General features: G+C 34.4%; 1 protein-coding gene and 1 non-coding gene across 8 annotated transcripts; both read left to right on the forward strand.

Annotated features, from left to right (window-relative positions):
- Positions 1-34,453: 34,453 nt before the first annotated feature.
- Positions 34,454-34,560, forward strand: LOC141709341 (small nucleolar RNA R71). The gene has a single exon (XR_012569924.1). It is a non-coding gene; the product is annotated as a small nucleolar RNA R71 (small nucleolar RNA).
- An 8,043-nt stretch (positions 34,561-42,603) lies between these two features.
- LOC141706071 (protein GET1-like) lies at positions 42,604-58,405 on the forward strand. 7 transcript variants are annotated; one of them, XR_012568607.1, is made up of 7 exons: positions 42,604-42,962; positions 44,542-44,621; positions 56,152-56,222; positions 56,489-56,559; positions 56,644-56,725; positions 57,128-57,177; positions 57,922-58,157. XR_012568607.1 is itself a non-coding variant. In XM_074508904.1 (6 exons), the coding sequence occupies exons 2-6, from the start codon at positions 44,564-44,566 to the stop codon at positions 58,330-58,332; spliced, it is 300 nt and encodes a 99-aa protein (XP_074365005.1). In that variant the 5' UTR covers positions 42,604-42,962; positions 44,542-44,563; the 3' UTR covers positions 58,333-58,405. The 7 variants fall into 7 exon arrangements, 3 of the variants coding, with proteins under 3 accessions (XP_074365005.1, XP_074365004.1, XP_074365003.1); XR_012568608.1 differs by lacking the exon at positions 56,644-56,725; XM_074508904.1 differs by lacking the exons at positions 56,152-56,222; positions 57,922-58,157 and adding an exon at positions 58,294-58,405.
- Positions 58,406-72,089: the final 13,684 nt, after the last annotated feature.

The raw sequence follows: 72,089 nt of genomic DNA on the forward strand, positions 1-72,089 counted from the left end.
TCTTCATCATTCTCATCTTCACTATCATCACAATATATCTCAATATTGTCAAATTTGAGTCCTTCATGATGTCCCTCATCTGTTAGTCCATCAATCTTTTTATCATCAAACACAACATGTACAGATTCCATGACAATGTTGGTTCTTAGATTGTAGACCCTATATGATTTTCCAGCAGAATAACCAACAAATATTCCTTCATCAGCCTTTGCATCAAACTTTCCTTTGTGATCAGATTGATTCCTTAAGATGTAGCATTTGCAACCAAAGACATGTAGAAAGTTTAAAGTTGGTTTTCTTCTCTTGAATAATTGATAGGGAGTCATGCATTTTGCTTGATTGATTAGAGAAATATTCTGAGTGTAACATGCACAGTTAACAGCCTCAGCCCAAAAATAAGTTGGGAATTTTGACTCCTCAAGCATTGTCCTTGCAGCTTCAATTAGTGATCTGTTCTTCCTTTCCATCACACCATTTTGTTGTGGAGTTCTTGGAGCTGAGAACTCATGCATGATCCCATTTTCTTCACAGAACATCTTCATAGTTGAATTCTTGAACTCAGTTCCATTGTCACTCCTAATATTCCTTATTTTGAAATCAGGATGATTGTTGACTTGCTTGATATGATTGATGATGATTTCACTAGCTTCATCCTTTGATCCAAGAAAATAAACCAATGAAAACTTTGAGAAATCATCTACAATCACTAGGCAGTATCTTTTCCTTGAAATTGACAATACATTGACTGGTCCAAAAAGATCCATGTGTAGAAGTTGCAGTGGTTCATCAATTGCAGATTCAAGCTTCTTACTGAATGATACTTTCTTTTGCTTTCCTTTCTGACAAGCATCACACAGTCCATCCCTTGTGAATTCCACTAGAGGCATTCCTCTAACTAAGTCCTTTTTTACTAGATCATTCATTGTCTTGAAATTCAAATGGGACAGCTTCTTGTGCCTTAGCCAACTTTCAACTGGACTTGCTTTGCTGAGAAGACAAGTAATGGATTCTGCATCTGTAGAGTTGAAATCAGCTAAGTACACATTCCCTTTTCTAACTCCAGTTAGAACCACTTTATTGTCCTTTTTACTTGTGACAATACAGGCTTCAGAATTGAAGGAAACAGTATTCCCTCTGTCACATAGTTGACTGATGCTCAATAAATTGTGTTTGAGACCATCAACCAATGCAACTTCATCAATGATGACATTTTCTCTTGAAATCAAGCCATATCCCATAGTGAATCCTTTGCTGTCATCTCCAAAGGTTATGCTAGGGCCATCTCTCTCCTTAAACTCTGTGAGCAGGGTGAAATCTCCTGTCATGTGTCTTGAACAACCACTGTCCAAGTACCATAGATTCCTTCTTTGTCCCTGCACACAACAAAATCAATCAAGTTAATTTTGGTACCCAAGTTTCCTTGGGTCCACCCTTGTTAGTCTTTTTCCTAGACTTCATTCCTCCTGCATCTTTTGACTTAGGTAACTTTGGGTCAACCTTGGTCTCAGATGTGGTTGGTTGAAGTGTAGGGTTAGTCACAGAATCATTTAACACATTTGATTGAATTTGATAAGGCATATGTTGTGCAAGCATGTTATTCCACATAGGCATACTGTATGGCATTTGAGGCATACTAAATGCAGTAAAATAAGGATTGTTAATGTATGGCATGTTTGTAAAATGTGCGTGGGGATTCTGGTGAGACATAACAGGCATAGCATGTAGAGATGACATAGACATGTTAGGTATGGAGGGATTTGAAGGCATGGGAGCATTTTTAACAGATTTGCAATTATCAGATAGGTGATTAACACTTTTACAATACACACAGCTTTTTCTAGGAGCATACCTATCAGGTGTGTAATTGTTGTGTTTATTAATCCCTACCTTCCCATTTCTTTTAGATTTTCTATTAGTTTCCTTCTTATCCTCAACCAACTTAAGTCGATCTTTTAGCTGATCTAAAGTCATATGTCCTATATTCACCTTACTAACATCTCTGGATGTGCTAGCTCCTTCTTTGACAAAGTTCTTGAGAGTTGAATCATTCTTTTTATTTAGATTTTTATTTTTAAAAGAACTTGCCTATTTTAATTGATGAGCCTTCAACGGATGCTCCTTTTCTTCCTTCAACGGATAACTTTCATCATCCGTTGATTCCACATCCGTTGACAATCCATCAATTAATTCTAACTTCTTTTTGTTTTTCTTCCAGGCATCCTCACAGAATGATTCAATTCTCTGGACCTTTGCAATCTGAACACTGACATCCCTAGATGTTTTCCAGGCCTTGATTACCTCTTGCTCACTTTCTAACTTTTTAGAAAGAATTTCCACTTTCTTAACAGCTTCTGCTAGTTCACTCTCAACAGTCAGGCATTTAAGTTTTATCTTTTCAAGCTCAATTACCTGATCCTCTAACACAGCATTCCTATCACTTAAAAACACATTATTCTCCTTGATCTTAGTGTTTTCTTTTGCTAGAGATTTAAGGGAAACACGCAAATGATATAATTCATTGGTCATATCATTTATGGCTTCATTGCATTCATGTTTAGAGAGCTGAGAGAGATCAGTAGTAATTACCTGGTTGCTTGATGAACTAGTTTCATTTCCATCAGAATTAGCCATCAGGGCTAGGTTGACATATTCCACATCATCATCTTCGTTTGCCCCATCTGCTGCCCAATCATCTTGAGTGAGAAATGCTCTTTCCTTTTGTTTGAGCAAATCAAAATACTTCTTTTTGTAATCAACTTGCTCAAATTTCTTTTTCTCAGAATTTGGCTTCCTACACTCACTTGCAAAGTGTCCACTAATGCCACAGTTGTAACATTTGAACTTTGATTTGTCCACCATGTTTTTGTTTGGCTTAATGAACTTTGTGTTTTTCCTGAACTTCATCTTTGCAAACCTCCTGGACAGAAAGGCCAAATGTTCTTCAATATCATCAGATTCATCCTGACTGGAATTGTCTTCATCCTCAGCAACTTGCTCTTTACCCTTGCTTGATTCTGATTTGCTTGTGCCAACTTTGAGACTTGGAATTGTCTTCTCCTCATTCCTGGCTTCCATCTTCTCACAGTCAGCTACAAGAGCAACTGTTCCTCCTTTTCTCTTTCCCTTTTCCAACAGCTCATCCTGCTCCATTTCAAGTTCATAAGTCTTCAAAATTCCATATAATCTTTCAAGTGTGAAGTTCTTATAATCTTGAGAGTTTCTCAAAGAGACAGTCATGGGCTTCCATTCCTTTGGCAGAGACCTAAGAAATTTTAAGTTGGAATCCTTGACTTGGTACACTCTACCATACAGCTTCAATCCATTCAACAGTTTCTGAAACCTGTTGAAGGTATCATTTAATGATTCACCTTCTTCAAAGTGAAAATATTCATACTGTTGAATGAGAAGCTGCATTTTGTTCTCTCTGACCTGCTCAGTACCTTCACAGATGATTTGTATAGTGTCCCAAACTTCCTTTGCAGTTTGGCAATTGATGACATTGTCAAACATATCTTGATCTAAGCCATTAAACAAAATGTTCATGGCTCTCTTATCCTTGCGGATTTCTTCCATGTCTTCAATAGTCCATTCTGCTCTTGGCTTGGGAATAGACTGTCCAACAGCAACTGTTGTAGTAGCAGCTATGGCTACCTTGTGAGGGATGTGAGGACCATTTTCAATACAGTTGATGTAGCTTTCATCTTGAGAAAGAAGATGTAAATGCATCTTCACTTTCCAGTGATGATAATTATCCTTTTCCAGGACTGGAATCTTTACACCAATATCCTCCCTATTCATGATGGTAACAGGAGAGTTCTTCTGTGCACTCATGATGTTAGCAGAATAGATCTTTAAACTCTTTATATGTTAAGAGCTTGCTCTAATACCAATTGTTATTCCCAGTGGACTAACAATGAGATTTACAGAAGGGGGGTTGAATGTAAATCTCAAAACTTTTTCAAGTTTTGAGCAGTTTGTAAGGCTAAGTGTTTGAGTGATCAAATGTGTGTGAATTGCTTGGAGCTGATGCAGACAGATATATATTCAAACACAAATGTAATGAACACAAAGAACTTAAAAACTTTTCTGGTGGATTTGTTGTTCCACCAGAGATGTGTTATTTCAGAAAATCTGTGATTCAAAATTAAATCACAGCTGCTTCCTAGTACAAACTAGATGATTTTCTCTCTTGATATTTCTAAACAGCTCAGGGAAAATTCATATCTAATTACTAGCTACTACTTGGTTTATATATCACCAAGTTTACAAGTGAAGACAAAGATAAAGTACAATAAGAAAATAGTTCTCCACTTGTTTCTATTCCATTTTTATCCAGTGTAATATGGAATTATCTGTTGACTTTCCATTTTGAACCAGACTAAAAACGGCTGCTTTTTCTGCTGTTCCTGAAATAGGCTACCACATCTCTGTCAATCCATATGCCTCTGTCAGCTTACTTAACTGTCACTATCAACTGCTATGAGACTGAGCATCCGTTGAAGCTTTCATCCGTTGATGGCTTTATCCGTTGATGCTCTAGCAGTTGAAGCTTTATCCGTTGAAGCACTTATCCGTTGATGGATATTTATCCGTTGAAGCATTAGAGACATCCGTTGAAGCTTTGTTTCTTATCCGTTGAAGGTCTTCAATATCCGTTGACACTTCTTCACTTATACAAAATTACAAGGCATGAAATATTTACAATTAGCCCTCCTATTTGTACATCCATTAGTAGTCAACATGACTGATTATTTCCTAACAACATCTAAGAATTACAGCTTGAAACCAGAGAGTGAAATGTGCTACAATACCAAACTTATTGCTAAGTAAGGCTACTCCTTCAACGGATAGCCAAGATGGTCTTATCCGTTGAGGCTACAAACACTAGATTTCTACTTAAGTGTTTTGCTTAACTTATCATCAAACTAATACACATATTCCTAACATTTTCTATCAAAATCAACACCGCAACTACTCCGTGATTGATCACAGCCTTCCTCCTTTTTCCTTCACTGTCCACGATACCGGAGCTCGAAGAACAGGCGACGGCGTCGCCGCTTTTCCGGCGAGCACGAAACCGAAGTCAAACTCGACAAAACCGGTGTCAATCGATTGCAAAATTGACGATCTACATTCTCAGGGCAATCAAAACAGTTAACAATCAATCAAATAAGAACCCCTAATTGGAGTTTAAATCCGAAAATTACAAAATAAAAATCGAGATAACCAACAGCAAAAATGATTGCATAATCAGAAACTACATATCACAAGCTTCGAAACGGTTACTCACATGAATGATTTGGATGCCGGAATCACCTTCAAATCTTCGATTGAATTTCTGCCATGTTCTTCACCAACAACCCTAGTTATTGATTTTTCTGAATTTTCTGATTTTTTATTATAATTAACTAATTAATTAACAGTAAATCAGCTATTTATATTTATGAAAATAATACCCCTAAATAAAATTAAGGGGCTAATTACACTCCTAATAAAAATATTTGGCCCCAATTTTTATAATTTTTGGGTATTAATAATAAATTTTAAATATTCAATAAATACAAAATAAATGCTAAAAATTCCCAAAACTTGTGAATATTACAAAAATACAAAGAAAAATGTTGTATGATAATTTCATGATCCTATAAAAATAAAAATGTGATTTTTATGGGGTTTTTGGTACCCGAAGGGGTCCGGAAAAGTCGTTTTTCACGAAAAAGGTAAATTTGTAAAACGTCTAGGGGTTCAGAATAGCGATATGGTATATGGCATTTTTGGCAAAAATAGGGCCAATAATTTTGTTTGAACTACGGGCTTTTAAAACATGGTTTGAGCTGTACGGGTTTTGATATAAGATATATAACTTACGATAAAACACTCAATAAATATCCAAAACACGTTTGGATCAAAACAGACAACACTTAATACATAGCAGTTAGGGTTTAACGACTCCACAGTTAATCACATAATAATACACATAATTTATCTTTATTATGATATAATACAAGCATAATTTCTCGGTCGTTACACTCACTATCTGAATTCCCCAACAAGACCTTCTCTAAGGCACCAGACCTTAGCATTTGATCAAGTTCTGAAGTAACCATAGAATCGAACAACTCCACTTTTAAGCACTTCTCATTATCAGTAGGGAATTTCATGGCATTGAAAACATTGAACGTCACATCCTGATCCAACACTCGCATAGTGAGCTCACCCTTCTGCACATCTATCAAGGTTCGGCCAGTGGCCAAGAAAGGTCTTCCCAAGATTATGGGAATCTTCTTATCTTCCTCGAAATCAAGAATTATGAAATCAGTAGGAAAGATGAGTTTGTCCACCTTGACCAATACATCCTCCACAATGCCTCGTGGATATGTAATAGAACGATCGGCCAACTACAAGGTTATATAAGTAGGCTTTGGATCAGGTAAATCCAATTTCTTGAAGATTGACAAGGGCATCAGTTTGATGCTAGCTCCCAAGTCACATAAGCATTTGTCAAATGTCACTTTTCCAATGGTACAAGGAATAATGAAGCTTCCCTTCAGAGGCAACTTTTATTGCAACACAATACTGTAATCCTCCGTGAGAGCAACTGTCTTTAATTCATCAAGCTTCACTTTTTGAGAGAGAATATCTTTCATAAACTTTGCATAACTAGGCATATGTTCGAGAGCTTCAGCGAAAGGTATGTTGATATGAAGTTTTTTGAACACCTCCAGAAACTTCTCAAACTGCTTAACCAGCTTTTTCTTCTGCAGCCTCTTAGGAAAAGGAGATGGAGGATAGATCTGTTTCTCCCCTGTATTACCCTCAGTTTGAGTGTGTTCCGCAGTAGTCTTTCTTGGTTCCACTTCTTCCTCCTTCTGCACTTCTTCCTCAGCCACAACTTCTTTTTCCGAAACTTGAGATTTTTCGGGATTTGCAACCTTCCCAAACCTCAATGTGATTGCCTTAACCTGCTCCTTTGCTTCCTTCTTGCCTGGAACTTCTGTGTCACTAGGTAGTGAGCCAAGTTGACGATTAAGCAAAGCATTGGCAATCTGCCCAATTTGATTCTCCAAGGTCTTGATAGACACCGTTTGGCTCTTGCACATGAGCCTCAACTCCTCCAATTCATATTTTTCATTAGATTATTGCAGCTAGGGGTGTTCCAAAAATCCGTCAAACCGTGAATATGGACTGGACCATTACAATCCGAACCAAGAAAAACCAAAACCGCTAAAACCGTTTTTAATGGTTCGGTTAACCGGACCGTTTACGCATAAACAATTTGGTTATGATTTCCAATCAATTAAAACCGTTTGAATCAAACCGGACTGTTATATAATAATTTATATAAAAATTATTGTCATTCCCAAACAATGTAACAAGAATTATAGAAGGGGGGTTGAATGTAATTCTGGCTCCTTTTTTAAATTTTAAGACCGTTCTTACTTAATATATATAACAGAGTTTGATTTTGCAAGAAGTGGGGAATGAAACTTGAATTGAAATCAAAACACAAAGTAATAAAACACAAAGCTTTAAAACTTTCTGGTGGATTTGAACTTATCCACCAGAGATATATATTAGTATGAGAACTATGTGATGCTTGAAGAGCACACAGCTTCTTACAAGTGAACTTTCAAACTTACAAAGAAATTCTTAACGGATACAACTTTTTTTCTCTCTCTAAAAATAATGATTGCTCAGTTCTTATTGTTCTACTTGCTACACTTGGTTTATATATTACCAAGTTACATGACAGTAAGATAAGATAATAAGACAAACTAAATCTAGTCTAACTTCATGCTGCTACATTACTCTATCCATCATCTTTGCATATCTTCATATTTGCATGGAAATGGTAGTGCTTCTTTGTTCTCTAAATCATGCAATTAGGCTGCCACATTCCATTTGCAAACACCCGACGCATGTGACTGTATTGTCACTGTCAACAACTAATTCGAATATGATCATATGTCGAGATTATGTTGATCATCCATCAGGAGCCTTGTTGATTATCCGTCGGGAGCCTTTGTAGATAATCCATCGGGAGTCTTTCTGCCAATTGACTCCATTTCACTTATACAAAATTACAAGGCATCTCATATTTACAATTAGCCAACCTATTTTGTATATCAATCTAGTAGTCAACATGACTTAGAGAATCCTACAGAATCTACTAGACTAAACATTGTTGTTTGCAGAAATGTGCTGCAATACTTATTATTACCTAAGCTACACTCTCGATGGATGTTCAGTTATCATCTGTCGGGACTATAAAGATCATCCGTCGGGACTATATTAGAACATCCGTCGAGAGCTACAAAAACACTAACTTAAATCTAGTAAGGTGTTTTATTTAACTTATCATCAAGTTCACAACATATTCCTAACAAATATAATATATACCTATAAGTTATGATTATAAATTATGGTTTTGTGTATGTGGGTGTATATTATATTAAAAACATCAAGTTACTATTTAAATACAAACTTCAGTGAATTTTTAATATGTCGTAATTATACTTTAATTCATATTTTTAGTATTATTTAAATTAAATTAAAGTGTATGAAAGTCATATGTGTTAGGTAATGAATCACACAGAGAGGGGGGGTGAATGTGTTTTCTGATTTTAGGCTTTTCTTGAAAGATAATGGTTGAAAAAAGTAAATTAAATCTTGTATAAAAAAGTGTTCATGCAGAAATTAAACTTGCTTAAAATAAAGAACACAGATCTTCAAAACTCACTTAATTTTTGTATTAAAAATTAAGATGCTTTGCTACAAAATTTCTAAGCTCTTTTAAGTTAAAGAGCTCAACTTCTTCTCGAGAGTGTTACAAGAATTTTTGATCTAAATTGTTACTTCTAACTAGAGGACCAGTGTTAACTTTATAGCTCAGTTAACTGCTGGTTTACACAGTGGATAATAAACATGCTATTAACTTTTCTAAACTGTCACTTGTCATTTCTATTTATAGAATAGCAAATCTTCCATTTCTGGCTTAACATATCTTTAGCATCCCGTGTTTACTTTAATCTTCCTCTATCAGTTAATCTTTGCCATTGATCTTGCACACTCTTCAAGCTGCTTTTTGTAGATTTGTCAATCCAGCTATTGGATTGTTTGTTGATTTTTTATCTTGGATATTAAACTGATCTGCAATTCTGTACTTTGAGACTGTACTTCGAGATCTCCAGTTTGATTTATTTGAACACTTTATATCTCGATAAGTATAAAGGCTTATCGAGATGTCTGGTACTCCATAATGAGTTTGGCTTGTAGAGGTCTTCAGCTCATCGAGATATCTAGTCTTCATAACTTCACTTGCCTTGTAGATATCTCTGAGTTCTCGAATGGATATAGACTTGTCGATAACTCTGAGTTCTCTAGTGAAGGAATGACTTGTCGATATCTTTTTGAGTTCTCGAGTAACTTTCCTGACTTCTCTACTCCCGGTGGATATTGCTTTATCCGTTGAGTAGATATTGCTCATTCATCAAGTAGATGTATAGCTTATCCGTCGAGTAGATATTGCTCATCCGTCGAGTAGATGTTATTCATCCATCGAGTGGATATATATAGCTCATCTATCGAGTAGATATTGTTTATCCGTCGGTACTCTCTGGAGTTTGAATGACTTCTCGATAAGTCATTCTAGAGTTCTCGAATGACTTCTCTATAACATTAAATCTGTGACTTGTAGAGATCTTGACTTAGAACATTTTTCTCCAAACAGATTTATTCAACTCCGAGCTTCTTCAAAATTCTTCTGAGGCATGATCTTCTTGATCTTCTTCCAGATAGAATCCTTAGGCTTGATACTGTTTTAGGAAAAAGACTCCAGTCTGCTCTTTTGAATTTTTACAGACTTTAAGTGTTACAAGTGCAAAATACAAATTTAGATAACAATACAACTTACTTAGGGTTGACAAGTTGTCTTAGTCTTGTTAAAGTACATGCATGTCTTTTACAATAATCTCCCCCAATTTGTGAGAAGATTGTTTCACACAAATTCATGCATGTTAACAAGACTAACCCTAAGTTTAAAACTGATGGAAGATAAGATTAAAACATAAAGCTTGATAAAATTACAACTTGTACAAAATAAGATTCACAAAGTTTCAGGATTATAAGAATCAGGTAATGACGGTTTTTACATCTGCTTCCTCTCTAAGTTTATCCTTCAAGTGATCAATAATTTCAAGTTCTTCTATAATGAGTGTTCCACTTAGAGCTTCCACTAGTTTTCGCCTTGCTGCCTTAGAGTACCCTTGGTTCAGATACTCTAATCTGAATCTTGAGAATTCACCAACTTTAATGTTTAGAAATCTACCATCTTTAAAAAGTCTGCTCAATCCTTTTGCTTTCAACTCTTCAGATCTTTTTATAAACATATCTATTTCTTCATCATATTTCCTTCTTCTTTCTTCAGCTTTAGCCTTATCTTTTCTCTTTGTTTCCTCCCTTTCAATCAACCATTCAGCCAAAAATGATCTCAAAGTTCTTGTAACAGTGTCCTTGCCTTTTAACAAACTTAGCACTCTTTTAATTTCTGTAGGAGTCAAAAAATCCATTAAGTTTTTGTTTAGAAGAGTGAATGTACCATCCTTAAAATAGACTTTGACTTCTCTCAGTGATACAACCCAGACTTTGACAATTTCCTCAGCTGAATTTTGGAAATGATCTTCATCTGTGATGCACCAATTTAGAGGTAGAAAGTCAGATTCTTTGAAGAAATTATAGATGGCCCTTTCAGAGACTTCCACTTCATTTACAGGCTTGACTTTCTTAGGCTTTCTTCCTACATATTTGAGATTGAATTTTAGTAAAGGTTTGGCTAAAGGTAGGGTTGTTATTTTCTTGAAGTTTGTGAGGCTTGAGGTGATTGGAATTTTTAGGAAGGAGTTTGCAGTTTGTCTGGAAAGAAATTTTGGCTTAGGCATTTGGGAAGATTTGATGTTAGAGACAGTTGATGTTGTGAGTTGAGCTGAGGTGTGAGGTGGTTGTGTTTGGATATTTAGGGTTGTTTGAGTTTTTGAGTTATCATGAGGTTTTATGCTCTTCCTTTCCCCTTTTCTCCTCATGTCTTCATTTTTCTTGTCATCCTCCTTCTCTCCACCCCTGCTTCCAGATGGCTTAGTAGAATGACTTGAATTTAAGCCATAAGAATTTTGATCATCTTTCTTCTGCTTATCATCATCCAAATCATCTTTGTTGATTTTTGTTTTGGGAAAGTTTGCTTCTGCATTATCCAAATATCTTCTCAACAATTTTATCATCTCCTCATCTTCAACAGTCTTGTTCCTTTTTTACTTTCAGCTCAGTTTCAAGAGTCATGATGAGCCTTTTGTTTACCATGACACACTGTTTAGGAACTTAAAAATGTTTGAAATGTTTGGTAGTAGAACAAATGTATGCCACTCCCTTGCTAGGCTGTAGATAAGCTTCTGGGAAAGCAGCTACTTGTGCATTCTTCAATTCTGTTAGCAAGAGAGTATCTTCATGAATCACAATTTTGACTTTGCTTATCAAAACATCTAATTCAAATGCCCTCCTAGAGATAAGATAGTTACGGGACACCTGCATACATCTGTCTACCCTTGAGTCATTGATGTTGACCACTATTCTTCTTTCCTTGAAATTGTCTTTAGTTACCAAGATCACTCTTATTGAATTTATTATCATGTCCAATGCTTTCTTGTAGGTGAAGAAATTGTTATTGAGAGAAACTTTGAGTGCCTTAAGCAGTTCATCAAATTCTCTGCTTTGACTGGGACCCTCAGCTACCTTAAAAAGTCTCTTCATTCCAATATCAATTTTTCGATTTAAACTCTCTTCAGCACTTTGGACTTGTTGAGATGACCTTGACTGTGCTAACCTAGCCTCTATCTCCCCCTTAGTCTTGTTGACAGGCATGAGAAAGGGAGTAGGGATTTCAAGTCTTACTTGTTCAGGCAAAGAAGGTAGTGGTATGTTGAGTTTACCCATGATGGCTCCTAAGGCTATGGAATTTTGAATTTAAAGATGCTTATGGGAGTCCACCAGAATTTGGATGTCTGTTTGTTGGATCTTGACAAGAGATGTCAAAGCCTGAACTTGTGCAGCGAGAGAGGAATTTGAGTCTTGCAATGCTGTGACTTGATCCGGTAGAGACTGAATTTGCAGATTTTTTGAGGTGGATCCAGGCTTATAAGAGCTGCTAGATGTGCCAAAGTGTTCTTCTACAACCTCTTTGATCCCTTCCATCAGCAATGCTGAAGGTTTATATCTGCTCTGGTGAAGTTGATCCAGCTGGACCTTGGTCTCATTTTATTAAGTAATTTGTTGTTGGATCATTGTATGGAGATTTATGAAGGATAGTTTGAGATTTTTGACTTCCTTCTCAATAGAGGCAAGATCTATCCTAGCCATTTGCTCAGAAAAATGCTTGAATTTCGAAGAGATCTGCTCTTAAGATGGTATGATCATGTCCATTTTCTCATTCACCAGTTTTCTGATTTTGTCTTCATGACCAGTGAGCTTGATTTCAAGAGCCTTACCAAATAGATGAAATGCTTTTAGATGAGCTTTGTATACATCTGTAATGGCATCATAGACAGCTTCTGGACTCAAGTATTTTGCATTGCTGCCCAGAATAGTAACATACTCTTCTCTAAATCTAGCCAAAACTTGATTCATCTCCAAGGCAAAGTCCTCAGACAGCCATGCATCCACATTCCTATATGGCTCCGCATCATTGACAATTTTCTCCTTTTGCTCCTCAACTTCTTTATTGTAAGCAAGCATAATGGCTTGATAATCTTGGTTGCTCATGTTTGAAGTTAAAAGATGTTGTGAGATGTTAGCCAGTCCAGAGATCTGCTCTACTAGTAGATCATCTACAGGAGTTGGTTGAGAGGCAGATTCTTGTAACCACTGAGAGAGTATATGAGGTTGTTGAGGTTGAGAGCTTGATGGTTCATCAGAAACTCCTGTGACTGAGATCACAGTTTGACTCACAGATTTCTCTATGGTTATGACAGTGTGTTGTCCTCCACTTGTAGTGAGAACCTCCAATTGAATTGGAGGGGATTTGACTGGGTTACTGCCATGTGCACCAGCCTCAAACCCTTGTGTGACTTGCAACACACTGGCACTTGAATGTGCTAAGCTTGCCTCCCCTATGACAGGATCATGGACAATTGTACTCCTAGCTTTAACTGCAGAGGCAATTTCTGCTAGGGTTGTGAGGGGAGTTGTTCCTTCATAAGGAACCTCCAATTGAATTGGAGAGGATTTAGATAGCTCCCCCTCAAGAGTACTACCCTTAAACCTTTCAATCTGTGAGGACTTTTTTGCATATGAAAGTGCATTAGAGATATCCATGGGGTCTTCAGTGAAGACTGATGAACCCCCCATGTTTGTGATGGTGTCATCAAGGTCCTACCCAGCATGTAGCCTCTAACCATCTGAATAAAGTGTCTGTGTGGTGAGCAAAGCTTCTTGAGCTAAGTCACTTGATTTTTGATGCACTTGAGAAATGGAGTCAAGTGAAATTGGAATAGAAGAAATATTAGATAGAAGAAATTGTTGCTCAGTTGTGAGTGTTGGCAGCTCCCCCTGAATAGATGAGGGAGCTTCAAGAGATGTGTTCTCACAGTGAGTGCATTCCATATTTCTTCTACTATACACTTGAATTGCTTCTTGTGCAGGCTGTGCAGACTCACTCCTGGTTATTTTTACAACTGTATCCTTTTGGGAGGATGTAGAAGAAGATAGAGTGGTCAGCTCAGTTTGTTTACTTCTTTTGGATCTTTTGACCAGAGGTGGTACTCTTTCAGCTTTCTCCTCACCACTCTCATTTAGCACAGCTAGGTTTATCCCCTTTCTCTTCTTTAAACTGACCTCACCTTTTTGATAAGATGAGGTAGTTGGTTTCCTAGCTTCAAAAGGTTGTGAAAGAATGGTTGCAGCTTGGGAAGTTCCCTGTTGGTGATCTTGTGTTTGTACTTCCACAAGTTCAGGAATCATAGCTGTTATTCCCAGTGAACTAACAATAAGATTTGCAGAAGGGGGGTTGAATGTAAATCTCAAAACTTTTTCAAGTTTTGAGCAGTTTCTAGGCTATGTGTTTTGATGAACAAGTGTGTGTGAATTGCTTTGAGCTAATGCAGACAGATATATATTCAAACACAAATGTAAAGAACACAACAAACTTAAAAACTTTTCTGGTGGATTTGTTGTTTTACCAGAGATGTGTTATTTCAGAAAAGCTGTGATTCAAAGAATTAAATCACAGCTGCTTTCTAGTACAAACTAGATGATTTTCTCTCTAGATTTTTCTAAACAGCTCTGGAAAATTCACACACTAATTACTAGCTGCTACTTGGTTTATATATCACCAAGTTTACAAGTGAAGACAAAACTGTAAAATACAATTAAAAGATTCTTCACATGTTTCTTCTTCATTTCTCTATGCAATACAATTTAGGTTTAGCTGTGAATCTTTGAATACTTTCTTGTTTGTACCAGAATGGAAATGCTGCATTTTCTTGATTCCTTCTAGAGGCTGCCACATTCCAGTTTGTCTCTGTCAACCCATGTGCCTCTGTCAGCTTATGAATTATCACTATCAACTGCTATTGAACTAAGCATCCGTTGAAGCTTTCATCCGTTGATGACTTTATCCGTTGAAGCTTTATCCGTTGATGCATTAGCAGTTGAAGCTTTATCAGTTGAAGCACTCATCCGTTGATGGATGTTATCCGTTGAAGCTTTAGAGACATCCGTTGAAGCTTTGTTTCTCATCCGTTGAAGGCCTTTAATATCAGTCGATACTACTTCACTTATACAAAATTATAAGGCATGAAATATTTACAATTAGCCCTCCTATTTGCATATCCACTAGTAGTCAACATGACTGATAATTTCCCACAACATCTAAGAATTACAACTTAAATACAGAGAATGAAATGTGCTACAATACTAAACTTATTTCTAAGTAAAGCTACTCCTCCAACGGATAGCCAAAAATGGTCTTATCCGTTGAGGCTACAAACACTAGATTTCTACTTAAGTGTTTTGTTTAACTTATCATCAACCTAATACACATATTCCTAACAATCTCCCCCTATTTATGTCTACTAGAACTGTAGGCATAAATTTGGGTTTGACTTGATGATAACAAAACACTTATCAAATATATGAACTGAAATAAAGTAGAAATTCAAAAGTGCTGCAAAAATGTGTATACTGAGATAGAATTGAAGAATTACATTGTTTCCAAGGGTGCTCCTTTAGCCTGAGTAGATTAATTTCTTTTCCTTTGATCCCTTGTTTTCTTCCCTAGCCTCCTGTCATTCTCCTCTATTTGGAGTTGGAGTTGTCTGTAGAATTCAGCTTCATCTTCTTCATTGATGTCCAACTTAGATTGCATATCCTTGAGAGTTTCATTACTGGCAATCTTGAGCTGATCTTCAAGTCTGAAAAATCTTCTGACTCCTTTATTGTCTCTGAACTCCATTAACCAATGAGGTGATTTATGAACTGTAATTCCTCTCTCTGGGATGAGTAATGTTCTAGGCAAGGCATTGGGCTCCCACCAAGTTTTCCTTATGCTGGCAATCTTGTTGAGAATCTCAGTTTTGGCATTCCTGGTAAAGCCAGAATCCCTTTTTATAGCTGAGTAGAATCTAACCAAGGTAGAATAGCCTTCATTCAGAATTCTGTAAAGAGGCCAAGTCCTTTCCCCACTTCCTTTGTGTTTGAACACTAGTCTTTCAGGAAGTTGTCTGTAGGCATCTATTCCCCTTACTTCCTCCAGCTCATCCAGATAGAGTTCAATGTTTGTAAATTTCTTTATGTCACAAATTTGAACATAATCATCCTTTGAGGTTTGTGGCTTAGGCTTAGGCTTCTGAGTAAATTTGATTGAGGTTAGAGGAGGTGTTGATTTGATTTTTCTTTTCTGTTTCTTTGATGGTGGAGAAGTGGTTAAGAAAGTGGGCAGTTTGATGGTGTCCCAATCAATTGGTTCCTCCTTAGGAGTGATTGTTTCACCATGGATGCTTATGAAGGGATCAAGCACAATGGGTTCAGGAATAGAAGGTAGTGGTTTGGATTTTGATTGGGTTTCTTCAGTTTCATCTACAATCTTCCTTTTTGCATTGACCTTCTTTCTGTTCTCTTTCTGGCATTCCTTTCTTTCCTTACTTCTTTCTTCCACATCATCACTAAGCATGTCCCCCATACCTACATCTTCACCCTTGTCTTCAATTTCTTTCTTTTCTTCAGCTTGACTTGACTTTAGCTATTTTTCAAGCTTTGCTTGTGCTCTTTTGTCAGCCTTTAGCTTTTTAGCTTCTTCCTTCAACCTTCTGGCTTCTTCCCTCTTGGCTATTGAGAATTTGGGATGTTCTTGTATCACACAGATACTCTTTCCCTCTCTAAAGATAATAGCCATGTTCAGTCTTTCAACCACATCCTTGGTCTCCTTGTGCTTCATGATATTACCACCCAAAACCTTGTCTTCATCAGGCTTTGGAAGAGGAAAATCCACTCCTTTCAACTGAGCAAGGTTTAGAGGGTTCTTTGTAGAGTCCTTATTGGATCTGTTGTTGGGTTTGAGAACCATAGGTTTCAGATTCTTGGAAGAAGTCTCTCCAACCATATTCCTCCTTACTGGCTTGAGCTCCATAATGATTGGCTCCACCTTTGTGCTATGCTTCACAGATTATGATTTTGAAGTTGTAGAACCAAAAATTTGTTGCATCCTTTCATCAATTCTCCTCCTTTGCTCTTTGACTTTCATCTCAGCTGCTGCTATCTGGATTAGATCAATTCCATCAAGCTTTCCTTTGATTTGAAGTGTTGGAGAAGTGGTGATGGCAGGAACTAGCACTTTAGATATTTGAACTTTTGTTGATGGCTCTCCTTCCCCTTCCTCTTTATTCTCCCCCTTTTTGTTATCATCAAGGATAGGGGTCAAGCCTTGTGCTTTTTCCAGCTGCAATAGTAGACTTGTCTGAGATTGTGGATTTTGAAGAATGGTGACCACAGAGTCTTCAATGACTTAAACTCTATTTTCCAACTTGGCCAACCTCTTGTCAGCATCAGATTCTCTCCTCAATCTCAGCAACAAATCTTGCATTGTACCATAAGGCATGACTGAATCCAACTTCTCAGAATTGTAGGATTTCAGATCAGCAATATCCTTTTTGAGTTCATCCACACTCAAATTCTGTCTGATGTGCTGCAACTGCAAGAGATGCAGAGAGTCTAGATGAGCTTGAAGAATATCCTTGGTACCAGCATCTGAAGTGTCCTGAAGGGCCTTTTGAATAACCATAACCTTCTTGACCAAAGCTACACCAAACTGTCCTGGTGTAGATTTCTTTGTCCATGCCCATTCAGGTAAATCTGGAACAGAATTTGGGCTTGCATCTCCCCCTAAGTTCATGCTCCCATCCAAAGAAATAGAGTCATCATTATTAGAATTTACTTCAAATTCTTTAGATGGCTCACCAGCTTGAGAAAACATCCTATTAACAGCAGCTTTATCTCTTTGAAGAGATTCTGAAGTGTGCACTATGTTCAAAGTCTGCTCTGCCTCCACATTGCCCTGAGCAGCCAACAGTTGATAGGCTGAAACAGGATGAGTAAAAGTGTCAGCATCCAAGGAAATGTTATCAATTTCAGCTTTATAATGTTGCTAAAATTGTCTTCCCTTTTCAGCATCATCCACAATCATTGACTCACTAGCAATGGTTGGATCCACCCTTATAGCTTTTGTACCTGCTTTTCTCTCATTTTCTCTATATTCTTGCATAAGGGGCTCCCCCTGGCTCACACACACCCTCACACCCTCACCCTCACCTACTAAGGTGGCACTCCCCTCACTCACTTTTGTCATGCTGGAAGAAATAGCATGCATATTTTCACTCTCAACCTCTCCTTTTGCCTGGGAGCAACCCAGCCTCTCACTCAAATTATCACTCCCTTCCCTCAATCCTAGAAGTGATTGTACAGTAACCATGTCTTCTACACTTGGAATTAATTCAGTTATATGTGTAGAGACCATCAACGGATAGGGAGTATCCGTTGAAGTGGAAACTGATGATATCAACGGATAACTGCTGTTAAGCTTATCCGTCGAAGAACAACCACTTGTCAACGGATGAGAGATATCCGTTAAAGAAGGAAAAGATGTAGATTTTGAAAGTGACATAATTGTTGAATCTGTGTGAATTGATTTTAAGTGAGGTGACACAGATTCTTCAACTAAGTCTGAAAGAATTGGCTGATGATCCAACAATTCATCTAAAAGATGATGATCACCACGATTTGAGTGGGGCTCCTCCTTGAGTTTTAAAGAGGGAGAATCAGGAATTGATGTGAATATCATATCCACATCCAGAGATGGTGATGGAGAATTTGGTGATTTATATGTGTCTATTATGAGAGAATGGGGCTGTGACTCCATATTTGCTGGAGCCACATCAAGCTGAATTTGAGAAGGCAAAGATACAGGTGGATGTATCTGTGCAGTGTGTGCCCCCTGTGTTGAAACTAGGGTTTTAGCCTTCTTTCTTCTTGAAAAGGCTTTGATAGGTGAATGTGTGGCTTCAGTGTCCCTCCCTCTTTTGTTCTATGTCCCCGGTTGGGGACTATTTTCAATAGCTGCATCCTTTTGGGAGGATGCAACTAGGGATGTGTTTGACTCCTTTTGAACCACCACAGTCTTTTGAGAAACTGTGGCTTGGCTGGCTAGGGTACCACTCACCTCTCCCACCTTATCTTGGGGGGTTTCTTGATGTTCACCCCTCCCCTCACCACTCACACCCTGTTCACCCCCTTCAGGGTTTATGGTAGTTCCTATAACTGTTGTCTTTTGAGAAACAACAGAGGTGGTTTTCTTTGATTTGTGTTTTGGAATTTTAGGTCTGGTGGCTTTTGTAGGAATCTGTTGGGACAAAGACACAGATTCCATTGCCATACTAGAAGGCAAAGAAACAATGGGGTTGGAAGAGGTAGGAGTTGCAGAAGTATTTACCTCACTTACCTGAGGTGCATTCAATATTGGTAAATATACCAATGGCACCTGGCTGTTGAGGTTAATTCTCAAAAGGTCTGCAAGGACCCTTTTCTCTTGTGCCCAACATTTGAGTTTATTGCTCTCATTAGTTATGACCAAACCTTCAGCAACATGGTTAGCCAATAACATAAAGAATCTAGCATTGTAGATGTTATGAGGTCTATTAGCTTTGTTACCTAACCTGGAACCTAATTCTAGCATGACATAGTTGCTAAAATTAAAGTACCTATCAGAAACTAGCATATAGAGCATATTAACAAGAGATGAAGTTATGGCATCAAAATTGCTAATCTTCCCAGAGAAAACCTTGATAAAGGCATCTCCAAGAAAACTTCATTCTTTCCTAAGGCCCTTCCTTCTAATGCTCCCTAAACTAGCAGAATCAAAAGAATAGCCTATGGAATCTAACATAGCAGATACATCATTATCAGTGTGTGGTGTCATGGCATTATTCTCAGGTAGCTTAAAGCAAGACTGTATATCATCATAGTTAATACAGTAATCCTTACCTTTGAGAGAGAAAGCAATGGTCATATCTGTGGAATTGAACTCTGCAGTTGTCCAAATCTCCTCAATTACCTCACAATAGATAGTTGGGGCTTCCAGCATTGCATAGCTTAGTTTACAGTTCTTGATGAAGTCCATCATCTTGTGATAATCTGAGTGGGCTTCATTCTTTTCCACCAAAGCTACGAAATTGTTCTGTTCATAAACAAAGCCAGACTGAGACATAATCTTGACTACTGGTGCCATTGTTGTGAGTAGAGGTTGCAGAGAAAAGATTGAGAGTTTTGGGAGAGAAAGAGAGTAAAAATTGCAAGAAAGCGTAAAGTGAAAATAAGAATTCAATGGGCTTTTATACTTTCTCGAATTAAAACGTAAATAGAATGATTAAATAATACTTTTAAGTAAATTACAACCATTTGAGAATAAAGAAAACTGTAGAAATTCAGAAAACTGCCTTTAATACAAATACATACAACTGTGTATATATGTATCAACGGTTAAGTAAACGAATCAACGGCTGTGACTCACTTAAAGTAACTGATGTGACACTTCAACGGATGAGGTAAATAGTTATCCGTTGAAGATTAACACTGGTTTTATCCGTTGAAGGATAAAATTACCAGAAATGTATTTGTCTTTCAACGGATAATGAACATCCGTTGATAGAACAATTTTGGCTTTCAACGGATAGGGAATATCCATTGATAGAATAAACTTTACTTAAAGCCAACTTTGTTCTTGCCACAAATTCATTTCAGGCTTCAAAGCAGATTATAATGAGGACATGAATTTATGAATAATTAAGCATACCTAGCTCACTTACTAATCTTGTGAATGTTGATTCATCAAGTGACTTGGTAAATATGTCTGCAATCTGCTTTTCACTTGGAAAAAAATGAAGTTCCACTATACCTTTCATCACATGTTCCCTTATGAAGTGGTATTTGATGTCAATGTGCTTGGTTCTTGAGTGCTGCACTGGATTTTCAGTAATGGCAATGGCACTTGTGTTGTCACAGAATATAGAAATTTTATCAACAGTTAGTCCATAGTCAAATAGTTGATTCCTCATCCACAGTATCTGTGCACAGCAACTACCAGCAGCAATGTACTCAGCTTCAGATGTTGATGTTGAAACAGAATTTTGCTTCTTGCTGAACCATGACACAAGATTATTCCCTAGAAATTGACAGGTGCCAGTTGTGCTTTTCCTGTCTATTTTACAACCTGCATAATCTACATCTGAGTAGCAAATTAGATCAAAACCAGACTCTCTAGGGTACCAAATTCCTAGATTTGGAGTCACTTTGAGATATCTGAAAATCCTTTTAATAGCCACTAAATGAGATTCTTTAGGGTCAGCTTGAAATCTAGCACAGAGACATGTAGAAAACATTATATCAGGTATACTAGAAGTTAAATATAAAAGTGAGCCAACCATGCCTCTATAACTTGAAATGTCTACAGACTTTTCAGCCTTGTTTAATTCAAGCTTAGTGGCAGTGGCCATGGGAGTTTTTGCAGATGAACAATCCATTAAGTCAAACTTCTTTAAAAGATCATAAATATATTTAGTTTGACTAATGAAAATTCCACCACTAACTTGTTTAACTTGTAAACCAAGAAAATAAGTTAGCTCTCCCATCATGCTCATTTCATATTTACTTTGCATTAACTTAGCAAACTTTTTACAAAGCTTATCATCTGTAGAACCAAATATAATATCATCTACATAAATTTGAACAAGTATTGTAGAGCCATTAACATTTCTAAAGAAAAGAGTTTTGTCAACAGTACCTCTTGTGAAGTGATTATCTAGAAGAAATTTTGACAAAGTCTCATACCAGGCTCTAGGTGCTTGCTTTAGTCCATAGAGTGCTTTCAACAGATAATACACATAGTCTGGAAAATTTGGATCTTCAAATCCTGGAGGTTGGCTTACATAAACTTCTTCCTCCAATTCCCCATTTAGAAATGCACTCTTGACATCCATTTGATAGTTCTTAAAATTGGCATGGGCTGCATAGGCTAGAAAGATTCTGATGGCTTCAAGTCTAGCAACTGGAGCAAATGTCTCATCAAAATCTATTCCCTCTTGTTGAGAATAGCCTTTAGCAACCAATCTGGATTTATTCCTTATGACAATGCCATTTTCATCCATCTTGTTTCTGAATACCCATTTTGTGTCAATAGAACTCTTGTTCTTTGGCTTGGGTACCAGCTTCCATACTTTGTTCCTTTCAAATTGGTTTAGCTCCTCTTGCATTGCTAAAATCCAATCTGGATCCAATAGAGCTTCTTCCACTTTCTTAGATTCCTCCTGTGATAGAAAGCTACTATACAGACATTCATCTTGAGTAGCCCTTCTAGTTTGCACTTTAGATGTAGCATCACCGATGATCAGTTCAAAAGGGTGATTCTTGGTCCATTTCCTTTGAGGTGGTAGATTAGCTCTAGATGAGGTTGCCTCAGTATTGTCATGATGTGAGATAGAATGTTGATTGGTTGAAACTCCCCCTGAGTTGCTGATCCTTTGAAAGGAATTGGGAGTTCTATCAACTGATGAAGTGAAATGATTATCCGTTGACAGACTGTGATCAACGGATGCTTCATTATGAACTTCAACGGATGATGCACTTTTTCTTTCAACGGATGCTGCATTGCTTCTATCAATGGAAGCTGAATTATGACTTTCAACAGATGCAGCATTTTGTGTATTATCCAAAAGCAGATTTTGAATTCTTTTCAAGATGCCTTCTCCATCATTCTCATATTCACTATCATCACAATATATTTCAATGTTATCAAATTTGAGTCCTTCATGATGTCCCTCATCTGTTAGTCCATCAATCTTTTTATCATCAAACACAACATGCACAGATTCCATGACAATGTTGGTTCTTAGATTGTAGACTCTATATGATTTTCCAGCAGAATAACTAACAAATATTCCATCATCAGCCTTTGCATCAAACTTCCCTTTATGATCAGGTTGATTCCTTAGAATGTAACATTTGCAACCAAAGATATGCAGAAAGTTTGAAGTTGGTTTTCTTCTCTTGAACAATTGATAGGGAGTCATGCCTTTTGCCTGATTAATTAGAGAAATATTCTGAGTGTAACATGCACAGTTAACAGCCTCAGCCCAAAAGTATGTTGGGAGTTTTGACTCTTCAAGCATTGTTCTTGTAGCTTCATTTAGTGATCTGTTCTTCCTTTCCACCACACTATTTTGTTGTGGAGTCCTTAGAGCAGAGAACTCATGCATGATCCCATTTTCTTCACAGAACAACTTTATGGTTGTATTCTTGAACTCAGTTCCATTATCACTCCAGATATTCCTTACTTTGAAATCTGGATGATTGTTGACTTGCTTGATATGATTGATAATGATTTCACTAGCTTCATCCTTTGATCCAAGAAAATAAGCCCATGAAAACTTTGAGAAATCATCTACAATCACTAGGCAATATCTTTTCCTTGAAATTGACAATACATTGACTGGTCCAAAAAGATCCATGTGTAGCAGTTATAATGGTTCATCAATTGCTGATTCAAGCTTCTTACTGAATGATGCTTTCTTTTGCTTTTCTTTCTGACAAGCATCACACAGTCCATCCCTTGTGAATTCCAATAGAGGGATTCCTCTAACTAAGTCCTTTTTGACTAGATCATTCATTGTCTTGAAATTCAAATGGGACAGCTTCTTGTGCCATAGCCAACTTTCATCTGAACTTGCTTTGCTGAGAAGACAGGTAATTGATTCTGAATCTGTAGAGTTGAAGTCAGCTAAGTACACATTCCCTTTTCCAACTCCAGTTAGAACCACTTTGTTGTCCTTCTTACTTGTGACAACACAGGCTTCAGAATTGAAGGAAACAGTATTCCCTCTGTCACATAGTTGACTGATGCTCAATAGATTGTGTTTGAGACCATCAACTAATGCAACTTCATCAATGATGACATTTTCTTTTGAGATCAAGCCATATCCCATAGTGAACCCTTTGCTGTCATCTCCAAAGGTTATGCTAGGGCCAGCTCTCTCCTTGAACTCTGTGAGCAGGGTGAAATCTCCTGTCATGTGTCTTGAACAACCACTGTCCAAGTACCATAGATTCCTTCTTTTTCCCTGCACACAACAAAATCAATCAAGTTGATTTTGGTACCCAAGTTTCCTTGGGTCCAGCCTTGTTAGTCTTTTTCCTAGACTTCATTCCTCCTGCATCTTTTGACTTAGGTAACTTTGGGTCAACCTTGGTCTCAGATATAGGGTTAGTCACATAATCATTTAGCACGTTTGGTTGAATTTGATAAGGCATGGATTGTGCAAACATATTATTCCACATAGGCATGTTGTATGACATATGAGGCATACTGAATGCAGTAAAATAAGGATTATTAACATATGGCATGTTTGCAAAATGTGCATAAGGATTCTGATTAGACATAACAGGCATAGCATGCAGAGGTGACATAGATATGTTAGGCATGGAGGGAGTTAAAGGCATGGGAGCATTCTTAACAGATTTGCAGTTATCAGATAGATGATTAACACTTTTACAATGCACACAGCTTTTTCTAGGAGCATACTTATCAGGTGTGTAATTGTTGTGTTTGTTAATCCCTACCTTCCCATTTCTATTAGATTTTCTTTTAGTTTCCTTTTTATCCTCAACCAATTTAAGCCTATTTTTCAACTGATCTAAAGTCATGTGTCCTATATTCACCTTACTGGCATCTTTGGATGTGCTAGCTCCTTCTTTGACAAAGTTCTTGAAAGTTGGACCAACATTCTTATTGAGATTTTTCTTTTTAGAATCACTTGCCTGTTATAATTGATGAGCCTTCAACGGATGCTCTTTTTCTTCCTTCAACGGATAACTTTCATCATCCATTAATTCCACATCCGTTGACAATCCATCAATTAATTTTAACTCCTTTTTGTTTTTCTTCCAGGCATTCTCACAGAATGATTCAATTCCCTGAACCTTGACAATCTGAGCACTAACATCCCTAGATGTTTTCCAGGCCTTGATTACCTCTTTCTCACTTTCTAACTGTTTAGAAAGAATTTCTACTTTCTTAACAGCTTCTTCTAGTTCACTCTCAACAGTCAAACATTTAATTTTAATCTTTTCAAGCTCAATTACCTGATTCTCTAACACAGCATTCCTATCACTTAAAAACAAATTATTCTCTTTGATTCTTGTGTTTTCTTTAGCTAGTGATTTAAGGGAAACACGCAAATGATATAATTCATTGGACATATCATTTATGGCTTCAATGCATTCAATCTTAGAAAGCTGAGAGAGATCAGTAGTAATTACCTGGTTGCTTGATGAACTAGTTTCATTTTCATCAGAATTAGCCATCAGAGCTAGGTTGACATATTCCATATCATCATCTTCATTGGTTCCATCTGCTGCCCAATCATCTTGAGTGAGAAAAGCTCTTTCCTTTTGTTTGAGCAAATCAAAATACTTCTTTTTGTAATCAACTTGCTCAAATTTCTTCTTATCAGAGGATGGTTTTCTACACTCATTTACAAAGTGTCCACTTAAGCCACAGTTATTACATTTGAACTTAGATTTGTCCACCATGTTCTTGTTTGACTTAATGAATTTTGCATTTTTCCTGAATTTCATCTTTGCAAACCTCCTGGACAGAAAAGCCAGATGTTCATCAACATCATCAGAGTCATCTTGACTGGAATTGTCTTCATCCTCAGCTACTTGCTCCTTTCCCTTGCTTGATTCTGATTTGCTTGTGCCAATTTTGAGAGTTGGCATTGTCTTTTCCTCATTCCTGGCTTCAATCTTCTCATTGTCAGCTACAAGTGCAACTGATCCTCCTTTTCTCTTTCCCTTTTCCAACAGCTCATCTTGCTCCATCTCAAGTTTATAGGTCTTCGAAATTTCATATAATCTTTCAAGTGTGAAGTCCTTATAATCTTGAGAATTTCTTAGAGATACAGTCATAGGCTTCCATACCTTTGGTAGAGACCTCAGAAATTTTAAATTGGAGTCCTTGACTTGGTACACTCTGCCATAGAGCTTCAATCCATTCAACAGTTTCTGAAATCTGTTGAAGGTATCATTCAATGATTCTCCTTCTTCAAAATGAAAATATTCATACTGTTGAATGAGAAGCAGCATTTTGTTTTCTCTAACTTGCTCAGTACCTTCACATATAAGTTGCACAGTATCCCAAATTTCCTTAGCAGTTTGGTTGTTAATGACATTGTCAAACATATCTTGATCTAGGCCATTAAACAGAATGTTCATGGCTTTCTTGTCCTTGTGAACCTCTTCAATATCTTCAACAGTCCATTCTGCTTTTGGCTTGGGAATAGATTATCCAACAGCAACTGTTGCAGTAGCAGCTGTGGCCACCTTGTGAGGGATATGAAGACCATTTTCAATGCAGTTGATGTAGCTTTCATCTTGAGAGAGAAGATGTAAATGCATCTTCACTTTCCAGTGATGATAGTTATCTATTTCCAGGATTGGAATCTTTACGCCAATATCCTTCTTACTCATGATGTTAGCAGAATAGATCTTTAAACTCTTTGTATGTTAAGAGCTTGCTCTGATACCAATTGTTATTCCCAGTGAACTAACAATGAGATTTGCAGAAGGGGGTTGAATGTAAATCTCAAAACTTTTTCAAGTTTTGAGCAGTTTCTAGGCTATGTGTTTTGATGAACAAGTGTGTGTGAATTGCTTTGAGCTAATGCAGACAGATATATATTCAAACATAAATGTAAAGAACACAACAGACTTAAAAACTTTTCTGGTGGATTTGTTGTTCCACCAGAGATGTGTTATTTCAGAAAATCTGTGATTCAAAGAATTAAATCATAACTGCTTCCTAGTACAAACTAGATGATTTTCTCTCTGGATTTTTCTAAACAGCTCTGGAAAATTCACACACTAATTACTAGCTGCTACTTGGTTTATATATCACCAAGTTTACAAGTGAAGATAAAACTGTAAAATATAATTAAAAGATTCTTCATATATTTCTTCTTCATTTCTCTATCCAATACAATTTAGGTTTAGCTGTGAATCTTTGAATACTTCCTTGTTTGCACTAGAATGGAAATGCTGCATTTTCTTGATTCCTCCTAGAGGCTGCCACATTCCAGTTTGTCTCTGTCAACCCATGTGCCTCTGTCAGCTTATGAATTGTCACTATCAACTGCTATTGAACTAAGCATCCGTTGATGACTTTATCCGTTGAAGCTTTATCCGTTGATGCATTAGCAGTTGAAGCTTTATCCGTTGAAGCACTCATCCATTGATGGATGTTATCCGTTGAAGCTTTAGAGACATCCGTTGAAGCTTTGTTTCTCATCCGTTGAAGGCCTTTAATATCAGTTGATACTACTTCACTATACAAAATTACAAGGCATGAAATATTTACAATTAGCCCTCCTATTTGCATATCCACTAGTAGTCAACATGACTGATAATTTCCCACAACATCTAAGAATTACAACTTAAATACAGAGGATGAAATGTGCTACAATACTAAACTTATTTCAAAGTAAAGCTACTCCTTCAACGGATAGCCAAAAATGGTCTTATCCGTTGAGGCTACAAACACTAGATTTCTACTTAAGTGTTTTGTTTAACTTATCATCAACCTAATACACATATTCCTAACAATAGCTGTACTAGATTGTGCATTTGATCTCATGTCAGGCATAGGATCAGGATAAGTCCTAAATCTTTCCAACATAAATGGAGTGATTTTCAAACTTACACTGATCTTATTCTTTGTAGTAAGTGAGCCAAATATTATCTTGGACACTTGCTTACAATTGCCTATCTTAGTACTATCTATACCATTCAACAGATATATGTCAGCTACTTTATTATTTAAAGTGGACATAATAAATATAGGACAGAACATATCCTTACCTCTAGCTGTTAGGGGCATAATCAGCCTGGTTGCAAGTTCTTCCAAGATCAGTAGACCAACATTCAGGTGTCTGTTGTGGGCAATTGAATACACCAGCTTTTGCACAACACTTGAGATATTGTCATATCCAGTTTTTCTGCAAGTAAAGGCCCTTACTACAGAATCAAAGATGAATGACCACTCCTTCCTTATATTGGTTCTGTTTAAGCTTGACAGGTTGATTCTCCCACCATAATTGATGAAGTCCATAAACTCAGTTAGCTCATCAGGAGTTGGCACCTCCACCAGATTCTCAGTTGGCAGCCCCAAAGCTCTATTCACATCATGATCATTGAATTCTATTTGTTGACCTTCAATTGTACATGTCACCACCAAAGAGAGAGAATTGTTGTTAACATCAGTCCTCACTACAACTGCAGTCCAGAAATCATGCATCACATCTAGATACAGTACTAGATTTGTAGTCAAGGCACCTGCAAGATAAGATTCAGAGAGCAGTTTTACAAACCCCTTGAAACTATCAGGAGCTTGGTTTGCATCAATGAAAACAAGATAATTAGTTCCTTTCTCCAGGATAGATGCCCTAACAACATTTTGAGCTATAGTTGATTGATGAGAATGAATGGGTAGGAAAGATTTCTGAGAAAGAGTGAAAAACGAGAGAGAAAGCGGTTATAGATTGAAAGTTAGGTCACTTTAGATCTCGAAAGTTGTAAGTATGTATGTATCGAGAAGTCTGGGTATTTATAGTAAAAGAAGATGACTTGTCGAGAAATCAAAAATAGACATTTGGAGTTGTCTATCGAGAAGTCATTTAAAGAAGTGAAGTACATTTCGAGAAGTCATTTTAAATTACTCTTATAGAGAACTCAACATTGACTTGTCGAAATGTCAAATAAATACTCAGTTTGTCCAAAAAGTGGGCTGAATTAATTCTAACTTTTACTTGAATAAATTCAAAATAAAATTAGAATAAATTTTCCAAAAGTAATTTACCAAAATAATTTATCAGTTTAAATTATTTCAGTTCTGAATTATTGATAAGTCAAGAATTGTACTTGTAGAGAACTATGTGAATGAACATTATTAGAGAACTCTACAAGGACTTGTCGATAAGTCATTTTAAACCTATCGAGAAGTCACTCGAGAAGTCAGTAAGTTGACTTATTGAGGACTCACTCGAGAAGTCCTAAAATGACTTGTCGAGAAGTCAATTTAAACTTATCGAGAACTCAGTTTGCTAGATACTTTTGGTTATTATAATTCTGCCTTGACTTAATTTTACATACTAAGGATGTAAATTAACATCTAAGCAGTTTACTCAGAATTTAAAAAATTCCAAGTTAAATGAATTTGAAAGACAAATATATAGAGATTTCTGAAATACTTATAATTCATATTTTAGTTAATTTCCAATTTTAATCAAATTAATTTTGATTTACTGGAGATTAATATGCTGCACAATATTAGCTGAGTTCTTGCCTTAGGATGAAGAGTCTAGTGAAAGTTTCTTCATCCAAAGGTTTAGTAAAAATGTCAGCTAGTTGTATTTCTGTTGGTGCAAGAAGTTTTAATGCTAAAATAGGATACAAGTCTTAGAAAGACAGAATTTTTTATCTGTGAAACCAACAGCTCCATAAATGATTTCCTTGGAATGTCATGATTCCAAGTTGAGCTTCCTTCCAGTATCTGAAGATCCTCTTTCTCCCCCTGAGACTGTGCAATCAAGCTCAGGTGAATGAAATGAGCTTCCATTTGCCATGATTCTCTTGTTGGGTAGTTTCTTCATTTCCTTAGTCTGACAAACTTTACAAGCTTCAACTTGAGCAAGCTTGTTTCTTTCTCCTAATACCTTGGTGTAGAAGCAACAAATACCATTCTTATCTGTTGAGTCAAAATCTTTAACAAACAAGCTCCCTTTCCTTGCTCCCTTAAGAGCAACTTCACCAGTTTTCTTGCTGATAACAGTGCATTCTCCTTGTAGAATAAGACTTAAGACCATTGTCTACAGTATGCTAATTCTGAAAAGACTCACTTCAAGATCAGCTACCAGTGCTACATTAATCAAAGACAACATTTTCAAAACATTATTGCCATATCCCATTTTGAATCCTTTGTTGTTGTCTCCAAAGATCACAAATGGGCCAGCTTTCACCTCAAATTGTGATAGCAGGGCTTTATCACCAGTCATATGCCTGGAACATCCATTTTCTATGATCCAAATGACTTTCTTCACTTGCCCTGCACATAATGAGTCTTAAGTGTGTTTGGAAACCCAAACAGTGTTGGATAGTTTCTTCTTGGGAACTTTTTCAGGAGAAGTAGAATGAGTAATTTTATAAGAAATATAATTCAGTGATTGTTGTGCATGTTTTCCTTCTAATGTAGACTCATTTCTTGATTCTTTAAGATCTACTCTCAGTTTATGGCAACTCTTCATTACCTTCATGTTGCAAGGAATGCAGTCAAATTTTTCACAGAATGAATATGGATCATTAGCATTAGCTTCATTGTATTTGCAAGCTCCTTCAGTTGACTTGCTAACAACCTTTTTACAAAGGTGAGTTAGATGATTTGAAGAGCCACATTTTTCACACTTCTTTCTAGGAGCATTTGCAATATAGGCAAAATTATTGCTTTTGTTTGTCCCTATTTTTCTATTTCTATTTCTCTTTTTCTTTCTTGCATCTACATCTTTGGTTTCTTGAACAGGAGTCTTGGGACTGTGTTTGTTCATGAGCTTCTCTTCAGTTTTTGAAGTCTAAACTGTTTCTTCAGTTTTCTTTTCTTTATCTACATCAATAATTTCTTGCTTGATTATCAATTCTTCTTAACTGAAGTTGACTACACATGCTTTGAATGTAGGTGCATTAACCTCTTTCAAAAAGGTTGGAGCATTCTCAGTCTTCTTAGCTTTCCCTTTGTCACTTACAGTCATCTTTTTGTCACTCATGTCTTCATAGTCGATGCCAATAGCAATGTTTGCACATGGCTTATTCTTCTCATGATACTCTTCAACCAGTACAGATGAATTTCTGAAAGATTTCATCTTTACTTCATTCTTTTCTAGTTTCTCCCTTAACACTGCTTTACTTTTATTTGCACACTTGAGCTTATTCTTGAGATATGCATTTTCTTGTTTTAAAGCTTCAAGCTCAACCATCAACAATTCAGTTTCTTGCTTCTCACTCTCAAGCTTCTTATTTATCTTTGTTAATCTGCTAACTTCTTCATTAGCAGCAACCATGCTTGTGTGAATGTGAAATGTTTCTATGTTCATCTTTTCAACAGTTTCCTTATATTGATTTACATTTAAATCAATAGTGGTAAGAATTGGTGGTTGTCCTTTTGATGAGGATGATTCACCTTGCTCCAAGGCCATTAGAGCATAGTTTCCAACTTCCTCATCTTCATCATTATCTGAGTTATCCCAACTTTTTCCCTCTGCAATGTAAGCTTTGCTCTGTCGCTTTTTCAGAAGAGCATCATACTTTGCTTCCAGTTCAAGATAAGCTTTCTGTTTCTTTACCTTTTTGGGTTTCCTGCATTCTATAGCAAAGTGGCCTAGTTCATCACAATTGAAGCACCTTATATTAGATCTGTCAACAGATCCAGTTTTGTAACCACTCTTGCTGTAAGAATTGTACTTCCCTTTCTCTTTCCAGCCGTTGTCTTTGTTGAAGGATTGTCCTTTATTCCTAAAGTACCTTGGCTTCTTTACTCTAATGTTAGAGAATTTCCTAGCTAGATAAGCCATAGACTGATCTAGCTCATCCAGTTCTTCAAGAGTGTAAAACTCATCCTTTTCCAACTCTAAGATGACTTGCTCCTGTGAATCATTTGTTCTCTGCTCACTTGATAAGGCATTTAAAGTTTGGTGTCTTAGTTCATAATTGAATGAGTGGCTTTCATTAAAAATTAAAGCACTTGAGCCATCCACCACATGTCCTTGACCAGACTTCAGCGATTGCCTTTGAATCATCTCTAGTTCATATGTTTTAAGAATCTCATACAGAACTTCCAGAGTTATTCTGCTCAAGTCTCTTCCTTCCCTGATTGCTGAGATTTTCTGTTCCAAAAGATCAGGAAGAGTAAGCAAGAACTTTAGATTCACTTCTTCAGCTTCATAGTATTTGTCATGAAGCTGCACGTCATATATCAGTTTGTTGAATCTTTCAAACATATCAATAATGCTTTCCTTAGGCTTAGCCATGAAACCCTCATATTGTGAAATCAGTATCCTTCTTTGATTTAATCTAACCTCCTCAGTTCCTTTATACAGTATCTCAATCTTTTCCCATATCTGCTTGGCAGTATCACAGTTGATAATATTATTGTACATCACATTGTCAAGTGACTCAATCAATATCATTTGCAAGCTGCTATACAGGGAAACTTTCTCCTTTTCAGGATCTATATACTCAGCAGGATCTTTTGGAGCATAATGAGCTGGTATGACAATGTCTCCATCTGTAGATTCCTCACCTCTTACCATAGGAATGAAGGGTCCATTCTTGAGGATCTGAATGTAGAATGGATTTGCCATCCTGATGAACAACATCATTTTCTTTTTCCAAAGAGTGTAGTTAGCTTTGTCAAAGGTAGGAATTTTGATGCTACTGATTTTCTGTGTATTCATTCTTTCAAGATCTTGAATCTGTTTGCTTCCATATTTTGCTCTGATACCACTTGTTAGGTAATGAATCACACACAAGGGGGGGGGGTAAATGTGTTTTCTGATTTTAGGCTTTTCTTGAAAAATAATGGTTGAACAAAGTAAATTAAATATTATATATAAAAGTGTTCATGCAGAAATTAAACTTGCATAAAATAAAGAACACAGATCTTCAAAACCCACTTAATTTTTGTATTAAAAATTAAGATGCTTTGCTATAAAATTTCTAAGCTCTTTTAAGTTAAAGAGCTCAGCTTCTTCTCGAGAATGTTACAAGAATTTTTAATCTAAATTGTTACTTCTAACTAGAGGACCAGTGTTAACTTTATAGCTCAGTTAACTGCTGGTTTACACAGTGGATAATAAACATGCTATTAGCTTTTCTAAACTGTCACTTGTCATTTCTATTTATAGAAAAGCAAATCTTCCATTTATGGCTTAGCATATCTTTAGCATCCCGTGTTTACTTTAATCTCCCTCTATTAGTTAATCTTTTCCATAAATCTTGCACACTCTTCAAGCTGCTTTTTATAAACTTGTCAATCCAGCTGTTGGATTGTTTGTTGATTGTTTATTTTGGATATTAAACTGATCTGCAATTCTGTACTTTGAGACTGTACTTCGAGATCTCTAGTTTGATTTATTTGAACACTTGATATCTCGATAAGTATAATGGCTTATCGAGATGTCTGGTACTCCATAATGAGTTTGGCTTGTAGAGGTCTTCAGCTCATCGAGATCTCTAGTCTTCATAACTTTACTTGCCTTGTAGATATCTCTGAGTTCTCGAATGGATATAGACTTGTCGATAACTCTGAGTTCTCTAGTGAATGAATGACTTGTAGATATTTTTTTGAGTTCTCGAGTAACTTTCCTGACTTCTCTACTCCTGGTGGATATTACTTTATCCGTTGAGTAGATATTGCTCATCCGTCGAGTAGATGTATAGCTTATCCGTCGAGTAGATATTGCTCATCCATCGAGTAGATGTTATTCATCCATCGAGTGGATATATATAGCTCATCCGTCGAGTAGATATTGCTTATCTGTCGGTACTCTCTAGAGTTTGAATGACTTCTCGATAAGTCATTCTGGAGTTCTCGAATGACTTCTCTATAACATTAAATCTGTGACTTGTAGAGATCTTGACTTAGAACATTTTTCTCCAAACAGATTTATTCAACTCCAAGCTTCTTCAAAATTCTTCTGAGGCATGATCTTCTTGATCTTCTTCCAGATCCTTAGTCTTGATACTGTTTTAGGAAAAAGACTCCAGTCTGCTCCTTTGCATTTTTATAGACTTTAAGTGTTACAAGTACAGAATATAAATTTAGATAACAATATAACTTACTTAGGGTTGACAAGTTGTCTTAGTCTTGTTAAAGTACATGCATGTCTTTTACAACAATATGTAAACTAAATATTTATAAATATAAATCATAGTACTTATATGTAATATATAATATTGATATATAATAAATTTTATATGATTTTTACTTAAATTACTGTTTGGTGGTAAGTTTAACAAAAATGAAATAATAGTAAATGATTAAGTTCAAACCGTGGTTCCGAACTGAACCAATCCGTTATTTTATGGTTTGGTTTGGTTTGGTCTCGACATTTAACTTGTCTGGTTTGGATTTGATTTTCAAAAACCGTTTTTACTGGTTCGGTTCGAAAAAATACAAGAATCTGGACCAAACCAATCCGTGAACACCCCTAGTTGTAGTTGGAGTTTTTGTCTTGGTGCATATTGCGGTTGCTGAAAACCAGGAGGGTTGTATTGCTTTGCTGCATACTGCTGATAAGGCTGCTGTACCGTATTTTGAATATTGCTCCAGATGAAGTTAGGATGATTGCGGTTGTTGGGATGATATGTGGCTGGAACGGGCTACCGCGACCTCTGAAAGTTGCTCACTAACTGAGATGATTCATTAGAAATAACACACTACTCTGTCTCATGGGCACCAACACAAAGCTCACAGACACTAGTGATCCGATTAACTCCATAATTAGCCAAATAATCCACCTTCATCGTCAAAACCTTAAGCTGAGCAGCTATAGCAGTAGCTGCATCTACCTCCAGAATTTCTGCTACCTTTCCCTGAGGTAGTCTCTGATTTGGGTTCTGGTATTCATTGACAACCATCAGCTCAATTAATTCATAAGCTTCATCATAGCTTTTAGCCCATAGGGCTCCTCCTGAAGCTGCATCAAGCATGGGTCTAGAAGTAGCACTCAATCCATTATAAAAGCAGTTAATGATCATCCAGTCAGGAATCCCATGGTGAGGACACTTTCTAAGCATCTCTTTGTAGCGATCTCAAGCCTCGCATAAAGATTCTCCAGATTGATGAGCAAATTGAGTAAGTGCGTTTCTGATTACAGCAGTCTTCGCCTTAGGAAAGAATTTAGTTAGAAACTTTTGAGCAAGATCCTCTCATTTGGTGATAGACCCTGGTGGTAGAGAATGTAACCAGCACTTAGCTTTATCCCGCAGAGAAAATAGGAAAAGCCTCAACTTAATAGCATCTTCAGAAACTCCATTGCACTTGAAAGTGTCGCAAATCTCGATGAAATCTTTGATGTGCATGTTGGGGTCTTCTGTCGGAGAACCCCCAAACTGAACTGAGTTCTGTATCATCTAAATCGTGCTCGACTTGATCTCAAAGGTGTTAGCCGCGATGGCTGGTCGGACAATGCTAGACTGAATATCATTAATCTTCGGCTGAGAGTAATCCATCAAAGCCTTCGTATTTGCTTCTGGTTCTCCCATTACAATAAGAGCTTCTTCTTCGACTTTCTCCTCGACACGAACTTCTTCAAAAACTTCCTTAGCTACTATAACTTGTTCCTCAGCTTGATCCAGTGTTCTCTTACGAGACCGAGAATGCGTATGTATACACGCTCGCTAGAGTACCTGAAACACGACAAGGAAACAAGTAAGTAACAATGTCCGAGTTAATGAACTTTAACGACTACTGATGACAAACACATAAACTAAAAATTAACACCGAGTCCCCGGCAGCGGCGCCAAAAACTTGTTAGGAGGAAAACACGCGCTAATATTCACGCAAGTATACGCGATTAATATATAATCAATTCTAGTTCATTCCCACAGAGACCGGTTTAGGTTAATTTTAATCAATGCACTTATGCAACAATGGTATGGTTATTATTCAATGTTAAGACGAGTAACAAATTGAGATTGTTTATAACTAAGATTATTAACTAACATGCAATTAACTACGAGAATTAAAAGGTTGATTTACGTATATAACACAAACATGGGATTTTAACTTCATTACTACTTCATTCAATCGCCTTTTTGTTCTTAACCTTAGCATGCAATGGTGATGACACTAATCAGATAACACGAAACTAGTAAACGCCAACTTTCGTTGTACGAATACCCTACTACGAGACATCCACAAAAGAGATAGAAGCTGAATAGACACCAATTATATTGAGACCCTATATGTCTATAGAATTTGAAAATATAACGGTTTAATGCACAAGTTATCTATCCTGATTACATAGGGCAAGCAAGATGGTTAAAATTACCTACGAATCATGCATATCAATTTCATGAACCTATGCTAGCATGGCAAGTTCTAAACCCTATATTCACTGTCGCTTCAATATAGATTAACACGCTATCTTATAAGTTCGCGACGCTCATAAGACGAATAAGCACAACCTATACTAGGATATCATGCAATCACCACACACTAAGATATCAAAACAAGATTAACTATTGAAATCCATAAATAAATCCGTTAAAACTCCACGATAACGATTAACCCATAACCGAACTCATCATCACCGTGGGTTCCGATGAAAGCATGGTATAAGAAACTAAGTCTTTATAAATACGAATAATAAAACCAAGTACGTTAAACAAGAGTATAGGTTCAACAAATAAGAAAACTAGCATCCAAGATTACAACTTAAAACAAAGAATCATAAGAATAAACTAGATCCTCTTCGCCTTCGTTGAATTGTGCTATACGGTCTTCTTACACCTTCTCCTTAAGCTCTGGTACGTCTCGTTATGAAAAACGGTCTTAACTTATCATTATATAGCAGCCCTGATCAGCATAGAAGTCCAGAATTTAAAATTATAGTAGAAACATGATTCTTGAAACCCGACCTGGCGCACGCTTCACCAGCGCGGGCGCGCTGACATTCTGTTCACCCGGCGCGGGCGCGCGCTAGCACAGCGCGGGCGCGACGACCTTTTGGAAAATGTTCTGATTATTGTTTTTCTTGCTGGTTTGAGATGGCGATCCACGAGCAAACTTCCTAGACACATTCCTAGCACCAATTTAGCACCAAAATAATGCTAAATCTCCTGATTCTTTCAACTATGCCTAAAATGCAAAAACACTACAAAAACACATCAAATACACAAATAACTCGAGTTTAGAACACCAATTCAAGCCTTTATAGAGCATTCTAAGTGGACATAAATGCCACTTAGCACCTATAGCCTCGTAAAGAGCTAATTGGAACGGGTGTATCGGCAATCGAAACCCAAACTCAAATAAAATCAAAGGAATCTCGTGCATCCAATATTCGGGCATCATCCAGACTCAGTCATTAAAGCCCGTAACCCGATATCTATAACCATTACCAAAATCCACCCATTTTTTTAATTTGCCCAGAGGCATAGGCTTGTTTACATAAAACCTAATATAATCTAGACTCGGCTTGCCAGCAAACTCAACCCTACCCATCGCCAAATATCCGCTAACTTACAGTTCTTAAAAGGCTATAGTCCTAGGGCTCAAGGGAACAGGGGCCTGCGATTCAACATAATCCTCATTCAACAGCTCGTCCTCATTCATAAAATCAAAGGAATTACACTGGGCTAAGTTCTCAGGGATCTCTAAATGGTCTAGGTTAAGCAATGATTCTTGGTCACCCTCCTCGAGGGGCCTTTTCCCAAGATTTCGTTCAAACACGGTCTTTAGAGAAGACGCGAAACTCTCCATATTCATAACAAAAAAAAAGTAAAAAGAAAGGAGGGGAAGAGATCGAACGGAAACGTAACGGCAAGAAAAGAGGATCATATAGAACTAACACCACGAACCCAGATACTATACAAGAAAAAGCATGTAAAATAGAAGAAGAAAGAAAGTAAAAAAGGGGAAAGAGAAAGACTTAGAGGTGAGGAGCGAAGTGGTAGCAACCGCATGAACTTTTAAGGAAACCGGAGAGAAACTGAAGAGTTTTTTGGCCCCCCCCAATAAAAAAAGAGAAGAAAGAAAATTAGAAGAAATATATATATATATATATATATGAGACACACACGTGCACAAAAAAAATGAGAAAATAGATGATTGAGCTCCGACTCCTAGTTTCCAATTCTCATCTTTTTTTGTCTTTACCTCTAATTCTTTACCGTGATTTTTTAGCCTTAATTTTTCATTCTATTTTTTCCCAACTATTTTTATCCCTTGCTTTTACAAGTCACGTTTCTATGTCCATATACGAAATTATTCAAAGCAAATCTGAAGATATTGTAAAAAGAAAGGGGGACAAATGTTGGACCTTAGACCAAAGAGAAGCGGCCCAAGAAGTCCTAGTTATAATAATTGTTGAACATTGATGTAAAGCCCAAAAAGGTCCACTTGTAAATAAGAACCTATTTGGGACTCGCTATAAATATAAGTCAACAATCTCATTTAAGGGGGTTGAATAATTGAATATAGAAAAAATCTCCATAAAAATTAGTCTTAAATATCAAATAATATATTTGAGGCTCATCATGTAGGTTGTTAATAGAACGAGCACATAGATAATTGTTAATTTGTATAGTTGTTAATCACTCCTACGGATGGCAGTTCAGTCGGGTGAGGTTGAATATGACACAATTCATTTCAAATTCAACTTTTTTTTATTTACATTCAAATCCAATTCGAATCCCGAAAGTGAATATTTGAATCTAATCTAATAAATTTTAACTTTAATTCGAATTTGGTTATACCTGATTTTTTTTTTTAAAATTGAATACGAACATACATGCCCGGACCCAAAATAATAATTATGACTGTTAAAAGCAAAGAAATGTATAAGAGTATATAAATTATGATCACCAGCTGAGGCTAGGCTGTTGTGTAAAATGCATGGAATGGACGTTTAGTAAATTGGAGTTAAGGAAATATAAAAAGCACATGGCGTTGTTAAAGTTGGAGTAACATATAGTAATGCTTTTGATTGGTCCCCGAACCCAAGTCGTTGCCCTCAGGATCTGCTGTGCTGGTGACTGCTCCCGGTGGTGTACGCGATTCAGATCGGATTGGTTTTGGGGTAAAAGTCGAACCAAACCGCGAAAAGCGGTTTTAGAAAATTGTCATCCGCAACCGAATTTCCGTAACTGTAAATGCGGTTGCGGTTAACAGCGTCACTTACTGTTGCGAATTTGTGGTTATTGCGAATCGGTTTGCGGTTCAACCACTTATTTTAAAATAATTAATAATTTGCAAAAAAATAAATTTTGAATATTAATAAATTCAAGTTTAAGTTACGTGATAAATTTACATTTAAAAATAAAATATAAACTAATGCTCTATATGGAGCACGAATATTAAAAACATACAAAATTAAGGAGGCGGGAGAAAATAAAAAGAAAAGAATAAAAAAAATTACATGTTAATTACATGTTAATTATATTTTCCATTTGTTTGGTTATATATCTTATAATGATTATGAATCTTATGAACGTAGTCTTAACATTAATCTAAGATTAGTTAATAAATGTGTATACTTATTAATTTATATGATATCAACTACATTTTTGGAAATATAATTTATTATAAATATATGTTACGAGTTGCGGTTGCGATTTTGCGATTTTTCAAAAATTTAAAACCGCATCCAAAACCGCGAATGAGCGGTTTTTTAAATTTATATTCACAACCAACCCGTATTTCGTGATTATCCGCAAAATGCGGTTCGGTTGCGAGCGGTTAAGCGATTGGATGCGGTTGAGTGGTTCGTCTGTACATTTCTACCTACCTACCTACCTGCTACTCCTTTAGTCCTTTTGCCAGCGATCTCATTTCTTATATTTTTAGTTATTGTTTATTTCGTCTCTTCTTATTTACAGGGGTAATCGTCCATTTTTCAAATGGTTGTTTTTCTGTTCTAGAATCAGAATGTGTTAAATATACACGTCTCTACGTACTACTTGACTGCACATAGCTGCACAAATACAAATTGGATCGTCAAAATTACAAACACGAAAACTACAATAAATGTCCATCGAACGTACATAATTACTTAATTTTTTTTAAAATATTTAGATAATTTTACTTATAAATAAGAGTTCCTTCTTATTTAAATAATTTAAAATAAACAATTTATAAATATAATTATCTTATTTTATAAATTTTAAATCAGATTAACATTTAAAACATATATAGTAAAAACTAAAATTAGTAAAAATGAGAAAAAATAAAATAAGTTGAGAAAAAATATATGATTATTCCCATTAAACTTATGGAAGTATAAATTTGACTTATCAGGCATCAAGAAAATGCTAGGAGCTCATAGCATCTCCAATATATTACTTATCTCTACTCTAAATATAATATATTATATTGGGTTCTAGTGAATTAATGTGTGTTATTCTCTAACAATGTTTTTTATATTAATTTTTAATTATTTTTTTATTAAATTGAAGTTGAATTCATATAGAACAAAAGATAGCGGACAGAGTAAGAGTTCTTAATAAATATATAATACAATATTATTTAAGAGTGCGAAAAAAATTCTTAAAAGTAAGAAAGTAGAAGAAACTCCTAAAAGTGAGAAGAGAGAAAATACTACAAATGTCTCTGAGCAAAAGAATTATTCCTCTTCTCAATTTTATTTTTTATAAATCATAAGCTAACATAATATCTTGAATGAAGAAACAAGTCAACACATATAGTGACCGTTTGAAAAATCTTAAAATAAGTAACCTATAACTTAAATCGAATAAGTGACTTAAAAGTGATAATTAGATGACTATTTATAAGTTGTATAAGTGTTTGGATAATTTTACTTATAAGTCAGAATTTTTTTACTCAAATAAATTAAAATAAATAATTTTTTAATATAATTATCTTCATTGTTGAATTTTAAGTTAGGTTAACATTTAAAAAAAATATTTTTAAAAACTAAAGTTAATAAACAAAACAAAAAATCAAAATAAGTTGAGAAAAAATACCTAACATTCAACTTATCAGCTTATAAGTTGTAAATTCAATTGGATAGGCAAACACTCATCGATAAGTTGTTACGGATTTATAAGTTAATAATCTCACTTAATAGATTTCCCAAACACGCCTATAAATTTAGTACCGGTTCACGTTTTGAAAACCTAGTTAGCTGGGATAATTTATGATATATAATTATTATTATTTCATTATTTTATTTTTTTTATCAATAATAGCAACATTTTGAAATTAATATACAAAGGAAAATAAAAATGCAAATGGAAAAGGTGCTGAAACATGCAGCTTGTGTTTGACATTGTTGCATATAATTTATCTATACAAAGTGCCATATAATTTATGTATACTAATGATATTTTAATTTTAATACATTTATTAGAACTAGAAATATATTTATATTAACCTCTTATTCTAAGTTCCAAATGAACAAATTTAAAAACATTTGACTGAAAAATAGTGTTAACAAATCACTCTCAACTCTCTAAATGGTCTCATATATAATTTAATTATTGACCTTAACAAATTAAACATGATTACTTAACAAATGGTCTAATATGTGTGCCCACATAAAGCATACATACATCCACTTAATCGTGCAAAAGAATATGTACGGATTAGAGTTCTAAAGTTGTATGGATATGTTCCGCAAACTCAATAAATATTTGTAAATTAAACATGTTTTATAAATTAGAATATTTTGTAATATTATACATATAATATATATATAATATTTAAAATTTTAAATAAAATAATGATCTTTACAAAATATTATTTTTAAAATAATATATTTTATAATATTTTTATGAAAAGTTTTAATATAAATCATCTTCACAATCCCCAACAAAAAAGATGGTCTATATAAAATTTTACCCAGGAGTATAAATACGAAACAATTAATTAAATGCAAATGGGTGGGCGTAACAACAACTACTAAAACAAAAGTTTGGAGTTTACTTGAATATATAATTTGTGTAATTGTGTTTAATTAACTATTATATCTTATAGGTACTGGTGCATTGAACCCTTGCCCAGGCTAATTGTTTATGGTTAAGAGATATGATTGTAATTTGTTAAGATCTTGTTTGTCGATACAATTATAAAATATGTGGGCGGTTTCCAATATGTTAAGAACTTTTTAACCTGCTGGTGGATGTCATGAAAAGTCCCCTCCTTTGTCAAATACCATTCTTTTGTTTTACGCATTTTTTTTTATATTGTAGATAACATGTGGCTGTTACCCTTTGTATGTGCATTATATATATTTTTTAATCAACATATTTTTTATTAATAATAAAAATCCCGCTAATGTAAATCCATTTTTTTTAATTTTTCCAAAATTAGATGTCAAACACTAATGTTGAGTTCTCCTATTCAATCGAATTAAATATTATAATATTTTCTGATAATAAGAACCTTATAAGAATAGTTCACAAACTAAAAGCAAACTATATATATACATCCGGACAATAAATAATTATCTATGACATTCATTATCACACGTGCAAAGATTAGCATTAGTATAATACTAAATTAATTGAACATGCAAAATTATATACAGCAGATACTTGATGAACAAAACATGGTTAAAGTAATTAATACGATAATGTGATGTACACTATTATTGCTAGTACATAACTCCGTGCGATACACATTTATTTTTATTATTATATATTATAAATTATTATTTTAATAGTTATTGGTATTGTTTGAACCTTTTACCTTTTGAATAATACTAACTTTTAAGATTAAATTTAACGGTCTCATTATTTTTTTTGCGTAGAGAAATCGCAGCCGCTACTTTTCGGATGCGCACTTGGTAAACTTCACGGCTTACCCAATAGCCTGAAAACCACGTGAATCAAAATAAACCACACTTAAGCGACAATTTCTGGTTCAGCAGACATAATCATAAATTCTCTGCCAACCCTTGATGTGACAGCTCTGAATTAGGTGACAGATTGAATGACGAGAGAACTAACAACCAAACTTTCAATATTTTATCTCCTAAAAGTGTAAATAGATATTGATATATAGAGTTAACTGATAAAAGATTAAAGGAAAATAAATTATTAATATTTTCAATAATGCAATTTTTTTTTAATTTGTCGGACAATAATGCAATTTTTAATTTATACTGTAATAAAGATTTGAGCGAAAATAAATGGGAATCCAAGACCAATTTATTAGACATGTTGGGCTGGGCTTTTTCACGGCCCTCAACACATTAGAACGAAATGTAGGGAGGAAAATTGGTTATCATGAGATGCACAGGGGAGAAGGAAGGCGATCATATGACTCTGATGAATATTGAATCATTCAAAATCTACAAGCCTGGAAGATAATAAATATAAATTTTATATATATATATATTGATTTACATACAGACAGAGATAGAAGAATGAATAATACCACTAACCTAGAAGAACCTGTTGCACAATCAGACCTGGTACAACAACATGTTGGACAATCAGACCCGGTTCAATCAATTGCTGGCCTTTTTATTTTCATCATCATCTTTGCTTTCCAGTTTTCCTCTAAATACTTGGGCATCTTAAGAAAGATGGTGCACCATTTCTTCTTGATTTTTATCTTATTTTTTTATTTCATTTTTGATCTTTTCTTTTTATAATATCTATTTTTATTTAGTTTTAATATAATGAATGACTGCTTTGATGTGTTGCCATAAATTATGATGGATACTTGGCTAGATAATTTAAGATTCAATGGAGAACCAGTACTAAGAATTTGTGGTGAAATTTATATGGTTCTGCACCTATTATTATGTTGTTTTGGGTAAATTTAATTTATCGATTTTGTGTGCGAGTAGAATATGTGACTATTACGTGTTTATGTTGAAAATTGGTGACGTCTTGCTTCCTCTAACCAAAGAAGAAATAGAAGAATTACTAGTGCAGTCATGACAACTGTTAGTACAATTATGTGATGGTGGAAACTGGAAAGCTTTACACTTGAAGGAATGTTATAAGACATCTGCAAAAGGAAATATAACTGAAAGTTGAATACTTTCAACAAAATTTTAAATTGCTTCTTACCCTTTTTCTGGTATGAATCAGCCATCTGAGAAATATCACTTAACAGAACTAAACTATTCATCTGTTCGTATTTGTATAGACAAGTTAGCTGGCAATCCACCTAGAAAATCCGAGCGAGTTATCCATAGTTTACTAGAATGAAGCATATCCTAAAAACTTAAATTAAGCAGTCCCATAAGTAGCCGTTCAACAAGCAGCCTTGATTAGGTAATACCTATTCATTCACCTATCTCCAGTTAACAGAATGGTTACACAGCGAGTCATTGGCCATCCCTCTGATTTTGCAATCAAAAGTCTGCCCTTGCCTTCACAATCACTCGTACTTGAGACCGCTGAGGCTGACCTTAAACCTTAATGGGATCAGTCTTAATAATTCTCCTAACATTGAATTAGAACCATTACAAGGTATTAGCATTCATGACTCATAGTTTGCTTCCTTCACATCCAACATAAGTGAAACAGATGATGTGCAACTCACATGAGTCTTGCCTATATATACTTCCTCCAGTATCGAAGAAAAGGTTCAACATTTTGTACTCTTCACTGTGAATTGATATTCTCTCTACATTCTCTCCTTGATTTGCATGTGGATCTTACTCTTATACATGAGGTATACCTGTTCCATGGAGCACCAGGCGTATTTGGGCATTTCTTAGTTTATAGTATATATAGAGGCCAACCCTCGGTTTTAACTCCACTTAGACTCAGCCCGACTCAGAAAGCAGGCTCCTGAATGTACAGAGACTTATAATGTTCCCTCTTTATTGTCCCTTTTAAATCTTGTTGCGATTTTTAAGGTTTGTACTGAAGGTGAGACCTACATATTATTTTATTTGAAAGAACAAAAGCTTAGAGGTTAAATCAAGAATCTTACAAGTACATTGTCCAAGTCTATTTTCTGCAACCCTTATTGTTACCTTAAAAATGAGAGGGACAAATTTAAAAATAACGAGGGAGTAGAAAATTAATTGTTAGGGTACTTTGCTTTAATGACTGGATTCATTAAGATGACATTTTTTATTAATGTAATATTACCTTGGCCAATTATTATAAATAACGTATTTCTTTTACTTATAACTTGAAATCCAGAAAGGATCCACTAGCACTGCGGATGCTCAACTACGTGCACAGATCAAACAACTTTATAAAGAAGCGAGCACACTGTCACAGTGAGTAGTATATAATTAATCGAAATTCAATTGATTTTTAGTTTTTCTAGTGTAGAAGAATTCTTTTATAATTTTTCTAAATGCATGTTTTTTTAATTCTAAATGTATAGCCAAACCGAACGAAACCAACCAAATCAAATTTTACGGTTTGCCAACCGTTTGGTTCGGTAAAAGATTGATATTTTAAAAAATTGAATTTTTCGGTTTAGTTTCGATTTTTACCTCTAAACCTACCAAAACAAACGAAACGAACTGCACATTTAGATTGCAACATTTATATACATATATTGGTAATATACAATTAATAATAAAATTGTAATTTACAAAATATGTGAAGACTCAAACACATAAAGAACTAATCTTCATATATTCTACTCTAAGACATTAATATTCATGTACCTAATATGTTTTCATTATTTTAATTTTTATACAATAAAAACTTGGAAATCCATTACATTTTTTCTTTTCATCTTACCTCTCTTTTATTTCTCAAGGCGCAAGTTTTTTATATTCTTTTCAATTATAATAAAAAAGAAAATATAGATTTATAATATGATACACAATTTCCATTCTTATATTCAAACTCAAGTTTAATTTAAATCTTAACTTATTTTAGATAAAAAGCGGTTTAAACCGAAATCAAATTGTTTTAAATGAATTCGTTTGGACCCAATGTTTATGTTTAAGGGATACATAAACATTGACCAATCACATTTTTAGTAATGTGTGTGAAACTTCTTGTATATTTATTAATTCGGTATGTGTGAGAACACAGTGAATGTCACTTATTATCACAAAATTATCGCAAACATCATATAGAATCTTGTTTAATTTTGTGATGAATATGCTTTACGTTCAAGTATTTGTTTGCATAAGTGATATATGATAGTATTCTAAACTTATGGCTATTTGACACGGTCAGCCAAGTTAACAATCTCAATTTTTTATAGTTATTGAACATTGCTTATAAAAGGTATATTCGTGAGTCTCTAGATCAAGATTGATCAGTAATTTTTTACTTGTTAGAGGGTCATTAAATATGATTGTTTTAGTTAAGATCGTATCTTGTTATTTATTTGTAGAACATCAATGATAATCATTTAAAGATTCTAAATGATGCCTCTTCCAGCACATGCTCCTTCGACCATCCAACATTCCCCACTCACAACTAGCTGAGCTTAAAACAACAAGTTATGTTAATTCGATTTTAATTAAGATGCTTAAAATGTGATCATTAGTTATTATTGAGAATGTGAACTAAATGCTTGCATTAGTGATTTCTAATATCATGCCACTGTATCCTACTTAGGCATAGTTTTGATCTTGTGATGAACGAAAGTGAAAATGACAAAAAAAATTATGTTTGTATGTGTGTCATGTACTTTGTCGTTGTGTTGTATTGTATATATATATACCATTGTTGGTTTTTAGGTGCATGTAGGTGTGTATTTAGGGTTTAGAGGTGCCAAGATATATACATATTAGAAGAACAAATATACGTGAACTACATATATTTTATTATTATCATTTGGGTAGTCTTTATATAAGCTAATTCTAATATAATTCTTATCTCGTGAAAAAAATACAATTATAATTCAAAATTATTCAAAAATAAATCATATCTAATCATGAACTATTATTCTAAAGATTTGGTAAATATTAACCAATTATTAAAATATATTTTAAATTTAAATAACAAAATGTAATTCTAACACTCCTCCCTGCTTTGATACTTAATTTTCATTAAAACAAATTATCAACTTCATGTTTCTCTTGGGTAGTAGCCTCTCATTTCTTAAATATCTTTATCGTCTACTTTTGTACTTCCAATTTTTATTCTTGAGCGTACTCTTTGTAGATTATAGATGTCTCTATTCATTTTTGTTGAATGTGATTTTTGGTTATAATTTTTGTATATGGCATCTCGGCCATGATATATTATGAATTTAGACTTCTCAATCATGTCATATATTATGGTTTCTGTGATTTTAGACTTCCCATTCCCATGACATGTGTAATAGTTATGGATTGTGAGAAATCTATATCATGGCGTTTGTTATGGTTATGATTATGGTAATAGTTATAAAATATGTGAAAGCGATTAAAGGCCATGGTTATGGTGTTCAACAGGTCTCTTAAAAAGAGATTTCTAATACCATTTGTTGATTTTTAGAAGTGTATGTAGGTTTGTGCGTGTGTGTTTAGGTTTAGAGGTTTCTACATATTATATTTGTGTGTGTGTATTTTTAGAAGTGTATTTAGGTTTAGCAGTGTCAAGGTGTCTCCATATCAGCAGAACAAATATAAAATGAAATGCATATATTTTATTATAATCATATGGGTCGTCTTTATATAAGTCAACTAGCTTTATAGCTCGTGCAATGCACAAACATACTCTAGATTGTGTTAATTGAAACTGATTTTGCTGTAATTGTTGATGATATAGTTATGTTATTACCTAATGGATTAATAATTTATTTGTTTATGCATATGAGCATGTGTTACCGAGTTATGTTTGCAATGGTGCATTCGCGGGAAGTAATAAATTATGTTAGTATATATTTTTTGTCGCTTCATTATTAAATGTTATTTGCAATATATTAATGATTGGAAAACAAAATAAATACAAGTGATTATGTTTAACTGATGTATATTAATCACTCTAAATATAAAATAATGTTGTAATATACTAGCTTTAATATTTTAGAAGGGGCTACTAAATCTGAGAGGGAAAAAATGATAATCGGAGGGAGATAGAGAGCATATATGTAAGATGCTTGGTGCAAATTTTACATTCACCAAGGCCATGTATTTATAGCAATGTTCTAAAAAGCGCAAATCGGTCCTAAGCGGCGGGAAGACCTTCTAGCGCTTAAGCGGTTAAGCGGACGCTTAAGCGGAATTTTAAGCGGGTCTATAAGCGGATAAATAATATTTATTTAAAATTTTATATATAATAATAATATATGTAATACTAAAATAATGAAAATAAATAAAGTATCAAGAATATAAACATAAATTTTTCTTAAAAACTTATATTTTTTTATTTTTTAATCAAGATCATTATTTTATTAAAATAAATATTAATATTAAAAATTAAAAATTTGACAAGTCAAAATCGGTTTGATCGCTTAATGACCGTTTAATCCGCTTAATAACCGCGTAATCCGTTTATAAGGCCGCTTAATCTTTAAAAACGCTTAATTTTTCGATTAGTATAAAATCGAAGCGCTTAATGGTCCGATTCCGCTTAAACGGCCGCTTAGGCGGCCGCTTAATGCGCTTTTCAGAACACACTAAACGGCCGCTTAATGCGCTTTTCAGAACACTGATTTATAGCCAAGTTGAAGAACAAAAACATTTAATGCATTATCAAAATTTCTACTCCTAAGACTAGATTTACTATTTTACCATTCACTTAAAAATTACAATCAGTTATAACACTCTCCTTTGATTGTCATTTAACATGGATCATAGATTGCCTCGTTAAAACCTTGTTCAAAGAAAAACCCAGTGGGATAAAAACTTTGACGAAGGAAAAAGAGTACAATCTCCCCTGGAAAAACTAATCATTCTCTGAATTTTGTTGTAACAAATCCTTGAGTAGACGCATTCCAATGTTATGTCGTAACTTCCCAAATGTTGAATTTGGTAATGATTTCGTGAATAAATCAGCAAGGTTGTCACATGACCGAATTTGTTGAATATCAATTCCACCATTCTTTTGAAGCTCATGAGTGGAGAAGAATTTTGGTGAAATGTGTTTCGTCCTGTCTCCTTTGATATATCCTTGCTTGAGTTGATCAATGCATGGAGTGTTATCCTCAAACATAATGGTAGGACTTCTAGTGATGTCTGGTAATCCACATGATTCCCGAATATTCTTGATGATAGATCGCAACCATACACATTCTCTACTGGCTTCATGAATTGCAATGAGTTCTTAGTGATTTGTTGAGGTTGCCACTGTAGTTTGCTTCGTGGATTTCCAGGAAATGGCTGTACCGCAATATGTAAATACATATCCAGTTTGTGATTTACCAAAATGAGGATCTGACAAATATCCAGCGTCTGCATATCCAATCAACTGAGATGTTGATTTTTTCGGGAAGAATAATCTAAAGTCTGTTGTTCCACGAAGATAACGAATTATATTTTTGATCCCATTCCAATGTCTGTCCATCGTAGCAGAGCTAAATCTAGCCAATAAATTTACATCAAATGCAATATCTGGCCTTGTATTATTTGCAAGATACATAAGTGCACCAATTGCATCTAGATTTGGGATTTCAGGACCAAGAACCTCTTCATCATCTTCTCGTGGTCGAAATGGATCTTTATCAGGCTCTAAAGATCTAACCACCATTGGAGTAGTTAATGGATGAGATTTATCCATGTAAAATCTGTTCAAAACCTTTTCTGTATATGTGGATTGGTGGAGGAAAATTCCTGTTGACAAATGCTCGACTTGTATCCTAAGACAATATTTTGTCCTTCCAAGATCTTTCATTTCAAACTCTGTTTTTAAGTATATGACAACATAATTAACCTCCGTAGCCGTTCCTACAAGATTTAAATCATCCACATATACAGCAATAATCATAAAACCAGATTGTGATTTTTTGATAAAAACACATGGAGAAATTTGGTTACTAATATACCCATTCTTTTGTAAATAATGACTTAGTCTGTTATACCACATACGACCAGATTGTTTCAGTCCATACAATGATCGTTGAAGTTTAATGGAGTATATATGACGAGGTTTCTTAAACTCATCCATTTTTAACCCTTCTGGGATTTTCATAAAAATTTCACTATCAAGTGAACCATATAGGTATGCAGTAACGACATCCATAAGACGTGTTTCCAATTTTTCTTTAGATGCCATACCTAATATAAAACAAAAAGTAATTCCATCCATCACTGGCGAGTATGTCTCTTGATAATCAATTCCAGGCCTTTGAGAAAACCCCTGTGCTACAAGTCGGGCTTTATATCTCATAATTTCATTCTTTTCATTTCGTTTTCTTATGAATACCCATTTATTCCCAACAAGGTTCACACCGATTGGTGTTTGAACAACAGGTCCAAATACTTCTCTTTTACGCAATGAATTTAATTCTATTTGGATTGCGTCTTTCCATTTTGGCCAGTGTTTTCTTCGACGACATTCATCCACACTTTGTGGTTCAGGATCAGAATTTATGTTTACATCCAATGCTGCGTTATACATAAATACATCATCGATTATGGCTTTACTTCGATCCCATAATTTCATATAATGCACATAATTTATTGAAATTTCATGATTGTTTAACCCCGTATCTTCAGGGACTGGAATCTCTTCAGGAGATAATACAACTTCAGGGGTATTTGCTTCTTCTGCAGCATGTGTCACTTTAGGGGCAATTTTCTTTGTTTTTCTTTTTCGTGGTGCAACATCTTTTGCACCGACCGGTCTACCACGCTTCAGGCGTGGCTTTGATTCTATAACCAATTCTTTTGTATCTGATTTTTGAATTGTTATATCTATTCTAGCTGGAGTATTTACTGCATGTATATGAGATTTAGTTATATTTCTAGAATCGTTAAATGCGTCAGGCATTTGGTTTGCGATATTTTGCATATGAATAATTCTTTTAACTTCAAGTTCGCATTAACCGGTACGTGGATCTAGAAAATATAATCCTGATGTATTCCATGTTATGTCAGGATTAACTTTATTTGAATGTTTATCTCCCCCTAAGGGAGGAAACATAGACTCGTCAAAATGATAATCTGCATATCTTGCGGTAAAAAAGTCTCTGGTCAGAGGCTCCAGATATCTAATTATAGATGTGGAATCAAAACCAACGTAGATACCTACTCTTCTTTGAGCTCCCATCTTCGATCTTTGTGGTGGAGCAATCGGTACATATACAGCACTTCCGAAAATTTTGAAGTGAGAAATATTAGGAACTTGACCAAGTACCAATTGTATCGGAGAATGTTCATTGTAGGAAATTGGTCTAATCCTAATAATATTAGCAGCATGAAGTATAGCGTGACTCCAAATAGATGTAGGTAATTTTGCTTTCAACAACAGCGGTCTTGCAATAAGTTGGAGTCTTTTGATAAAGGACTCGGCTAACCCATTTTGTGTATGTACATGAGGAACTGGGTGTTCAACTGAGATTCCTACAGATATGCAATAGTCGACAAAAGTTGCAGATGTGAATTCGTCGGCATTATCTAAACGAATTGACTTAATGCATTGATCTGGGAATTGAGCTCGTAATTTGATTATTTGGGCAAGTAATTTTGCAAAAGCATTATTACGAGTTGAGAGAAGACAAACATGAGACCATCTAGTTGAGGCATCGATTAATACCATGAAGTACCTAAATGGGTCAGATGATGGGTGTATAGGTCCACATATGTCGCCTTGGATCCTTTCTAGAAAAGTTGGGTTTTCAAGCTGAACTTTAGTAGGGGATGGTCGAGTAATCAATTTTCCTAAAGAACATGCTGAACATGGAATGTCATTGTTGGAAAGAACTTTAAAATCTTTAAGAGGATGACCAGTAGAATTCTCTATAATACGACGCATCATAGAGACGCCAGGATGACCTAATCTTTAATGCCAAAGTATAAAAGATTTTGGATCTATGAGTTTAGAAGCAATGACATTGTGTGACTCAATAGTTCTAATTTTCATCATATATAATCCTGAGGAAAGTGAGTGAAACTTTTTTAAGATTTTCTTGTTTGTAAAATTAGCGGAAGTAATAAGAAGATATTCTCTATCAGCCTCAGAGGTAGTTTCGATGTGAAAATTAATGAGTCGGATATCTTTAAAACTAATAAGATTTCTAGTAGACTTACTAGAATATAATGCATTTGGAATCTGTATGTGGGTACCATTAGGGAGGATAAAACTAGCTTTTCCAAAACCTTCGATTATATTAGATATGCCGGAAATCGTTCCGATTTGAGGTTCGGTTTTGGTTATTTGGGTAAAATATTTTCGGTTCTGTAAAATCGTATGAGTTGTACCACAATCAGCAATGCATATATCTTCAGAATCCATTCTGTATATAATTAAGAAACATAATTTATTTGATAAGAACATAACACACCACATAGTTCAAACAAAATAAAGCACACAATACACACTACTATAGTAATTATATGAAACTAATCTTCAGCCTCCCATATGGGAGTTTCGTTAGGTTCATTCGGACCATTAATGCTTATTCCTCCAGTTGTGATTCTCGGGAAATCATCTATGTTATTGTTGGCGAAATTTGTTTCTACCACTTTCTCTTTTGTTTTTTTGAGAAGATTGGTATAGCTTAACAAGATGATCTGGGGCATGACAATTACGTGTCCAGTGTCTATCCATGCCGCACCTATAGCAAACATTTTCAGTTTTTCCTCCTCGTGGTGCTTTTCTTTTACTCTGTGATTCAGATTGCCACTTCCGGTGACCAGAGTTGTTATATGGACGAAAATGCCCGTGGCTCCGACCTCTTCCACGGTACCGCCCTTGGCCCCGTCCACCTCTATAGCCTTTTCCACGTACATTCTGCTGGAATGACATGTTATTTACTTCAGGTAATGGGGCAGAATCTGTTGGACGGGATTGATGATTCTTTATCTCCAATTCATGATTCTGTTCAGCAACGAGGAGAGTTGATAGAAGATCCCCGAACTTAGTAAATTTGCGCTCCCTGTACATCTCTGCTAAGTTGATATTGTTGGAGTGAAAAGTTGATAGTGTTTTATCAATTCTTCTTTTTTCCGTAACTTTCTCACCACACATAATAAGCCTAGAACTTATTTTGAACAAAGCAGAGTTATATGCTCGGACACTTTTAAAATCCTGAAGTCTTAAAGTAGCCCAATCATTTTCAGTTGCAGGTAGATAAACTAGTTTCTAGTGATCGAACCTATCCTTTAGATTTTCCCATAAAATAAAGGATCCTCGACTTCTAAGTACTCAGATTTTAAATCTTCTTGCATGTGGTGTCAGAGAAAATTTATAGAGGTAAAGTTTTCTTCGGCCGTGGATTTATTTTCTTCCTTTATTGTATCGCTTAATTTCTTTGAACCCAAGTGCAAGTTTACATCTTGTACCCATGATAAATAATTATCTCCAGAAATGTCCAAGGCAACGAACGACAAGCTTGTAATATTTTTCATACTAAATCTAAATTAACACGAAAATTATTAAATTTTAATTCATCTATGTAAATATTACATAAAATCCTAGTTAATCGGGTGTGTTAACATGTACGCAATAATCAATGTATATATCATTATTATCATTGATATTATAAACATATCTATATATAAAATGACAAATGGATTTTCACCCGCCATACGGACGTCTGCGTATGCAGGTTATCTCCGACCAATAATAAATTAAAGTGGACAATCCTGCATAAGTTAGTTAGGGGTAAAAAAAATTATTATCCGATAAGTATCCAATTTTTAAATTAAGGTTCCCACTATACTTTGTTATTACCCAAAATTAAATGGTACCGTAAAATAATTTTAATAGGCGGTGCTCCGGCCATATATATTTAAATTATTAGTAGAGGGTGTAACCACGTCTACTCCGGTTATATATATTTGAATTATATGTAGAGGGTGTAACCACGTCTACTCATATATATATGTATATTTAAATTAAAATTATACATTCTCACTTTCGGCAGGGCTTCGTGCTGATAACGTGTTGTAATATACTAGCTTTAATATTTTAGAAGGGGCTACCAAATCTGAGAGGGAAAGAATGATAATCGGAGGGAGATAGAGAGCATATATGTAAGATGCTTGGTACAAATTTTACATTCACCAAGGCCATGTATTTATAGGCAAGTTGAAGAACAAAAATATTTAATGCATTATCAAAATTTCTACTCCTAAGACTAGCTTTACTATTTTACCATTGACTTAAAAATTACAATCAATTATAACAAATAATTATTAATTTGCTTTTTAATTGTTTAACGTGTTTATGTGTTAGAAATGTGATTGTTGAGTCATTCTATATAGGCAATTGACGTCATTATTGTACGTTTAGTCACTGAATGACATATGATACTCTCTGTCCCAATACCTTTCTATTTTGGGATGTTCCAACAGATTGTTAACATTTTCTAAAATAGCATATCATTTTTATAATGACTCCAAAATTTACCCCCACTTTCTTACTTTTTCCTCAACGTAATTCATTTTTTAATCATTATATATAACAACGATATTAAAAACGTATGGGACGGTGAGAGTATATGATATATGTCATAGAATGATTAATAGTGTAGTATGAATCGTACATATATTTATAAATAGTTTATTTTATTTTGTATTTTATTGGATTTAATGTAATAATTCGCCATTTCATTATGTTAGAGAACGAGGTTATATTGATGACAAATAAGAATATATGAGTATGTATGTGTGTGTGTTCCTGTATTAAATTATATATATGTATATATTTATTATATGTATGTATGCATGCATATATTAATTATACAACAATTGATTATTTTTAATAAATTAATGACGATGCGAATTAAATATTATACACATATTAATGTAGGGATATAATTGCCATATGAATTAATTTGCTCAACAGACCCCTCCTAACGATGTTAACAACCTATAGGACAGTGGGAGTATATGATATATGTCACATAATTATTAATAGTAAAGTATAAATTTTACATATGTATTAATTATTTTAGCAAACGAATCAAAAGAACCAACTTTTGGAAACTATCTCTCTCGGGCGATTCACGTAACCGCCATCATCATCTTCAACTTTTCCAGCCCTGCTAATTGCTATCTACTTACCACAAGATCAAGAACAAGGGCACCGACAATTCTTCATTTACGTCTTTTAAGGATCCAGATCAATTTTGGAACAAAAGCGATTATCTTCTCCCTTTTATAGTTTCATTCAGAAGTAAAAAACATGCCATTATCACCAGTCTAGTTTTTTTTGCCAACAAATTTTTATTTTACTCCTCGATAATTACAACTTTGACAATAAGAAAATGTATCTTGTTGATCTAAAGTAACCAACTTTCTTTCGAGCGGTTACTTTTGTATTTACTGATCACACACACATATATGTACTTGTTCATCATTACCCATTTTAAAGTGGATTTTCAAACTTCTTTCACAATGGGATTCAACTTGAGGGCGACCAAGAAACAAGAAATATATAATTAAGTATGTCCCATGTGAATAATACCATGGACTAAGGTTTGTTTCAACTCTTTTTAATTTAAGTGATCAGATTTTTTGTTTGTTTGAAGTGAGTATTGATTCTTGCGTATATGGTATGTTTTTTTTCACTTTTTAAGTGATCAGAATGAGGGGAAGGTTGCGTACATCTTACCCTCCCCAGACCTATACTGGGTATGTTTGGTTAGGTATAAATTGTACATATATGTATAAATAATTTTTTTTATTTCACATAATTAAATATGATATTTGGCCTTCTCATTGTATTGGAGAACAATGTTAAATTGATGACAAATAAAAATGTATGAGAATGTATCTATATATGTATGTATACATGTGTATATTAATTATACAATAATTGAATAAATATACAGTTAGTCAATTCTTCAGAAGATTGCTACCAAACTTCATCTACCTACTTCGGGAAACTCCTGCTTACAAAATATTCAAACTTGGTGTGACATCAGCCCACAACCTCACAGGAGCTTGGTACTTCTTGTTCTGCAAGTTTTCTGCTACCATGTTTGGAGAGAAAGGAACGCCAAGACGAGAGTTTCTAATTCAAAATGGTTGAACAAATTAGAATATATTAACAACTTTTATATTTGGCTATCTTAGATTGTATAGTTTTTGACTAATGACCCTCTTTTGCTTTTTATCAGTAATTTGTATTCCCCAGATTGCCTATAGATAGTCCTTTAGGTGGCCTGTGACATAGCATGGGTCAATCCCTGTGTATTTTTCTCTTTCTGATATATAAATACTAATTAGCAAAAAACAATTTATACAACAATTGATAATTTTCAGTAAATGAATGACAAAGTGAATTAAATGTTATATAGATATTAATGTAGCAGTATAATTGTCATATGAATTAATTTGCTCAACACACTCCCTGTCGATGTTAACAACCTACAGGACGGTGTGAGTATATGATATATGTAACATAATTATTAAAAGTGAAGTATAAATCATGCATATTCATATAAATAGTTTATTTTATTTTTTATTTCATATAATTTAATATAATATTTGGTCATTTCATTATGTTGAAGGGCGATGTTAAATTGATGACATTTAATAATATATGAGTATGTAACTATGTATGTATGTGTGAATATGTGTGTGTATGTGTATATGTGTGTATGCAGAAATATATGCATGCATGCATTATATATGCATATATATGTATATATGTATGTATGTATGTATGTATGTATATTTAGTCATTTTATGAATTTTTGTAGTTATAACATATATAACAACTCGAACTCTTTGTTAAATGTAGACCTTCAACATTTGCATAAGCTGCTAAGTTAAGGAGGACGGCAGCAGCAAAAGAGAAAGAACTTGCCAAAAGTATAATCTTTGGAACTTTGTTTGTACATTACTATGTAGATACTTACATAAGTCACTTTAGACGTCCTATTTCATTTTTTGATTGAAATTTTAAATATAAATGTTTAATTTATATCGATAGTATTATATTAAAGAAATTATATTCAATTTGTACCTCATGTTTTTGCATCTTATCATATTTTGCATTATATTTATTTTTTTGTATTTATGTGACGTTCATGTGTGTTTAGTTTGACAAACTTTTAATAATTGTTTTGTGCATTCAGATCAAGAATTGCAAAGTAAGGAGATAAGCTTATCATTTGATGCTTACTCGAAAAAATTGACGATGCTAAAGGTTTTTTTCAATTTGTTCAACAATTTATATGATTACGTAAATATTTGTCATTGTTAGGATACTTGATCATCAAGTTTTGTGTAGATATTTACATATGCTGTGTTTGCTTACTGGTTCTGGGGGTCTCCTGTTGCTGCCATACCTTATCAACTTGTTCAACCCTTTGGTAAATATAATAATTTTATATAAATTTAAATTCTTTAGTTTTATTTTTGGGAGAAATTGTGTGTTACCACATATGCACTAGCATTAGAAATGATACTAGAAATACGTGAAAAAAAATTAGTTTTTGTGTGAACTTACAAAATAACTATGATAGTTGTTTATTGATTGTCACCCTAACTCTTCTAGTGCAAAAGACTCCCCAATTAGCCATGAATATTTTTATGTATATAAACTTACTATTATTTTTCAATTTTTTTAAACCTCTGACCTTTCGGATAGCAAGAAGACACTCAAACATCACGCTACACACAAACTTCACAATTATGATCTTTTACTATAAAACAATAACTGACGTTATCTTGATTCTTAAAAATCTATTTATTTTATATTCTATATATTGCAGGAAGATTTTTGTCTTGGAGATCTGGAGGCTATATAAACGACTATGTTATGGTAACTAGACCTATTAACTATTTCATTACAATTTTTGGTTGATAAATTATCAATTTAAATAAGATAACATTTGTGTTGGCGTTTGCAAATTTTAGGAAGTTTAAGAACTTCTGATTTAAATAAAAAAATATTACAGATGTCGGGTTTTATTTTGGATAATGAATTGCATGTTATTTAGTTGGATAGTGAATTAAAATAATTTTTAATCTAATTTAGTGCAGGACAAAATAATTTATTTTGTTACATCTTTCATGTTTAGGGTAGATAAAATTACCTTTTGAACACGATTTTGCTATTAGGTGTTCTAAAATTTTTATAGGGCATTGCAAGAAACGATTTTAAAGATTGAGAAAATTTGTGATAATAAAATATGAATTATCGTGCTAGCTATCATGTCAAAACCTTGTAAAATCTGTAGATTAACTTATACAGTTAAATCTCTAATTTTAATGAATTACTTCAGGACTATAAAATTTTATTTGTTGATTAATGTGCAGAATGCAACATCCCAATTATGTGAGGACCAGAAAATTATTTAGTCGATGTTATTTTTTCATCTAATCGAGATTAATCTATAAATGTAAATGTTGGTGATTACAAGCACAGAGTTTACTGATGCAAAATTATGACGGTTCATATTTTAGTTTCCTTTAAATATTATAATTACTAGGTTACCATTCAATATGCAAAGGTCTTGAAGGTCATATTTTAGTTTTTTCTAAGTTTTTGTTTGTTTCCTTATAGGTTGGTATCATCCAATGGATAACGGTATCTACCAGTGTTGCAAAATTTGCTTGTCAACAAATACTTAAGTTTTAAAAAAAGTTGTATTTTTCTATTTTTTATTAATGAAATAAGTTATTGAGTTTTTGATGATAGTGAATAAGTTATTTTTATCTTGTTTTGGCTGATGAGACCACATACCTTGCTTTTCATTTATTTGTAATTATTTACCTTTTACACATAAAAAGAAACATGATCAGTAAATACCCAAAAGCTATAGTTATTTAATTTTTACAATAATTTGATATTGATTTTTTAAAACCAAGTTATTATTGTACTTTCATAATTTATCTTAATTGATGGAAGACTCAATCTAGTAATTTATATCGTTAGATGGAAGACCCATATGACATATTGTGCCCCGCTAGATGACATGTGGATGCCACAGGCGTGGGACCTGATGATTTGGTCTTGCCACATCATTGTTTATGCCCCAACTAATAATCACATTACATGATGGTTTACATGGTTAAATTTAACAAAAATTAACATATTTTTTGTCTGATTTAGTTACCAACTATATCTTGTTATTAGTATAAGGCACCAAGATATGCACTTGTACCAATTATATTAATTGATTAATACTTACTATTTTCTTATGAATGCGGCCGTAAGTTCTTTACAAACTGGTCGTAATTCTGTTTGTGTCGTTGCTGAACGATCATTTTTCAGGCCCATCTTTGTTGCTACAATAAATCTCGCATCATATTGCGTTCATCAAATAACAATCAAAGTGAAAGAACATAACATCATTATGCTCCACATAACTATAAATGAATAATTTTAACAAAATTCATAACATCCTATGGATGCATTTCAAACACACTATGCACAAAAATGTTAATTCCTAATTGTGCAAACCCAACATCAACCATCATATAAAAGAATCAAAACTTTAAATCAACATAAACCAACAAAAAAAGAAGTTCAAAAGCAATTATCAGCCTAATTGATGCCATTATCACCACCTAACAAATTTTCGTTGGCCTCGTCATTCGAGTCGTTTCGCCCGTCTTACTACCCTCATTGCTTGCTTCTCGTTACTTTAACTAGTGCAGCTAGAGCCTTATTGTGCACTCATCAACGCCTTTGTCAAAATATAATAGATATGTGAACAACTAATTAAATGCGATATTTATCACATTACTTATGTAAACTAAAACATAAAATGTAAGTTTGAAATGCCTAGTATAAATATTTTATTACTTCGTGTTTCTACTCGTATTTCTTGGTGACTGAGATTAGTATGTCTGCACTAAACGGGTCTCTTTTGTTAAAAATTGTACATATTATATGATGATAACAACATTTAGACTAGATTTTATGTATTTTCTTGTAAACTAGTCAAATCTTATAAAAATATCAGTTGATTATGGAGCCTTCTATATTAGTTTTGTAGTTAAGATTTTGTAATAAGTAATATGATTTAGTAATTTTTATATAGTCGAGTAATGAAAAAGTCACGATGAGTCAATGAATATGAGAAGAAGCTTATCAACGGATGTGAAGAAAGAGAGTCATGAGTTTAAATATTTGAAGACTTATATTTTTCACAAGTGAAACGAACTCAATTGATATGTCAAATTTCTAACTAGTGATTAGAATTTGAAGATTGATGAATGCATGAGTATGTCACTATTACTTTGTATAGCAGTTGACAACTACTTAACATGGTGAATATGACAAAGCATGTAGAGTCACATACAACTTGGAAGTTAGGTCAATAAACATGAACTTAGTAAGATTTCTTAGGAAGATAGAACTCATCTAGAATAAGATACTCTTTGAACAAACAAGGATTGAAAGTTGGAAACATGATGTTTCTAAAATTTCACAAACAAAAAGGATGGGTCGGATTACAAATATTGTTATTTATGCAATGTCTTATCGTCCGAGTTAGTAACTTTTTTAGTATCTTATGTGATATATAAATAAGAGTGTAGCAATGTCGTAAGTGTGTACGTGTAGATACAAAAACTCTTTCATAAAGTTTAGTGAATATACAGGTGGGAAAGAACTACATTTAAAGCATTTGACTTATCTTACAACTCAAATTATTCAAGAAAAACATGAACACCTTCAATTGGATTCATTAACATCTAGTTAAAACCCTTTTATTTGTTGGTCTGGTTTAAGCTGGTTCTTTTCTTATTTATTTATATTATTTTTGAGCAGTTGAACAGATTTGAAAAAGAATTAGTAATTGTATTCAACTCCCCCGGAAAACCTTTGTTGATACTAGGATTAACAATTGGTAACATGGTAACTTCTTTTCATCGAAAGAAGTTGAAGATTTTTTTATCAATATGGGGTCCAAGGACACAAGAATCAAGTTCTGAATTCTAGAGAAGGAACCTGTTGGAGGAGAATGCTTTAAGTAAACATCAGGATTTGCTGGGAAGTTACAGGGCATCAGGATTTGCCATAAGTCTGGATCAGCATGGCGTCAGGATATAGACAGTCATCAGGACATGACTGGTTGTCAAGATAACAGAATAAATCAGCATCTACTGATTTTTACAGTCCCGGTATTTGAGGAGATTTTTATTTGTTGGTTCCTGATTTATAGAAACGTAGTTGTTAGTTGAGATATATATGGAAACATGATAAATATCTTTTGAACATCTCTTGTAATTAATATAGTAGTTGTGTAGTATATAAACTCATAATAGGTTATCATTTTAATTAACTTTTACTCGGGAATCATTGTAACCTAGCAGCTCTCAAGAACATCAGAATTTCTTGAGAAAGTTTTGTAACAGTTTATATCCTGATTTTAATTTACTGGTATAATTATATCCAACCCCCTTAAATAAATATATCATTACTGGGTAACAAGTGGTATCAGAGTAGTATGATTTATTTTTAATCAAAAAAGATAAAAGATGTAAGCAAGCAAGTATGAAAGAATGAAAATACCAATCTTGAAGAAGGATGACTACTTAACATAGAAGGTGAAGATGATGATGTTCCTTGAATCTATTGATTGTGATTATCTAGACATAATGAATGATGGACCACCCTATCCACATAAGCTTGTTCCATTAACTCCTACAGTTCCTGAACACTATATCAGGAAAGAAAGATCAAAATGGTCTGCTGAAGAAAAAGCTGCCATGCTTAAGGATGCCAAGGTAAGAAATATTTTACATAATAGTTGAGACATTGTTATGTCAAACAGGGTGATTGCCTGCAAAATTGCAAAGGAGACATGGGATGCATTTGAGACAGAGTGTCAAGGAACTCTAGCTATTAAGAAAAATAGAAGAGTTGTTCTCATTCAAGAGTATGAATAGTTTGAGGCAAAATCTGATGATCCCCTTACTAACACTTATGACAGATTTATGACACTATTGAATAATCTGTCATTAACTGGGAAGGAGTATGATATACAAGATTATAATACCAAATTTCTTAGAGCTCTTCCCGAAGAATGGGATACTCAAACATTTATCATCAGACATCCGTATGACTTAGATCAACATTCATTGGATGAAATCTATGGAATGCTGAGAACTCATGACTTGGAGATTCAACGGAGGAAGAATAAGAAAGGAAACAAGATGAATTCTGTTGCACTGAATGCTGAAACTAAAAAAATCTAAGGATAAGGCTATTGAGAACTCAAGAAGAAGAAATGTTGTTAAAATGTCAGATACTGATGAATCATCAGATCCTGACATTGATACCGATGAGGATTCTAAGATAAAGTCGGATGATCCTCAAGCAATTTAGATGACTGCAATGTTGGTCAAAGGATTCAGGAGAATGAGGTTCAGAAAATCACATAGAAGTGGAGTTTTAACAAAAAGTACTGTAGTGGTGACAAAAGAAAGTTCTAAAAAAAGGAAAATCAGGATTCAAAGGGAAGAAATTTTGACAAGACAAAAGTGACGTTACAACTGCAATGAAAGAGGACACGTTGCAAGTGAATGCCCAAAAGGAAGAGTAAAAGCACTCATTACCTCAAGCAAGGATTGGATGGACTAGTAAGGATCTGACAGTGATGGTGAATGTTATGCACTAATGACAAACCATAAAGATAAGATCAATGCTGCTGATAAGGTATCAATGATTGTTTTTCATGTGAATACTGATAACAATTCTGAGCTTAAAACATTCCTGAAATCACTACACGTTAACTTCAAAAATAAATTCCTTGAAAATGATAGGCTGATTTTTGAGAATATTGTACTGAAAAAAAGAAATGATCATTTAGAAGCTGAGTTAATCTATATGCATGAATTTGAGGCTGCTTGTGATAAGGCTAAGCATAATGAAACTCAGATAAATATTAAGTATTCCATGTTAAAAGAAGTTCTAAAAAAGGAAAGGAAAATATTGAAAACATGGATTAGTTCAGGCAAAAAGGTCCATATTTTGGTAAATGACAAGAATTGGAAAGAATGTTTAGGCTACAATGAACTTAGTGATAAAAATCTTGATAAACATATCATTAACACCACTCATGTTGAATTTATAAGCACTGCTGAAAAAGAACCTAAGTCAGTTTATAAAAAAGGATCCACTTCTAGAAATCCTGACAAGAAGAAAATTCAGACAAAAGAAACTGAAAAGAAAGGCAAAAATATAGGTCTTTTATCTAAAGAATAACTGATAAAGAAAATAAGTGAGATAACTGGTAAATCTCAGAATCAAGGTTCTAAAGGAGGTAGAAATGAAAAATAGGGAATTAATAAAGCAAACAATTATAAATATATTTCCGATGCTTCTAGAAAGACTTGCTTTAAATATGGTAATACTAATCATATTACTATTGATTGCAGGATAATTAACATAAAGCAAAAAGGCTTATGTTATTCCCGAGTCTGATGTTAGGGGTAGATCGGTATTTTATAAGCCACAAAATCATTATTTTAATTGTGGTAGTGTCTGGAATTCAATTTATACTTGTAGTGAGTATCGTGGTTTGTATCAAAGATATTATGATCCTTTACCCAAATTCAATAAAACTGCAAATTCTGTTAGCACTACTAAATCGAGTAAGCATGCATCTTATAGAGTAAAAACTGACAGGACAAATCCTGATGGATCATATCCCGATGGAGCAAATCTTGATGGTCTAAGTCCCGTACAGAAGTCTTCTGTTGTAAAATTACATAAGATGTCAAAAAGAACCCAACAAGTGTGGGATCTCAAAAATTCTAACTGATTTACTAATTCTGATTGCATGGCACCAAAAAGAGTCTGTTAGTGCAGGATAGTGGATGTTCTGCACACATGACTGGAAATAAGACCCTATTATCAGAATATGAGAAGAAGGCTAGCCCGATGGTTTCCTATAGTGATGGCAATGTAGAAAAAACTTTAGGATATGACAATATCATTATTGGAAATGTCATCATTCAAGATGTAGCTCTGGTGGAAGGATTGAAGCATAATTTATTGAGCATCAGTCAAATTACTGACAGAAGGTATCATGTTATATTTTATAATACTCACTGTGAAGTAGTTCATTAAGTATCTAAGAAAGTTGTATTAATTGGATACAAACATGAAAACATTTATGAAGCCAAACTTTATGCAAATACTGATGGTCCCGAAACTTCTCTAATAAGCGAATCATCAATAGATGAAAGTTGGAACTAGCACAAGAAGCTTTCTCATCTCAATGAATTGGTCAAGAAATATTTGATAAGAGGATTACCAAACATGTACTACTCTCCTGATGGTCTGTGTGATTCCTGTCAACAAGCTAAACAGAAAAGGACTTCTTTCAAAAACAAGATAGAATCATCTATCAAAAAGCCATATCAAAAGTTGCATCTGGATCTCTTTGTCATGTAAACATTATATCCATCAAAAAGAAAATGTATACTTTAGTTATTTTCGATGAACTTACTAGATTTACCTGGGTATATTTCTTGCACAGGAAAGATGAAACTTCAGATGTTATTCTAGATCATATAAGACTGATTGAAAATGGATTTAAGAATAAAGTTCACATACTCAGGAGTGACAATGGAACATAATTCAGGAATTCTAAGATGGATGAGTTATGCAAGTACAGGGGAATCTCTCAACAATTTTAAGCTCCAGGCATTCCTCAACATAATGGTGTTGTGAAGAGAAAGAATAGAACTCTAATTGAGGCTGGAAGGACAAGGGTGGTTGAAGCAAATCTACCAACATACTTTTGGGCTGAACCTGTCAATACTGCATGTTATACTCAAAATCTGACTCTCATAAACAAGCACGGGTTAACTCATTATCAAATGATCAAAAAAAGAAACCAAGATATAAGCACCTTAATATTTTTGGATGTAAATGCTTTGTACTGAGAACACATCTTGAGATGCTTGGAAAATTGACAGAAAAGAAAAAGAAGATATTTTTGTTGGATACCCATCCTCTAAAGCTTACAAAGTAAAATTGTTGAATTTATTCATGTGTCATTTGATGACAAAAGGATTCCTAGCTTTGAAGAAGACTCGCATGAAGAATTGATTCTTGCAAATGAAAAATCAAAATCAAGAACTGACCCAGATCCTGATGATCAAGTAAATACTGATGCAAAGTCAAATCCTGACAGTGATCCTAACATGTAAAATGCAAATGTTACGGGGGAGCAACATCTACATTCAACTGGTCACACTTCCGGTGAATCAGATCCTGATGATACATCAGGAGAACAGGATGGGTCAGGAAATACTGAGTCCACTGGGAATTCTTCAAGTTACATAAATTCAACAAATGATAGCTCATCAAGAGGAGATCATTCAACTAAACATCATGATTCATTTGGTGAACAATCCATAAATGAAAGCTTTACACAGTCAGGAACGGAGAGCAATGACTCAAGGGGAGCTTTACATGAGAATGACTTTCATGATACATAAAGTTCAGGGGGGCATCAGGTAGCAGAACTCAACTTCCAAGAGTAGTCAAATGGACAAAGGATCACACTTATGATCTCATAATTGGAAATCCTGATGCTGGTGTTCAAACTAGAAGTGCAACTGAACATGAATGTCTATATCATAATTTTCTTTCTAAGAACGAGCCTAAGAAATTTAAAATGCACTCAAAGATGCTGATTGAATTGCTAATATGCAAGAAGAATTAAATGAATTTAAAAGAAATGAAGTCTGAAAGTTGGTACCTAGACCAAAGAACCGGTCAATAGTGGGCACAAAATGGGGTTTCAGAAACAAGACTGATTGTGATGGTACAATTATCAGGAACAAAGCTAGACTTATTTCCAAAGGATATTCTTAACAAGAAGGAATTGACTATGATGAAACCTTTGCTCCTGTTGCAAGATTGGAAGCTATCAACATCTTTCTAGCTTATGCAACATATATGAATTTCAAAGTCTTTCAAATGGATGTCAAAAGTGCTTTTCTAAATGGAGAATTAGAAAAAGAAGTCTATGTTGAGCAACCAATTGGATTCATTGATCCAAAATTTCATGATCATGTTTATAAACTTGACAAATCACTATATAGACTCAAGCAAGCATCATGCACCTGTTATGAAACACTTGCTCAATTTCTGATTGAAAGTGGTTTTAAAAGAGGTACAATTGACAAAACCTTATTTTATATTATAAGGGTAATATTTGATTTTGGTACAAATTTATATTGATGATGTAATATTTAGGTCTATGTTAGTCGCTTAACACGTGCTAATAATACACGCAAGTATACGCGTTCGCCAGTAATATAGAATCTTTTCTAGTTCGTTCCCACAGAGACTGGCTTGGTTAACAAATTAATTTATGCACTTAAGAAAAAATGTATGGTTATTATTCAATGCTAAGACGATAACAAATTGAGGTTGTTTATAACTAAGAATTAAACTAACAATTATAACTAAGAGAGTAAAGATGATTGAATTAATATATATGACAAACATGTGATTCTAACTTCATTAAATACTTCATTCAATAGCCTTATTGTTCTTAACCTTAGCATGTAATGGTGATGACACTAATCAGATAACACAAAACTGATAAACGCCAATTTCGTTGCACGAGTACCATACTGCCAGACATCCACAAAAGAGATAGAAGCTGAATAAACACCAATTATATTGAGACCCTATATGTCTATAGAATTTGACAACATAACAGTTTAAGCACAAGTTATCTATCTTGATTACATATGGCAAGTAAGATGGTTAAAATTATCTATGAATCATGCATAATAATACATGAACCTATGCTAGCATGGCAAGTTCTAAATCCTTAAATTCACTGTTGCTTCATTAAAGATTAACACTATCTTATAAGTTCGCGACGCTCATAAGACGAATACGCACAACCAATACTAGGTTATTATACAATCACCACACACTAAGGCATCGAAACAAATTAACTAAAGAAATCCACAAATAAATCCGTTAGAACCCCACGATAACGATTAGCCCATAATCAGACTCATCATCAACGTGGGTTCCTATGAAAGCATGGTGTAATAAACGTAGTCTTTATAACGAATAAACAAAACTAAGTTAACACAAGAGTATATGTTCAACAAAACAAGAAACGAGCATCCAAGATTACAACTTAAAACAAAGATTCACAAGAATAAAATAGATCGTCTTCGCTTTTGTTGAATTATGCTATAGGTCTCTTGTCGTCTTCTCCTTGCGCTCTGATATGTTTCGGAGTTGATTACATATAAAAAATGACCTAAAATTGTTTATATAGCAGCCCCGTGCAATCCAGAAGTCCTCCAATTATAATTATAATATAATCAGGATTCTCTGATTTCGCACCGGCGCGGGCGCGCGCTATCACAGCGCGGGCGCGCTGCCTTTCTGACATCCTGGCGCGGGCGCGAGCTTGACCAGCGCGGGCGCGCCGTACTTCTGGAAAAACTTCAGATTTTCTTCTTTTCCTTGCTGCTTCGAGCCGGTTTTCCATGAGCTTTTATTCCAACACCACCTTGACAGCAATTCTAATTCACCTCATTACCTAGATAATGCTTGAAATGCAAAAATACTAGAAAATACATCAAAACACTTAACAACTTCAGTACAAACGCATCAATTCAAAGCTTATTAGAGCATTATAAAGTGTCATAAATTCCACTCAACATACCCCCAAACTTGAATCGATGTTTATCCTCAAGCATAAATAGACTCAAAAAATAAGAACAAAAAATGCATGAATGCAACGATCCCAATAGAATAACTAAACCAATCAACGAGCAACATCTCAACAAATCAGTTACTTGCATAAAGATCAATCAAATCATACAAATTAACTTACAAACTAGAGACGTGCGTTTGTGCAAATGCTTACAGATATACTATCACAACTAGATCAATAATCATGACTCACTGCTCAACAAGGAAATAACAAGGTTATAAATAAAATAAAAAGCTAGACTCAAAATAACTTATAACACTTCAATTCTTATATTGGAGTTTTATACGGATTCATGCTTTTATTCAAACAAAACAAAAAACATATGTTTATTTGATCGTGCAATGAGTGAGGTCCACAAAAGACTTATACAATAGTACCCATGTAGCGAGCATTAGGTTAGCGGATCCCAGACTATAAAAGCCTTAGGTCACTAGGCACAAAGTCCCCTAAAAACTTAATAACTCGAGTACTAAAGAGCCCACTCATGATCAATTATACATAAAACTTATTTTTTTTTCTTTTTCTTCTTTCTTTTTTTTCTTTTTTTTTCTTTCCGAATTTCTGAACGAGTGTGTTTCGCTCCATCTCGCTCAACCCTAAACTACTCATATAAATATGAGTCGGCTACAAGCCATTTGACACCTCGCCACAACAACTAGCAATGAAATCCAATTTTTCTCCAATTTCTAAGAATCCATGTTATTTTATTATTAAGAGAATATCCTAAATTTTAAATATAAACAAGCGATTAAACCTCGACAAACAAACAAACCATGATCATGATCTAGCACTCTAGCAACCTATAAGACTTAGTGAAATACAATTGTCTCTAGCATGCAAACTAATTCGATAAGACTTAACATCACTAAATACGGTATCACTACACTAGCATCAATATCACAAGTAACTGGAAAATCATCTAAGGGATCATGTTATAATGCACATGCATGAACTATATGAACAAACTAACATAAAACTACCAAAAATAAAAAAAAACTACATGACAAAATATGCAACTCTATGAACTAAACTATCATGAATATGCAACTACATGCGACTCACACAAAACATATTCCTTCAACTACTACCCCCAAACTTAAAATATTCACTGTTCTCAGTGAAGGTAATAGTAAGGAATTCAGGCATACCTAATCAGAATCAGGCTTTTCACCCTCAACGGGTGGAGTGTCAGGTGTGTCCGGAGGTGGATACACGGAATCCTCACCAAAAACTGGCCACTGGATGTCAACACCAGTGGCTCTAAAAGCTGTCCCCAATGCCTGGGTGAGATTACGTGCAAACCTGCTGTGGATGTCATGCATCGCATCCATCCTCCTATCCAGACACCTGTACTGCGTCATGCTCATGCAAGTTCCCATATCAGCTCCTTCCTCCTCCACATGTGCCTGCTGCGATGACCCTACCTCATCTCCTGGCTGAGATCTTGTAATAACCCCAATTTTTTTGGAAATTTTTGAAACACGGATGAATAGTAACTTTTGTTGATGATGCTGATTAAGGAAAATTATCAGACCACACTATATAGGAGTACTGTTATGGAAATTCTAAGATCGTATTAGTACTCCATAAAGTAAATAAGTAAATGTAAAGATCGTCAGAATCCAAATTTGAACACTTTGATTTTTCCTGAAAATCCACCAGATACCGAAAGAATTGAGTATAAGGTAACATGATTAAAATGATTTAAATTCAAGGATTATAAGAGAGGATCATAAAAGGAATACAAAATATTGAGAAAGGTTTAAGGGAACCCAAGTAATAAGATCTCGGATATGATCCCTCAAACGACGAATGAAAACAAAAGATAAACGAACCGTATAACAGATCAGCGGTCATTAGCCAAGTAATTAAGGGATTAATCAAAAAGGTAGTGGATGATGATGTCATCACATGACACAAGCTTGCTTGCATAAGCATGACAAAGGAGTTTTGTTTGTTGGGTGATTTTAGGCCATACAAAATTAACCATGGTAAAAAGGTTAAAACAAATTTCAAGACAAAAAGAAGAATCAACCAAGCAAATAACATAAATCAAAAAGAGAAGAGTTGACTTTGCAAGAAGAAGCTCTCGGCCAAAATAAACACAGCAACTTCAAACTGCCATATCTCCTTCAATACTCACTCAAATGTTGTGTTCTATAGCTCGTTAGAAAGGTATTGAGATGGCCTACAACTCTTGTTCACAAGTCTTGTCAAATAAGCATGGTAAGACCCTCATTTTTACAGTTCTTTCAATCGGACTTTTAGAAACTTTAAAGCCTAACTTTGTGTTCCTGATTTCTTTGGAAAGATCAAGCTTGTAGGAGGCTCCATAAGGCTTCCTAGCAACTTAACACCTCCCAAGGAAGGTATAAACTTCAAACCCTAGCCTTTACTTTGATTATTAGTTAGTTTGATGGTTGGTTTTCTAAATGAGAAGCATGATCTGTGATTACTAGTAGTTGATTTGAATTTGGAGTGATTTGGTGAATGAATCTTGTTATAGTTAATAGAACTTGATTGTGGTTGGTTGAGATGAAGAATCTGGAGAATAAGGACTGATATAGTATTATTTAGTTGAGGTTTTGATGTGTTAATAATTGTGGGTTGTTTGGTGAGGTTTTGGTGTTGTGAGAAACTTGGAAAACTCGTAAACATAGCCGTCGTAATGCCCGTTTTCCTTAGAATGTTGTACATGAATCTCGGACCAGATAACTCACTGACCAATCTGTAACATTGCCATGATTAGCTAGAGCGTGTCGTAAGCTTCGTTTTTATATGTGGTTCGCTTGAATCCGATGTACGGTTTAGGAGAAACGACCGTTTTAAGTAACGGCGTTTCGCGAACGAATCATTACCCCTCGCCTTACTTTGAAACCTTGGTTAAGGACTTTAAATGACTAATTGGGATATGAAACAATTATGTTAAGGGGATTAGGCAGTTAATAAGGTACTCGCGAAAGAATCTCCTTAAAACTCTTAAGGGTTAATTTATTAAAAATGGTGTAGCCGAGGGTACTCGAGCGACTTAAGTGAATCATTAAGCGCGAAAGTGAACGTTAGGGCTCTAAATGGTTAAAGTCTAGTTTCTTAAGCGACCGTGGTTTAATTCCGGCTTATGTTGTTGTTCAAAGGTTACCGGACCCACTCTAAGCTTAAGTCTACCCCGGAACACTCAGACAAGTTTTCTACCCGTTATACTGTTGTTGTGATGTATACATATGTATATGCATTATCTTGTGATAGATGCATGATGGTTAATTAGCAAATTCTTGCGATATATTGGAGCATGTGATATGGTATATATGCATGTCTATTTTGTAATCTTGATATATATAGTTGATTCAATTGCTTATAAGTTGCATAATACCTATGCTAGAGATAAGCGGTATTTGCATATACCCTTAGTATAGGGGACCCAAAGGTGAACATTTTTCTAAAACCGGGAGTCGATGTTCCCGAGTATAATATATATATATATATATATATATATATTTATATATATATGAATAGTTTTCAAAACTATTATTCGAATAAGGTTTATTCGATAACTTTATTTTATTAATGAATATTATTTTGAATATTCATTCGAGGGCTTATGACTCCGTTTATTTTATTAATGAATATTATTTTGAATATTCATTCGAGGGCTTATGACTCCGTTTATTTTATTAATGAATATTATTTTGAATATTCATTCGAGGACTTATGACTCCGATTATTTACTAATTATTATTCTTTATTTTATTAAGGAAAAATGTGTCAATAATCAAACTCACTTTTGATTATTCAAATAAAGATAGTACTTTCGTATAAGTATATCTTTGGTTATTTAATATTCATTGCAAGTATAAGTTTTAAAACTTCTACTTCAATTATTTTTATAAAGATTATTCTTTCTGAGAATATTATTTAAATAATAATATTCGGATATTTTCTAAAAAATTGGGACTGATTTATTACATTAAATCAGCATTACTCCAAACATTCTTAAAAAAAGGTTTGCGATTCTTCAAAATGATTTTAAAAGTTAGAGCGGATCCCAAAACTCATTTTTATATTTAAGATCTTCCTTTCAAAGGGGATTTAAATACTCGCTCAAAACCTGAGGGATCCGGCTCTGTGGTGTGTTTTATATTCGCAACAAGGTTGCTGTTTTGATAAAAGAGTTTTTGATTACTTACCCAACACTCGGGAAGTAAAATTCTTGGAACAAGTTAATCCATTTACAGGCATCGCCTGGGAAATATTGGTGAGTTTTCCTTTCCAACTAGATACGACTTCTTGGTGGAGCCGTATCAACAAGTTTCTACTTGGGGAAAGGGGGGACGAGCTTTACGTTTCAGAGTCATGGATTTCATCTGAACTAGGAGTGGCGTAAGTGGTCGAGTGGCGCCGGCCCAGCCTTATTATATTGGCCCAAAATGGCCTGGAAGTTCCGCTAAGACGGTCCATTCCTTAGGAGTCCAGTATTCGGTTGACAAGTAAATCCGACAGGTTCTCCTCTACATGTAGAAAATGGTGGGGTTGCACTACTACGACTCATCATCGTAAGTGGTCTTCCAGGCGCGGCAAACTCCCGTAATGAGTTCATCATCCAGTTGGATATTTCTGCAACACTACCCAGAGCACTTCGATAGAAAGGCTACGGCTGGGCGATTGTTGAGTGTTGGCAGGGTCGAGTTTTCATAATGGTGTTTCCATTGAATGAAGTATCTCGTAACTTCATTTCTTTTGACTGATATTTCAAAGATTGATTCTATACAAGTTATGCCTTGTAGCTCCATATATGTGATGAACTAATTATAACTTGAACGGTGGTAGTTCAAGTAGTATTCGGAAAAGATATAAGTATATTGGAGTATCTTGTAACTTCATCTTTTAAACTTATATCTAGTAAATGATTTTCTTGTGCATGTCAAAGATTTTCAGAAAAATGTTGAGACAAGGTTATATATATGAGATCACCTTGCAACGATATTTTTATACAGTTTTAAACTGGAACTTTGTG

This window comes from Apium graveolens, chromosome 2 (assembly GCF_009905375.1).
Source record: "Apium graveolens cultivar Ventura chromosome 2, ASM990537v1, whole genome shotgun sequence".
Taxonomy (NCBI): Eukaryota; Viridiplantae; Streptophyta; class Magnoliopsida; order Apiales; family Apiaceae; genus Apium; species Apium graveolens.

Bases quoted from the DNA above. Each gene is read 5' to 3' on its own strand.
- LOC141706071 (XM_074508902.1), top strand. From the start codon at position 42,798: ATGAATAATACCACTAACCTAGAAGAACCTGTTGCACAATCAGACCTG. The intron at 44,622-57,127 runs GTGAGTAGTATA...TATATATTGCAG, and splicing joins GAAGCGAGCACACTGTCACA to GAAGATTTTTGTCTTGGAGA. The intron at 57,178-57,921 runs GTAACTAGACCT...GTTTCCTTATAG, and splicing joins ATATAAACGACTATGTTATG to GTTGGTATCATCCAATGGAT.